Source organism: Saccopteryx leptura, chromosome 3 (genome assembly GCF_036850995.1).
Source record: "Saccopteryx leptura isolate mSacLep1 chromosome 3, mSacLep1_pri_phased_curated, whole genome shotgun sequence".
Classification (NCBI taxonomy): Eukaryota; Metazoa; Chordata; class Mammalia; order Chiroptera; family Emballonuridae; genus Saccopteryx; species Saccopteryx leptura.
Window position 1 is genome coordinate 361,074,630 of NC_089505.1, and position 72,089 is coordinate 361,146,718.

Here is a 72,089-nt window from a genome sequence, read left to right on the forward strand (position 1 = left end):
GACACAGTCTCCTGGTCTCCTTGCAGCGCTGTGGACTGTGAACAGAGCCAGCATGGTGTGCAAACAATACTGTGATTCAGGAACCAAGCACAGGGCTGAGACGGGGCCAAAGCAGAGGGTCTGTCAGGAAGAACAGGTTGGAAATGTGAGCTGAGGTCAGACTTGGGAGGGTTTGTGATCCTACGGGGGGATCTGCACTCCTTAAGAATTCCAGAGTGACATTACTCGTTCTAAAACTGGAAAGACTGTTCTGGGGATGAGACCCTTGAAGGTGTAGGGTTAGCCTAATCACTGAGTGACTTGACGTCGGAATGGGTCTGCAAGTCACTCTAAAACTCTGTTACTGGGGAGTGAGCGAGGAGCCAGCCCATGACACCTTTCCCGAGGTCTGTGTGCTGAGCCAACTGGCAACAGAACGAAAGGGGCAACGTTCAGATCAAACACTTCTAGAGCATTCACCTTGTGCCGGGCCCTGTTCTGAGTGCTTTATACGTATAGTCTCATTGACTCCTTACAACTCGGGTGGAGCAGATAACAGGAGGGATTTAAATCTCAGCAGTTTGAGGCCCTCGCCTGTGCACTGATCCAGAATATCTCTCTGACTCTGACAAATGTAAGATGAGAACATTATAGGAAATGCCACTTTGGGGAATGGACTTCTACCTGCAGGCCTGTGGACAGATGCTCCCACCAGGAGTTGTCTGCATATCCCAGCCTTCTGCCAGAACTGTTTCATAAAATTCCCTCTATGGCTGAGAACAATGGCAGAGATGTGTGCTCTGAGGACAGGCCAGTTCTGGGCAGTGAGGTTGGAACCGAAGGACCAGCTTTGTGAGCTTCGGTTTCCTTCCAGACTCATGAATGATATTAGGCATTCCTCCTCTGGGGAGAAATGAATGATGTGGGGAGAGGGGACAGGATTGTGAGCACGGTGGCAGTCCTTACCCAGAGAAGAGAACACCAGGAACGAAGAAAGGTTTTCTCCCCAACATCTGCCCTCTAGCTAGGTCAGTGCTGTTTAAGAACGATGTAACAGTTTTAGCACCGAGTGCTAAAATTATGTTCGAGGAAAATCAACAGTATGATGTGCTGTATTTAGTCAATGGACAACTATTTATTTGCCCACCAAGTGTCCACATTAGAGCCATCATTAAAAATAACCATGTCCTTTTTATGCTATCAAAGTATAAATTTTAATTAGAAGGGCGGGGCTTGGGAGGAGGTTCAGAATCTGTATTTCTAGCAAACCCCCAGGTGACCTCCACAGCCCACGCTGTGAGCAGCAAGCCTCTGAGCTCCAACAACCAACCAGACTGGGAGGAAGCAAGACGAAATACATTGGACATAACCGACCTATCGTAATGGTACCTACCCCATGGGGCTGTTCTGTGGATTAACCGAAATAAGCCGTACAGAGCTCCAAGCATGGTGTCTGGCACCTAAATCACATAAAGTTCTCATTCCAAGTGGGGGTTCAATTATTCTTAACCAACTCTCTTATTAATTCAGTTCATATTAAAACTTCAGACGACCCGGTGTGCAGAAGTCAGTTCTGGCCTGCATAGAGAACAAGGCTTCTGCACAGTGAGGCTCGGAGCTGCTGGTCTAGTCCAGTGTGCAGGGCCTCCAGCCCTGTCCGGACAGTGCAATCACAGAGGCCACCTGTAAAAGATCTGAATGCCAGGACCATACTCCCATCAATTAAGTCTGAATCTCTGGGAGTGAGGTCTAGGCTTCCCAGGGTATAGAAAATTCCCAGGGTATTTTATTTTATTTGTTGTTAGTATTTTATCTTTAGTATCTTTACTATGGCAGCCCATACTTATTCTAATCAAGACATAAGGAAGCACATGTAAAACTACACTGAATGACGTCGTTCTCATATCCAAACTGCTGGAAGTGACTGACGCCCCCACCAGCAATGTATGAAAACCCCCGTTGCTCCCCGTCCTACCAACCCTAGCTATTGCCTATTGTCCGACCACAACGGTGTCGCCTATTGTTCTTGCCTTGGTGGGGGAGAAGTCTTGTCTTGGTATTTTCACTTGCAAATGAGGGCTGTGAATCTTTTCAAATATTTTTATGTCATTCATATTTCTTTTTGCCCGAAATGAGTCTGTGAATCTTTTGCCCTCTTTAACAGTGAGTGGTTTTTGTTTTTGTTTTTCACTGTGGTCAAGTATATATAACATAAAATTTGCCCCTTTACCATGGTAAGTGTAACACTTCAGTGGCCTTAGTTACATTCACAATGTTGCCTATCTATTTATAAAACTCATCACCCCAGACAGGAATCCTACCTATTAAGCAACAACTCTCTGTCTACCTTCCCCAAAGACCCTGGTGGCCTCTAATCTGTTGGCTGTCTTGATGAATTTGCCTATTCTAAATATTTCAAACAGTAGACTTCTGTAACATTTGTCTTTTTGTGTCTGGCTTAAACTATAGGACACTTCTTGAATCTGGGTGGCATCTTTGTGCGGGGGCCATGCTAATTTCCGTGTCATCCCAGTGTTAGTGTATATGGATATGCGGCCACCCAGGGTATTTTAAATTGCAGTCAAGTTTGAGAACCACAGGCGTCAAGGAACCACACTACCTGGGTTGAATCTCAGTTCTGCTTGGGCAAACTTTTCATGCTTCATTTTCCTAATTTGCAAAGGATGATAGAAGTAACAGCAATGCCTACTGCAAAGGGTTGTTTTGAGAGTAATTTATGTAAAGTCCTTATAACAGATATCATTTATGGCTGCAATTCATGCCTTTCATCTCTATCTGACGGGTAGATGGTATGTGAGTTTTATGTTGGAGATCAAAGATCTGGTATCTCAGTAAGAATTAGCCCTTCTAGAATTCTGTCATAAAGTCTGTTGCTGTCCAGGATGCTGCACCTTATACAAACATGATTTTAGGCGTGGCGATATGACAAACTTACTGTGTCTGTAAGGTCACACTGTTTTTCGGGCGCTGTACTGTGTGAAAGGCAAAGAGCTCTAATGGGAAACAGATTCAGAAATGAACGTGTTGCTCTGCTATTTACTAAATACGTGACCTTGAGCAAGTCACGTGCCCGCCTCCAGCCCGTCTCCCTACCTGTCAATGAGGATAGTGCTACTTCCTACCACGTGGAACTATTTCACAGAATGAATGAGACAACCTCTGTGAGGAATCTGTCGCAGCAGATGGCACTGAACGGAGGCTCAGTGGTGCCCCTCTGCCACCCCACACGAGCGCAGCGGGGGAACAGGACTTCGTAATGACCCATCCCGGTTTTCACGGTCACTGGAGATGGGAAACAGAGACATACAGAGCACTGTTACGTTGCTTCTTCTTTAAAACCCGTGTGTGAGAGGCACGTGACGATAAAGAGCGGGCCTTTATCTACAGGAAGTTCATTGTGTTCAGGGTTCAGTTCCTTGAGAGGGCACATCTGGGGAACTTGAGAGTTTGCTCTGCACGGCTAGTCACTGTTGAGATGTTTGGTTTGTGGGGTTTGGTTGGTTTCATTTTGTTACGTTTTTTTTGTGTGTTTTTTTTTCCAGACATGATTTGGCAGATGTTGAGACTTGTCAGTATGCCTTGCTTTGGGTGTCTTTGGGAACACAGAGTCCTCAAGGGCTTGGATAATGTCTTCTTATAGGCTGCACTCTCCTGATGACTAGTAATGCAGCTCATGAGCATTAAACGGTGTGACTTCAAATTTTAAAAGAGGCCGTTCTTCAGGAAGCAGAGGGAGTTAGTGTGAGAAAAAAACAAAACAGTACATTCCACGTGAATTTTGTTCAACCCCACCTGACGAGAAGCAAAAGTGAGTGGGGAGTTAATAGAGAAATCTAAATTGTATCCTGTGACCTCCTTAAAAGAAAAAGAAGTGATCCTTCTTCTTTTAAGTTAATAGAGAAATCTAAATTGGATCCTGTGACCTCCTTGGAAGAAGTCTTAAACCTGGCAGTTCCCAGATTAATCAATGATGGTGATTTAAGTTTGATAATGATATGGTCCATTGGGAGTAGAAATGCTGACCTAGGACTCAGGAAACATGGCTGAATTCATTTCCATCCTGAACTACATGTTTCACTGCATTAACTGACACTTAACGTTGACGTGACACTATACTTGACAAAGAATATTCCCACCACCATCTCATTGGCTCCTCACAGCACTCTGTGCAATGTTCCTGTCCCCATTTTACAGACAAGGAAGTCAAGGCTCAGAGCGTGTTAAGTAATCAAGGCTTTAGGACTCAGCTAGTCTACAGCTGCAGAGTCTATGAACGCAGCTGTGTCTTGTACCCAAAGGCTAGGCTCTTCCCACTAAATACTCGCCATAGTCAACATTAGGCAAGTCGCTTTATCTGTCTCTGCCCCTGGTTTATCATCCCTTGGCCTTGCTTACCTCCCAGGAATAACATGATAAAAATAAGAGTTAATAATTAAAGGAGCTTTGAAATCATAACGTCCCGCGTAAGCCTGGAGTAGCAGTATGATGTTTTATGAAGTGCGGAAGTAGCCCAGGAGAGATGTGTCTCGGTAAACCCACCGCCCTCGTTGAAAGTTCAAGCCAGGCACTCTAAAGTTTTAATTGCTTTTTGGTTAACATGCCGCATTTCTAAAAGCCTCCTGGAATATTTTACTTTCACTTGCCAATTTTTTTTTTTTTTAAATCCTACTTGGGCTGAGTCCAAACTTGAAAAATTTCATGTGAAAATGGACTTTTTTTAAAAAAAAAAACTTTCATAGGTTCAGAGAATAAAGTACTCTTTCACAGGGAATAAAAACAAAGTTTACAGTGGAAATCATGGCACAGACAGGCCATGGGGCGCTTTGCTCCCCAGCCAATCGCCTGAGCGGGGTGAGTGGGGGACGGAGCCCCACCTCAGAGAATGGCCTTTCAGGATAGACCTGCCTCACCTCACACAGCTCCTGCTCTGGGCATGGTGAGCGCTCTGAGCTTGCGGTGAACTTAGCACACTCTTGGTTCCAGCTGATCATAGGGTTTAGGAGACTAACTTCTCCCATCACCCAAAGGAAATACGGGCCACTTATCAAAATGGGTCTAAACCAGCTGGACCTTTAAACCTGAGCTCCATGGCTGTTCCCAGGGGGAGCAGGTGGGAGCATGCCCACTGGTTTTCAGCCCCAGGTAGACCTCATTTAAACAAGGCCATGAACCCTTCCAGCGACCTCTCTCCTTCAGTGCCTTTTAGTGAATTGGAAACAGGAGGCCTCCAACCCACAGTGATGAATCCAGAGCTGCCATTACCAAACATACGGAAATGAAGCCTTCTCTTCTGTTGTCCCCCATCCACCCCAGATTATGCCCCACGTGTTCTATGACACCGACAGATGTCCAAATGCGCCCTTGTCTCAGTTGCCTCCATGCTTTTGGACCTGAGAACCACCCCCTCGGCCCCCGAATTCTCATCCTCACTACTCCACCCCCACTCTCACCCCTCTTTATGATTCAGAACACAGGTCCGTCAGATTTTTCCTCTTCCAGGAAGCCCTCCCTGATTCTTCGGACTGTTCTGTGGGTTCCTGGTTCGCACTTTCAGGGAAGTCTGTGTTTTCTTCCGTCCCAGCCTTTGTCTCCTCATTTGTGGCCTGTGTTCCTTTGCCTTCAACCGGCTGCGAACTCTCCCAACATTCTGACACATTCTTCTCCAAAACGTTGGCATACAGCATGACATGCAGACAAACCATTCAGTCTCTTTGAGGTGAAAGAAAACTGCTCGTTAGTTGTTAAGTTCTTTCGAGATGCAAGGCACCTCAGCACTTCAAAAACGTCTTCGCATCACGTTGTCCCAGATATGCCACGCAGCTGATATTATTCCCAACATCGCCATTTTATAAGTAAAAAAGCTGCCGCTGGGAGAAGCTATAGCATGAGTGGGGTTGTAGGACGTTCACACCGAGAGCAGCGTTCAGGATGGCATCCCAGGTGTGTCTGCCACCACGTCGCAAGCCGGTTGTCATCACGCTGCTGCCCTTATTTCTAAGGGAGAGCCTTGCTGTCGTGTTTTCAGATTTTGTTTTTAGTTTGAATCCAGCCAAGTCCAAATGCACTTTCACACTTCCTGGAACAGGGACCCGTGGGTGCTACGGGGTGGCACGCATTCCCCCCGCGGCTGGGAATGGAGGTGGCTGATGCGAACTGTCTTTGCCCTCTTTTTTTTTTTTTTTAATTTTTTAATTAATTATTTTTATTTATTTTATTTTTTTTTTTTTTACAGAGACAGAGAGAGAGTCAGAGTGAGGGATAGATAGGGACAGACAGACAGGAATGGAGAGATGAGAAGCATCAATCATTAGTTTTTTCGTTGTGCATTGTGACACCTTAGTTGTTCATTGATTGCTTTCTCATGTGTGCCTTGACTGCGGGCCTTCAGCAGACCAAGCAACCCCTTGCTGGAGCCAGTGACCTTGGGTCCAAGCTGGTGAATTTTTGTTCAAACCAGATGAGCCCACGCTCAAGCTGGCGACCTCGGGGTATCGAACCTGGGTCTTCCGCATCCCAGTCTGACACTCTATCCACTGCGCCACCGCCTGGTCAGGCATGCCCTCTTGATAGATGTTTTAGACCCCCTCCCAGGGGCCAGCCTAATTCAGTAACTGGTTGCTGTGGAGGCACAGAGGCAAGACCTCTGTGCTTAGGAACAATCTGCTGGGCTGTCCTAGGTCCGGAGGCCCCCGTGGGACGGGCTGAGGCTTCAGCCTCACCAGCATAAGGATCCGTTTCTCCCTCTGCCCAGTCCTGCTTCCCGTAATGTCTTGCAAATGTTGTTCCTGAAAACACTCCCCGATAAACTTCCTGCACGCCGGTCTCCATCCCAGAGCCCGTTCCTCCGGAAGCTCAGCCACAGATTAGACAGGAGGAAATCGCCGCTGACAAATTACTAATCAGAGTAAGAATTCAAGCAACCTTTTAAGAACAGGATGCATGGTTCAGGGAGGATGCTCGTCTAAGAGCGTACTCGCTGGTCTAGGAAGAGCCACAGAGCAAACTATTGGAAAAGCATCCCACCCATTGCTTTGGGGTGGGGCATCGGCCCCTCTGTGTCATCGCTGTGTGGCTTCATGCTGTGACTTGGTCCGGGTCCCCTAGATCCCCTAAGCCTCTGTTTTGCATGGAACTCGACCACCACGGCATTGGGCAAGAATCTCTAGTGTGCCCTATGGTTAGGGGAGCAGTGCCCATGGGAACCAGCATCTCCACAAAGTCAGACGAGTCCCACCCTTGAGATGGTGTAGCAGCGGCAAGCTCTGCTTTGAGAGAAGGACGACCTTCTCGGGGAAGTGAGTCATCGCTGTGCACATCAGGCAAGATATTTAAGTTGATATTATTTTAATCTGGACTATACTCAAATAAGAGTAGTGAGTTACGGGACTAAGGATGCAAACTCAGGCCAGATGCCCACTGAGCTGTCGCACCTCCCTGTTAGTTCTGACTGACACTCGCAGACTCAAGTATCTCACCTCATTGTCACAGCCTGAGTGAGATTATATGAGAAAAATATTTACAGCGTAAGCCTAGAAACGGCAGAGAGTTACATCTGAAAGCAGAGAAGGCTTAGTATGAGATATAATTGTAATTACCTTTAAGTTCTTTCTCCATGCCAAATGCCTGTCATTAAATCAACCTTAAAAAAACACTATTGTTTTCAATTCTGCATTTTTTTCCTTCAGATGTCACCAAATGCATTGGACATTCACTATCAGAAACCATATTGCTAAGCAACTTCCAAGGTTTGTCTCTTAAAACCGCTACACAGTAAGCACCGCCCCTTCCGCTCTATAGATGAGAAACAATAAGGCTTACCATGTTTACATGTCTTACTCTAGGCTACACAACTGGAGCCAAGTTTCACGTTTGTAATCAGTGCAGATACCCATACTGCCTACACCACATGATTCTCTTTCTCTGTGATGGGCTAGCATTTGAAAGACACAGGAGGATTGATCTGTATGTCCCTACTGAGTGGTCCTAGGACAGATGAGAAGGGATTCCAAGGTGGACAGATAGAGACTTAACATAAGTGTATTGGCTAGGACCCCACTCAAAGTGGTCAAACTTGAAACTCCAGGGACAGTCACATGCAGCAGGTTATAGGTGCTTAAACAATACGGGCAGGAATGTGTTCTCTTCTGCTGGCTTCATGCCCAGGGTTAGACAAAGATGGCCACAAGAACATCTAGGCTCACAAGCTATCAGTTTAGCGACCCCAGGAGATAGGACATTTTTTCTGTACTAATCACTCTAGAAAAATCCCAGGATTAGCCCTGAATAAGCTGGCTTTGACACATATCACCTCCAAACCAGTCACTAGGAATATAAGATGGTTTGCAATTATTGGCCGGGACTGGGTAATGTGTTCAATCTGAAGCTAGGGATCAGCCAGGAGGTGTTTAGAATCAGTACCTCCCAAATCAGATGGACTGAGCTACAGAGGAAAGGAAGGGAGAATCTCCCCGGGAAAGGTTCACAGCGCGAGAGGGAGGGATCCTGGAAAGGCAAAACGGCCGATGCCTTTTGCAATGAGGAACAGACTTGACACCTTGCAGCATACCTTGTTGAAGCCCTATCCATATCACCTTGGTTCTTATGATGTCTGGGTACAACATTCCAACCGACTTCCGGGGCTGGCCTCCTTCACTACAGGGCTGAAGAGTGTTCCGCAGTTCTGGTCTGCCATGTGTGTGGGCATGATACAACCAGTAATTGTGCATTCTGGTGGGAAATACCCCAGCAACTTCATCCCTCAGATAGGCAATTGTGATGTGCATGTTCAAATTTGTGTTTTAGAGGTCCTTAGTAGACAAGATGAATCTCCAGTTATCTGACAGAATAATTAATTAAAAATACAGCCTATATTCATTTCCCTGTCAATCCCTCACATCAATTCTCCGTGTCCCTATTATACTGACTAGGATAGCATTCCAAATAACCCAAGCACACTTGAACCCTTGTCTTACAAGTCAGAAATAATGAAACAGGCTGTCTCCTGAGGAAGTGAAATGTTCAGCCATAGAAGCATTCGATCATGAATGTAAGAAGGCATTTGGGGAGATTCAAGAATAAAATGAGTGATTGGATTGAAAAACCCACTGTTTTTTTTCTTTTTTAATTGAAATCTGTTTGACATATTACATAAGTTAAAAATGCACAAAGATGTGGTTTTGACACACTTACATATTGTAATGTGATTACCATTGTGGCAATAACACCTCTATCACATTATATAAGTTTGTTTTTTTATTTTTTGTGACTAGAATAATTAAGATCTAGACTTTTAGCAAGTTGCATGAGCATAATACAATATTGTTGTCTACACTCACCATACTGTTTGTTAGATCTTCAGGACCTATTTGTTTACAAGTTGCGGTACCTTTAAACACTTCTATTTCACCACCTCCCTGCCCCTAGTAACCAGCATTTTACTTTCTGTTTTTACAATTTTGGCTTTTTTACATTCCACATATAAGTGATATCATACAGTATTTGTCTTTCTCTGTCTGGTTTATCTCACTTAGCATAATGTTTTCAAGGTCCATCCATGATGTCACAAATGGCAGAACTTCCTCCTTTCTTGTGACTTCCTAATATTCCATCATCCATCTCACATCACCTTTATCCATCCCTCCATTGACAAATGCTTAGGTTGTCTCCATGTCTTGGCTATTGTAAATAGTGCTGCAGTGAATAGAGGGGTGCAGCCTATCTCTTTGATAACCTGCTTCATTCCCTATAGTTTCAAATTGAGGCTCAGGGACAAAAGTCTTGCTCATACCAAATGCCCCTGGATAGCCCTTAAATTGAATCAACTTCACAGAACAGCAGCTAAAATTTTGGGAGAACAACACTCAACAGCAGTTCCTCTTCTCTTTTGGGGTCCCATGTGCAGGAGCAAACCCAGCGGGTCTGACAGGGGAGGCTGTTTACCAGTCTCCGGGGCTCAGCGCTGGAAAGTGTTGCCAGTCCATCCCTCTGATGTATATCCAAACACTTTATTGCCACAAGAACTTTTATGTCCCAAGACTGACAGGGTGAAGATATCTTTCTTCACCCTGGTGTTGCTAAAAATACAATGCTTTATTTTGCATGCTCTTCTAAGCTTATATTTGTAAACTGTATCATTAAAAGAGCATACTAAAACAACTAAACTTTTGAAGGACATAGTGCCCCTTGGTTTTTTTTTTCCATATAAGAAACCATCATGGCCCTGGCTGGTTGGCTCAGCGGTAGAGCGTCGGCCTGGCGTGCGGGGGACCCGGGTTCGATTCCAGGCCAGGGCACATAGGAGAGGCGCCCATTTGCTTCTCCACCCCCACCCCCTCCTTCCTCTCTGTCTCTCTCTTCCCCTCCCGCAGCCAAGGCTCTATTGGAGCAAGGATGGCCCGGGCGCTGGGAATGGCTCCTTGGCCTCTGCCCCAGGCGCTAGAGTGGCTCTGGTCGCGACAGAGTGACGCCCCGGAGGGGCAGAGCGTCGTCCCTGGTGGGCGTGCCAGGTGGATCCCAGTCGGGCGCATGCGGGAGTCTGTCTGACTGTCTCTCCCCATTTCCAGCTTCAGAAAAATACAAAAAATAAAAATAAAATAAATTAAAAAAAATAAAAACAAGTCAAAAAAAAAAAAAAAGAAACCATCATAAGGGCTAAACTATGATAGTATTTAGCCCTTGTATCTATTTTATCTCAATATGATATCTATGTGATATATATATATATTATTATATATTATAATATATTATTATATATTACTATATATATTACTATATAGATATATTATATCTATATTATAGATGCTATTTATGGTTTTAAAGTATCATTTTCTGTTGCCACAAACTTACTGGTCTCATAATACTACACAAATCTCCAACTGAGAGTGTAACATAAGCCAGGTGGTTACGTACCTTAGGTGACTTGGTACAGGGATTTTGCAGTTAAAATCGAGGTTACTAATCAGCTGAACTTAAAATGGGCAGACTGTTCTCAGTTATCTTGGGGACCACACATATTACAGGAGCCCTCCACGCAGAAAAGAAAGGCAGAGAGAAGGGGTGGCGGGGGGCGGGGCAGCTGAAACCTGAGAGGGACTTCGCACACAGACTGCAGCTGGCTTTGAAGATGGGATATGGGTGGGTGCGCGAGGAAACTGGAGGAAGGAAGTGGGTGTGCTGCCAAGAATGTAAAAGATCCTGGAAGTGGATTCCTCCGCGGAGTTTTGAGAACCGAGCTCGGGGTGGCTGATGTTGGCTGGCAACGTCCTAATCGGAAGGCTCCGCCCAGTCACCCAGATTTCCAGTGTAAGAACCAGAAGGAAACGTGGGTTGCGTTCAGCTGTTCCACGTGGGGGCTATCTGTGATGCTGGTAAAACGAAAGTAGCACACAGGGGAACGAAATTAAGAGTAGAACATTTAAGCAAATTTAAAGTCTTCGTATCTCTCCCATGAGCTACAGTACGTTGATCTCCAGTTGTAACCGTTTTCATCCCTGAGTTATGCAGTCCACTTCGAACGAAGTTTGACAAGGACTCCGAAATTGTATTGGAAATTGTACTGTATCCGCACAAATGTACACACACAGCTGACATAGCCTGTTCCTGGCTCAGTCTCTCAGAGCTAGAGAAGGAAAGGGTTGCAAGTCACAAAAACACGGCATTGCAGGAGGGCAGAGAGAACAGAGCGCACGACCTGGGACTCGGTCTTTGGGAAGGGCCCACATTCAGACCTCGCTGTTCCTTCTCATGTCGAGTTGAATTACTGTTTGTTTTACTTGCAACTCCTTCATTCTTACAGAAAAAAGAAACTTTGAATTCGTGCTCTGTATTTTGAAACCTATTACAGAGATAATACATGGAGTCCTCGAGGGAGAAGTTTTTGTCTAGGGTTTGTTGTAAAGTCTGACATCCAGCCTCCTCTTGTCTGGCCACGTATTTTGTATAAAAGACCGTCTTACGCTGCTTTGCCCTTTGTCAGCTTAGGGAGGTCTCCGGGTTATAAGAACATGCATATCCTTGGTTCTGACTCGTTTTAAATCTTGCCACCCACCATCACCCAGGCAGAGAAAAAGGCTTCCCGAGCAAACCTATAAAACAAAGGACTTACGCAGTTGCCACAAAGGAGCAGGGGAGAGGGTGTTGTCATCTAAAGTTCTTTGTGTTCATTTGGACACGTGCCCAGTATACAGAAGTATAAAGGAAATGATTTCTCTCAAAATAAACATATCAATCTAAAAAAAAAAAAAAAGGGTGAAAAAATGCATGTCCTGTGGAATTTATTCTCAAGTGATGTCTTCATTTCCCCACTGGGACTTTTCTCCAGCTCACTCATAAACATGCTAATAACAGACAGAGTATGTTACGTGTTAATCATGTGCTGGGCACTATGAAAATGATTACACTGGATCCTCCCAAGAAATATAGAAGTGCGTATAATGTCAACGTTTTAGGTTCACACAACAGTGAGATGTAGGCCTCCCTGACTCCAGTGATCTATTAGTTAATAATTACTGCATAACAAACCACTTCAAAAGGCAGTGTTTAGAACAGTAAGCATTTATATTGCTCACAAGTCTAGGGGTCAGCAGGGAAGTTTTTCTGGCCTCAGCTGGGTTCACTCATGCAGCTGCCGGTAGCCATGGGCTGGGTGGACTTCACTGCCAATCTTGTTTGGACTCACTCACGCGTTCGGTGTCAGTCGGCAATTAGCTAGACTAGGATATCCTCAGCTGAGACAGCCGGGCTCTCCTCCAGCTAATCTTATCCTCCAGGAGGCCAACACAGATTTGATTTTATATGCACACACTGTCAACATTCCTCCCTTATGGGGGTCCCAGTGCCATCCCCACACTCTGAATGCTCCTATCATCTCCCTCAATTTGTGCACTCTGCTTTAATTTTTTGTTTTGTTTTGGTTTTGGTTTTTTAGGTGAGAGGAGGGGAGATAGTAAGAAAGACTCCCGCATGTGCCCCAACTGGGATCCTGGCAATTCTGTCTAGGGCCGATGCTCAAATATTGAGCTATTTTTAGTGCCTGGGGCTGACGTACTTAGACCAGCTGAGCTATCCTCAGCGCCTGGGGCCACGATTAAACTAATCAATCCACTGGCTGTGGGAGGGGAAGAGGGAGAAAGGGGGGAGAAGGATGGGGGTGAAGCAGATGGTCACTTCTCCTGTGTGCCCTGATTGGGAATCAAACCCACGACATCCATATGCCCACACTCTGCTTTCATGAACACAGCCCCACATTGGGGTTTATTGAGTGTTTTCTTTCCTCACCTCTTCCTTTTAATATTGCACCTTATTCTTTCTTTCAGTATTATAATCTTGTTTATTTCTATAATTATATCTCTTGCATTTCTTTATATATATATCATAACCTGATTTTATTTAATATATATGATATACAACTGCTTATTATATGTGTCAGATTATTTGCTTCCCCAATGAGACTATAACTTTCTTAGTTGCTTTTGGCCCTCAGCGGGACCCAAGCCCCTCCAACTGGAATAACAAGCTTGAACGTCCTGGCCACTCTGTTCCCTCCCTTCCAGCAGCACCGCACAAACCCTGCCACGTTCCAGGTTTCTCATCTACGCACATCCTCCCTCCTCCTGCCTCCCTGCTTCTCAACCCGGACAACCTTTACATCTCCATGATGATTTCAGAAGTGCTGTCTCCCCTGGAAATCTCCCCGTTTTGTCCCCTGAGGCTGGATGAGGAGCTCGTGGGCCGAGTCACCTCACTGTGGTGTAATTCTGTCACATAGCGATGCCTGTGCACCCCACCTGGGTCCTTTTGAGGACAGGACCTGGAGCTTTGCTCGCTGTCCTAACTGTAAGGGGTTGCACAGTCCCTGGCACGTAGCAGGCTCCCACTGAGCACTCCCTGAGTAAGCGAATGTCTTTCTGAACTAGCACAGGAATGCCCAGCACAATGGCGGCACGCAGGCTGCCCAGGGTCACGGCTTGCTGACTGCGTCAGCACTGATACCAGTACGATGCTTCTGGAGCTCTTGGTGAACCTGCCAACAGGAACGGCTTGACCTGAAATGAAGCCGTGAGTTCTGCGTGCAAGGGTTGCGAGGCCGCTTGCAGATGGCCCCGGTTCCCTCCGGGGTGTCTAATTGAATGTCACACCTGAAGCTTCCCTTCCGTTCACAAACATGAGCTCCCCTACGGCCAGAGGAACAACGGCCTGAAGTCTTAACATGAATAGGGTGTGGGCAAACCTTACTTCTAGATTATCACTCAAGTATGGCAGAGAAGTTGCTACAAGTCAAGGTATTTTGCCAGGAATTTTCCATTAATTTACATGGCTTTCCAGTCAGATGCCGACAAACACCCAGGGTTTATCAGTTCAGACATCGCCCTTCCCTTCCGCTCATGCTTTGGAACATCGCCATCAGGTACCTCAGCTCCCGCCTTCCATCCCCAGTGTCCCCTCCTAGTGTCCCCTCCACAGCCACTAGGAGTCCCCTCTGGGGTGCGTCACCAAGGTCACACCACGCCGCCCCTCAGACCCAGCTCCAGCCTGGCGCACTAATTGCAGCACCTTTGTGGACTTGGAACCTCCTTCCCCAAGTTCACATTTCTCAGCTCGAGGCCGATCTCTGGTGTTTCAGGATGAGGAATATAACACTTCATGTATTTCCATTTCCGTTCCAGTCTCTGCGGCAGCCATGCTCTGGGACAAGGCTCTGATTATGAGGCTGCTGCCTGGCAGGTCGGCGAATGACTAATTCTAACACAGTATTCAGTGTTAGTCAAACTCCGGGGGTGGGGGGATGGGAAGGAAAAATGAAAAATGGAAGCACCAGCGATGGCTTAGTTGAAATAAATGCTATCTGGGAAAATTGGGGAAATCAGATGTTAATGCCATGCTATTCAATAAATAGGTACTGGGGAAATGAAACCAGGGAGGGGACACCCTTCGCTGTGCATATGGAAGGATGGATGAGGACTGGACCCGCCCAACCGGGAGCTTTGGGAAGCTCTGGTGGGCCTCCTCTTCAGACTTGCGTGTGGACGCAAATGGCGGCAGTCGCACATCTTTTTTTTTTTACCACAAGGAATATCTCTTTTGTTGCTTTGGCCCCACGGATCCAAAGTTTTGAAAGGATTTGATCCAAAATTAAATGATGATAGTTTTCAATTAGCACTTAAGTCACTTCCCGGTTTTTTATTGATTGAAGGTAATCAAATTACTAATCAAAACTTCTGATCCACAGGAATCGGACAGTAACTGCAGCTTGAAGCACAGTTTATTTAACATTTTAGTCGGTTCATAAGTAATAACACAAATGAGTGTGGGGGTGTATTTTTAGGCTTTTTAAAATATTAAGAGCTGCTCCTGCCCTTCCCCCACCCGGATTGGTGTCACTCTTGTTGGTGGCTCGGTACGGGGTCTGCATGAGGCCCAACGGGCAGTGTGTTCGCTCAGAGATTCAAGTTGTCTCCTTGGTTCTTCTGTGCAAATGAAGTTATGAAGTTCAACTCCAGTCACTTGAATTTTTGCATTACTTTATTTGAACCGATTATGGGAGTCCTTTAAGGTTATGAAAACCAGGTTATTTTTATGGAAGTAAACCCTGTGTGTTACCCATGACAATGGAAGGCTCGAATACAGTACTGTCCTGAGTGTTGTCGGAGCCACCCAATACTCAGAACTGTATCAAAGCTCCCACTGTGGATGACTTATACAAACAACGTCACTGGGGAATAATATCATTGCATTTTAAATTTTATTGTAAAGTTTTCATTTAAAATTAAAATTTTAATCTAAAAACTAAAACAATTTTACCATTAAAAAGCTATTTCTAGAATGGGTCATACCCTTAAACAGAAGATATAAAACCTATTTAACTTTACCAATGGTCATTTTGAGCTCCACTGTTCATCTGTTTGCTGGAGAGAGAGAGAGAGAGAAAGAGAGAACCAGGTTCTGAAAACCCGACTTGGTTTCTGAGCTTGGCTGTGCCTAATCCAGTAAAACTTTCATGGGCAATTATACGAACCCATTACTTTCCTATTTCTTTCCAGAATGCGTCTGCAGTGGACTTCCGTCACTTACTGTTTGGAAAAGTTACTACTAATACCCTTCTCACAGGATACTAGTACAGTACAAACTACATTTCTACATTTAAAAGTATTAGGTTGAATAAAACAGCATCTGAAATTTATTAATATGAAAAATAGGCACTCACTAAATTAGTTGACAGAACAAATTATTCTGGAGAGATAATCAGCTCTACTTTTTTCATAAATACTTTATTTGGTTTGAAAGAAATGACATCCTGTATTAAAAAGTTACATTTTTCAATGGTGCTTCAGAGTTTTCAAGATACTTATACAGCTATTACTTTACTTCGTCCAAAAGTACCTCTCCACCTGTCCCAGGTATTTCCCAGACTATTGTCCAGGGAGCCAAACAAAGAGAATGGAGTTTGAGAAGAAGGTGTGTATGTAGGAAAAGGGATTTCATTCCAAAGCCAAAGAGAGAGATGATTATATATCAAAAAATATTTATTGGGTCCCTTCAATGCCAAGTCCGAGGGCGACCGTGGTGAATAAGACGGACAAAGTCATTGGCTTCCTAGATGGGAAAATGCCCAGACCCCAGGAGTCAGGTTCCTTCTGCCCAGGGCCAGAGAGAGTGGCGGGCGTCTGCCCTTCATCAACTCTGTCTATCCACAAATGAACACATCAGAATTGGGTGGAATGAAAAGGGCATGAGTTTTGTACAGACATCTTGAAGTCACCACTTAGTTTCCATAGGACTTGGGTCAGAGAGCTTATTTAACCTTTCAAAGCCTCTACTGGGACCTACCTGACAGTCTTGCTTGGAAGAATCAGGCAGGTAATGCATATCACTTAACATAACCGACAAGCCCAAAGTACCAAATGAAAGAAGGAACGAACAAGAAACCGAGGAGAACAGCAGGAGCCCACTGGCCTTTCTCAGTAGTATCTGTTTTGTGTTACACAAGCCATGCTGCAGCACTATGTACAAATGTATACAAACTCATCCATAACACTTCCACTCGCCTGGGTCCCTTCTCTCCCCTTGACCACCAGCACATGTGACATCTTGAGGAGTTATAATCAGTGTGGGCATTATCAGTTCTGAACTCATCATTTTCTTCTCTGAGTAGGGCACCAACAGTTTCCATGTTTACAAAGTGCATTTGTTATAGCTGTAATACATTATTTGGGCTTTATTTTTAAGTGCACACTTCCAATATTCACTGGTATAAATAGTGTGGCAAAGCAGAAACTAGGACTTTTTTTCACTCTAAAAATAGGTCCGTGGGATTATAGAATTTTATTAAAATCTTTCAAGGATTCGATTATACAATATTATTCTGATTCTTACTAAAATCCTTTGGAAAGCTTATGGAGATTGAGGGGGAGGGGCTCATTGTGGAGTGTGAAGTGATTGACAGGGGGAGGGCCCCGGCTCACCATGCCCTGTGAAGGGCCGGGAGGGGTGTGAGTGGCTGTGTGGGTGGGAGGGCTGAGGTCTGTGGTGGGGGTTTCAGGGACTGTGGGAGCCGAGGAAGGGGACTTACTGTAGAGTGTGGAAGGGCGGTTGGCGGAGAGGACGTGCGGTGTTCGTAGAGAGGAAAGGTTGTGGGTCGCTGTGGGTGTGAATGAGTGTGCACGTGCAAGGACTGATGTTCACGTGGAGTGTGAGGTGGTCATGTGCAGGGAGAAGGGAGGTTTGGCACGGAATGGGAACTGGTTATGGGAGGGAGGACTGGAATGGCTGTGGCTGCGGAGGGGCCGGAGGGAGTGGGCTGGGGGTGATTGCGCAGTGTGGTGTGGTTGTTGGGCAGGAGGACGGGGAGTAGCGTGGTTGTTGGGCAGGAGGACCGGGGAGTAGCGTGGTTGTTGGGCAGGAGGACCGGGGAGTAGCGTGGTTGTTGGGCAGGAGGACCGGGGAGTAGCGTGGTTGTTGGGCAGGAGGACCGGGGAGTAGCGTGGTTGTTGTGCGGGAGGACCGGGGAGTAGCGTGGTTGTTGGGCGGGAGGACGGAGGAGTAGCGTGGTTGTTGGGCGGGAGGACCGGGGAGTAGCGTGGTTGTGGGGCGGGAGGACCGGGGAGTAGCGTGGTTGTTGGGCGGGAGGACGGAGGAGTAGCATGGTTGTTGGGCAGGAGGACCGGGGAGTAGCGTGGTTGTTGGGCAGGAGGACCGGGGAGTAGCGTGGTTGTTGGGCGGGAGGACGGGGAGTAGTATGGTTGTTGTGCGGAAGGACCAGAGAGTAGCATGGTTGTTGGGCGGGAGGACGGAGGAGTAGCGTGGTTGCTGGGCGGGAGGACGGAGGAGTAGCGTGGTTGTTGGGCGGGAGGACCGGGGAGGAGCGTGGTAGTTGGGCGGGAGGACCGGGGAAGAGCGTGGTTGTTGGGCAGAAGGAATGGGAATAGCGTGGGGTGTGCAGGGGCGTTGGAGTGGGAAGCTGGTGTTTTGTGGAGCGTGGCTCTGTTTCAGGAGTTTCTGTGGAGTGTAAGATGTTGGAGGGAAGAGACATACGGTTTATTGTGGATTGTGAAGGGGTGTGAGGACACATGGCCTTGTGACTCAGGAATGTGGCTCTGTGGACAGGGAGGACTGGGGGTGAGGGTGGAATGTGAGACAGCTGTAGGAGAGAGATGGCATCTGGGTGGAGTGTGAGAGTATGTGTGCGTAGGAAGGGGGTGTGACACCTAACACAGAACACGAACCAGTTGTGTGGTGGGAGGATGAAGTGCACTGGGCACAGGCAGGACTGACAGGAGGATGGGGTAGGGGGCTTATCCGTGGTTCTGTGACATGTGACATTGTTGTGGGGAGAGAGGACCAGGCTTCGTGGGAGAATGTAGTATGACCGTGGCGGAGGGAGGGTAGTGTTTACTGAGCATGGGTGGGGTGTGAACTGTTCGTGGGGAGAGAGGGCTGGGAATGACTGTGGGTGTGACGTCACCGTGGGAATGGAGGACTGGGCTTTATGGATTGCCAGGGGACAGGCGGGAGAGGCTGGCACTTGCTCTGCAGTGTGGAGACTGGGGGCAGGGAGGACCGGGTCTGCTGGGCGTGTGAAGTCGCTGCAGTGAGGGACGGTGGCACTTCTAGTTGAACGTGACTGGCTTTGTGGAGGGGGATGGGACCTGCCGTGAGCGTGAGGTGGGTTCAAGTGCGGTGTGAGCAAAGGGAGTGGCCCTTTCCCTGACCTGGGACAGGGTAGCCCAGGGGAGACAGTGCTTTGGCGGAGAAAGCCCAAGGCTTGCCGTTAGGGTCACATATATGGGGAGGGAGGACTGAGGACTTCCCTGGAGCATGAGTGCTCTCCTGATGGGCGGACTGGTTGAGCCGGGAGTGTCAGTGTCTCCTGATGAGGAGGGAGGGTTTGGGCTTCTGTGCAGTGCGGCTCGGCTGTGGCAGGGGCTTGTCCATTACCGTGGAGTGGGAAGTGGCTGTTGGGGAGAGAAGGGGGCCACAGTACCGCATGCAGTGGCTGTGTCAGCGCGAGCATCTGGCTTCCTCTGGAGAACACCGTTGCCTTCTGTGATGTTCTTGGCCTGCTGCTTTGCTCTCTCTCCCAACCCGTCCCCCACCTTGACTACACATGTTCCTCCTTGGGGGCCAACTGAGAATCAAGACAGCTCCTCACCACCCATCCATTCCTCTGTGCCTCTTCTTCAGCCAGTATTGTCAGAGCACCTAGCATGGGCCCGGTCCAGTCCTAGGAGCAGGGAAGCCAGTGTGAAGAAGACGCAGGTTCATCCCTCCTGGAGCTCTGAGTCTGAATGCAGACAGGCCTGAGCCCAGAGCCGGCAAGCCCTAGAGCAGGGGTCCCCAAACTACGGCCCGCGGGCCACATGCGACCCCCTGAGGCCATTTATCCGGCCCCCACCGCACTTCTGGAAGGGCACCTCTTTCATTGGTGGTCAGTGAGAGGAGCATAGTTCCCATTGAAATATTGGTCAGTTTGTTGATTTAAATTTACTTGTTCTTTATTTTAAATATTGTATTTGTTCCCGTTTTGTTTTTTTACTTTAAAATAAGATATGTGCAGTGTGCATAGGGATTTGTTCATAGTTTTTTTTATAGTCCGGCCCTCCAACGGTCTGAGGGACAGTGAACTGGCCCCCTGTGTAAAAAGTTTGGGGATCCCTGCCCTAGAGTCTCGAGTCAGATTGGACCCCACAGAGCCGAAAGCACGCCACCGCCCGTGCGCACTGCAGTTCTTCAGGGTGAAATGCAACTGGCGCTGGCGGCCGACACGCTCAGCTGGATGGTGAACGTGGGTCCGGCAGTAACTGTGGGTGTAAGGTTCCTGAACAGAGCGTGTATGGTGTCACAGACCCAGGAACCCTCACACTGGCGATCCCTGGGTCCTCTGTGGCAAGGGCACGAGATTGCCATATGGACTAATATGGTTAAGAACGTGGACTCTAGAGTTGGTTAGACCTGGGCTTCAATCTGAGTTCTACAATGTGCTTGACATCTGTCATTCAGCTCCACATTCCAGTGGTCACCTAGTGTAAGTCTCTCCTCCCCAAAGTAGAATTCACTTTCCTTGTTGCAGGAGACAGCACAGGCTCCGTTCATCAGATGGGCCCTGGAGGACATTCTGGGGACAGTGAGATAGAGTCACAGAGAAGGAAGTAGGGTGGAGGGAATCCATAATGCGGACACAGACTGCCACAGAACCCCGTTCTGGGGTCCTCAGCTTGGGCAACAGCTCCTGGTTCTCCACGTGCCAATGGTGATGGGTCAGCCTCTCTCTGGCTGGGTCCAGTGTGGCTGGGAGTCTTTCCTGGAAGTTTAGCTTAAAAGCCGTTACTTCAACCTCTTCATCCATTGTGGGAACTATCTCCATCTTTCAATGGGCCTTTTCTTCTTAAAATAGCTAGATTTAATCATGTTGTTAGCAGTAAAGAACCACAACTACCACAGCCGCTAATTTGCCTTGGAACTCTGGGCGAATCGACCTGCACGGGCCCCTTAGAGGCTAAGGCTTAGCCTATAAGGGTGAACAGCATGGACCCTGGAGGGAGACCACCGGGGTTTGAATCGCGGTTCTGACACAGGTGATGCGAGCTTGGATAAGTTATTTCACCTCCTTGTGTTTCTTTTTCCTCTTCCATGGACTGAGGATAATGCTGCCTACCTCTTGGGGTTGCTGTGAGATGTAAATAGGCGAATCCATACAGGCACTGAGAAAAGCACCTATGATGTATGAGGCGCTGACGGAAGATTAATTATAACTGTCGCCCTCCCTGAGCCTCAGTGTTCTCTCTTCTCGAATTGAAGTGACAAAACTTAACTCCTAAGGTTGTAGTGACAGTTAGGTTTTTGGATGATGCCTTTGATAATTCTTGACTTCCTTCCTCCCTCCCTCCCTCCCTCCTTTCCTCCCTCCCTACCTCCCTCCCTTCCTCCCTCCCTCCCTCCTTCCCTCCCTTCTTTCCTTCCTCCCTCCCTCCCTCCCTCCCTCCCTTCCTTCTCTCCTTCCTCCCTCCTTCCCTCCCTCTCTCCCTCCCTTCCTTTCTTCCTTCCTTCCAGAATGGAGGAAGGAGGACACCACTGTTGACCAGAGCCTGAGGACCACCGAAGGCAACCCTGAGCTACTCCTCAGTTCTGCACTCTTTCCTCTCCTTTGCACCATCTACAATTAAAACTACACCCCCCCCAAAAGAGTGCATTACCCAGAGAGAGACAGAGACTAGAAGATATAATTAAACAGCTATGTGAATGATAAAGTCTACTCTAAGGAATCAAGCAATTGACATTTATTTTTTTCCACTGGGCACAGAATTTTCAACAAGACTTTTGTTTTTATTGCCTGGCTTTTAAATATCTTTAATGTACCTTTTTTTGTTGTTCATAGTTGTTGTTTTTTTCCATTTTAGACCTTGAATAACATCTTGTCATTAGGTTGAAGCTATTCTTTATTCTCAATAAACATATCTCCCATGAAGAAATCTAAAACTGTTAGACAGGATTTTTTCCTCGGGCAATTATTAGAAGCACACTGAGGCACCTAAAATTTTGGAGAGAACAATAAAGAGATAATTGATCAGCAAAATACTTGACACTTGGTCCACTGACCTCTTTCTTTTTCTCATGCAACTTGTATCATCTATATCATCTCTATTTTATTGCAAGCCATGGAAAAGCCAACTCGGCTTGGTTTGGGGACCGGAGGCAGTTGGATTGAGTGGTGGGTGCATCTATAGCTTGACACAGCCCATTGTCTTTAGTGAAAGTTATATTCTAAAGCAAGATGTCACGATGGAAGCTAGTGGTCATAGCCCTATATTCTTCTAGGTTCATATCAGCAGAGAAGGTAAATCTCTTCCCCCAAGATTCCCACAAATGTATAGGGCAGGGGTCCCCAAACTACGGCCCGTGGGCCAAATGCAGCCCCCTGAGGCCATTTATCCGGCCCCCACCGCACTTCCGGAAGGGGCACCTCTTTCATTGGTGGTCAGTGAGAGGAGCATAGTTCCCATTGAAATACTGGTCAGTTTGTTGATTTAAATTTACTTGTTCTTTATTTTAAATATTGTATTTGTTCCATTTTGTTTTTTTACTTTAAAATAAGATATGTGCAGTGTGCATAGGGATTTGTTCATAGTTTTCTTTATAGTCCAGCCCTACAACAGTCTGAGGGACAGTGAACAGCCCCCCTGTGTAAAAACTTTGGGGACCCCTGGTATGGGGCCTGACTTCCAATGGACTGACTCAGGTCACATGGTCAATCTCTGGATCCAGGACATTGCTCCGCCTTGCAGCAAGTTGTGCTGAAGAAGGATCCCCACCCCACCCCCCCACACACAGAGGTGGGAGACCCCGTGGTGGTCCAGCAGTGCTAGAGAATATATGAATAAATTAGTTTTACTCTGAAGGTTGGTATTAGGAAAGCCATTACTCAGTTCCCTTTTACCTCAGTCGTGTTTATCTATGATAATGATGATATTCTCATCTCCAGCTGTATAACCTCAATGTCTTTTTTTTTCTTAATTGGTTATGAACTCAGGGCGAAAACAAGAGGGTTCTTGATGGATCCCGCCGCCCAACATCAGTCTGTTCTGTTCTGATAGTGTTCATTCAGTGAATGGATGAACGCACAGGACACCGGAAAGATTATCCAGCCCTGTTTGCCCGTACGGAAACCCAGAGTGTGGCTGTGACTATTCAAAGTCACCTCCTCGGACAGCTCAGCTCCAAGTCTCTGCTTCGTCTAGCACACACTGCTCATGCCCTACGCAGGTGGCATAGGAAGCAATACCTGTTACATGGCACATTCTTTCCATAATCTTAGAGACCTTTCCCACAAGGAGGAGGAAGACTTCTAAAGAAGAGGATTAAACTCCTCTGAGTGTATAACATACTCTTCTTTTCTCTGCCAGAAGGTAGGGGGAGCCGTTAAATTGTTCATGCTCCTGCCCCCCCCCCCCACCCTCCACCCCCTGCTCCCACCTCCCAAACCATTGAATACTTTTGGGTGAATCATTCTCCATCTGAACCGATAATCCTTGCGGCGAACTTTTCTTTCTAGACCGTAAAACTGCAGCGGCTTGTTAATCATACAACTATTTAACTCAGTCCCTCCCTAGTTCTACAACTGAGCTCCAGGCCTATAACTTATAATCTACCCACCCACGTGTATTGAAGTGAGATTATTGTTCCCACAGAAAAGAACCCTGCAGTTGCACAAGTCCCAGCTTTGTTCCAGAGAGTGATAAAAGGACAAGGAAAGGGCCCGGAGTTCTTTGATAGGCTTCTCAGAAAGGCAGAGGAAGGACGAAAGATTACCATCCCGGGTACACAGTGTGAAAGTGTTCCTGCAAACATGCACAGGGCACCCCACTCCCCCGGGCATGCTCCCGAACTCTTTGATCTGGAGGCCAGGGCGCACTGCTGAGAGTCAGAGGGGTGGTCCAGGCGAAGGCCCTTACTTCTGCCCCGGAGTAATCGCAGCCGGGGAGGAAGACCGTGCAGGAAAAGACCTTGTGCTGAGCGAGAACCCGGGCTGAGGAGTTTGGCACAGCAGGAAAAGGCTTTGGGATCATGGAGATGTGGACTGTGGTCTCAGACCTGCCGCTTGTTGGCTCTGCGACTCAAAGCCGCAACTATTAATGGAATGTGCGTGCCAAGAACCATATTAACCACTGGAGGTGTAACCGTCTGTAGAAACTCAGCAGACCCTCCGTCACCTGCTTGAAGCGAGACCTTCCCTTCTTTAAAATGAAGATGCTAATGAAGATGAGCCAGCTATGGGAGGGCCAGCTCCAGCTCCAGCTCCAGACGGAGTCCCAGCCAAAGAGAGCTTGGGGCCAGAAACCAGGGTTGGAGCTGCAATTCCTCGACCATCCTGGACACCATGGGAGCTCCTGGATTATAACCACACATCACAGGGGACCCTTGGGACCTCTGGGTGGGGAAACTGGAAGTAGGGGTCACAGGTGAACTTTTACTAGGAGGCGGCTGGAGAGGAATTGGAAGAAGACAGATGTGCTTTGACTTTCCATCATTCTTTCTTAGGCAAACTGGAACAGAGTAAAACTCTGAAGACGAAGTTCTAGAGAGAGAGGAGCAAGGCTGGTGTTCTCTGTCACTGCTCCTGGTCCCTCCCGCTGCCCAGCAAAGCCCACAGCCCTTGGGTACACTGCCCCATGCATGGACCTCTACATGGAACCTGGAAATCCATTACGGAGATGTCTGTCTCCTCCTAAACTGGAAACACCTCCAGTGCTAGGGGTGCACTGTATTTGTGCTGTTACTAAGTGCCTCACACGAGTACATTTTTTAAAAAAATTAGAATAATATGTAAATTGTTTTGTGCCCTCCTTTTTGCTCTTGAATTTTAGTGTTACACCCCTATCTTTTTTAATGGTTGCAAACATTTCATCAAATAGCTATCCCACAATTAACAGAAGTATTTTGCTACCGGTGGATATTTGTAACTTTTCCCGTTCCTGCTACTTTCTCACATAAATCACCCATAGGCTTTGTCTGCGTGATTGATTATAGTCTTCGAAGTGGTCACCACACTGTCTTGTGTATAATGAAGCAGTTAAGTGGTAAGGAACAAGAGCTCGGAAGAACCAAAAAAAAAATAATAAATCGCCACATTGACTCCCTGTGTGACCGTGGCTAGGATATTTAACTCCTCAGAGCCTCAGTTCCCTTCCCTGAAACTGAAGCAGATAATAGTAAACAACAAATAAGGTTGTTTCCATGAGTAAATGAATGACTATATGTAAACACACAGAACAGTGCCTGAATATAGTAAGTGTTCTGTTATTATTTACATTTGCGTAGCTGTGTCCTTCAAGACTGAGAGACCCTCTAGGGCAGTGATCAGTCCTGTATTCTAAACCTCCACAATTTGGTGGTGAGAAGGAGCTCTGTGTATATTTGCTAAATAAATAAGAAATGCAGGTGTGTAAATCAACCACCAACCTGGTTGTTGCCCAATATCCACAAAGTGGTTCATTAGCTTGAATTAAATCTCTATCCCCAAATATATGTTTATACTTACCAATCCTATGCACTTGGTTTGGAATAAATATACTCATGTATACTTTCTAGAAACAGGATTGATAAGAGATGGGAGAAATACACAGGTATCCAGGCACCCTAGAGAAAAAGCAGAGAAGAGAAGTCACAGGTGGCCAACCTGAAGACATATGTCAATGGCTCTCCAATTTTATCCAAGGTTGGCTCTGCACCTCGAAATTATATATCAGAGTCAGACTCCTATTCACTTAACTGTGGCTGATCATTCCCATTTCCATCAATAGGATAAAGTTGAAATAAAGAAGCAAACAAGACAGGAAGCTAATGATTATTGAGTGCCTACTATACAACAAAGGCTTTAAAATAATGATCTTATTTGAATCCCGCAGACATGCAGAGAAGTCTGTACTATCACCCCCTTCCTATAAAAGAGAAAGCTGAGGCACAATCACGTCTGCTTCTACGGCCAGGAAGCACAGAGCAAGGATTTAAACTCTAATCTCTTTACCTCCCGGTTCTAACCCTTCCTTGTTTAAGTAGAGCCCAAGTACTCAGTCCCAAAGAGTAAAGCATTGCAAGTTTAGCATTCTGTCTTCCTACACTGGGCAGGCAAGGAGAGAGTACATTAACGTTAAATCACATCCATAAAACTGCCAAGAAGCAAGCACAGTCATTAGCCTTTGTTTCTGCTTGGGTACCATGGTTGGAAATGGGAAGGAGTAAAGGTGTTGAAACAGGTGGGTACAAATAAGCCCGCCTTGTCTGTAAGTGGGAACTTGCAGCACCAGGAAGCAGATACTATGGAACGTTCCATAACTGGAGGGAGTTCACCACAGTGGAATATCAGAGACAGTGTTCCAAGTTTTACATACATTTTCTTTCAATCGCCAGCTTCCATCTTGGTGTAAAGAAAGAAAAAGAAGAAGAGAAACAAACTTTCATTCTTAGTTTTTATTTTTGACTATGGCAAATTTGGTCCCAGTCAAAAAAAGCTGAAATTATTCAATTGTCATCCCTATGAGGGCTTGGTAATATTCTGGAGAAAAATGGAAATATATTTGGTATATATGTACTGCTTAGGCATCTGAATCATTCACATGCCAGAATGAAATCTTAGATTCATTTTCAATGTTGCTTCCAAGGGTTTCATAACACAAATATTCTCTTATTATTACCTCATGTGTTACCTTCTCTTAATGGTGTTAAATAAAATAGAGACTAAATAGAAACCCAAGAAATTAGGATTAAGTCATTCATCTAAGTATAGAAAAATAAAATGGCTTGACCTGTGGTGGTGCAGTGGGTAAAGCATTGACCTGAAATACTGAGGTCGCCGGTTCAAAACCCTGGGCTTGCCTGGTCAAGGCACATATGGGAGTTGATGCTTCCAGCTCCTCCCCTCCCCCTTCTTTCTCTCTCTCTCTGTCCCCCTCTTCCCTTCTCTAAAATAAATAAATAAAATGTTTTTTAAAAAGAAAAAGCATTTTTTTCAAAAGAAAGAAAAATTTATTATTTTTTGTCTCTAGATTTGCCTCTTTTGGACATTTCATGAAAATGGAATTGTACAAGATGTGGTCTTTTGCACCTGCCTTCTTTCACTTAGCATGTGTTCATGTTCATCCATGTTGTGGCATGTATCAGTGGTTCATTGGTTTCTATCACTGAAGAGTGTTTCATCATACAACATACAGAACCAGGAAGCTGGGTGTGGGGATGGTCTACAGATAGGCAGGCGGGATCTTTGTGGAGAGATGGAATTATTCTAAAACTGGACTGTTGTGATGGTTGCACAACTGTGTACATTCCCTAAAAATCATTCAATTGTATGCTTAGAGAATGTTATGGTATGTAAAGTATTCTTCAATAAAGCTGTTTAAAAAAAAAAAAAAGAAGGAAAAATTAACTATCCAGGTGCCTAAAATCATAAACTTCAAAGAGACCTTATTGGATGTCACATCTAATGTTGCCATAATATTGCCACCATTCCCGGGATCCTCTCTAATATTCCTGAGCAACGGCCATCCAGGCTCTGCTTCAACACATCCAAAGAAAAGATGATCTTTTTCCTCTCAGCGGGATCCATATTGCAAAGAAAATATTCCACGTGAGCAAAGCAGATATCTGGCAGGCACTGAGCAAGCCTGGGAGTGCTGGAGTCTATCTGTGAGGTAGTGTCAATCCCAAGTGGTTACTGATCAGTGACATGGCTAAACTGACGGTTCACTGAGGTACTAAGGAATTTGTTTCTTCAGTTACAGTTATGGATGGTGGCTACGGCAAACGCTGAGGCAAGACTTCACCGTTGCTCAGGTTGCAAACTCTTTAGCCTCAGTTTTCACTTTTGTGCAGGGTCTGTATTTACAACCTAAAAGTAGTGGATATTTACTGAATGCCGGTCACATACGTAGCACTTCTAATTTTAGCCTTATCTGTCACTCTGATGAAGGGTTATTATTCCTACTTTATACAGAAGAAAACGGAGGGTTAATTGCCCCGGTGAGGGAAACAGACCAGAGAAGCCATTAGCGGCAAGTGCTACATTTAGGAATTATTTTAGGAATATTTAGAAACAGGAATTCCAGTTGGTGGCAGGATGAGTGGAGGAGAGGAAGCCCTTACAAAGGGAATGCACAGAGAAAAAGCAGGGAGCTTTGAAAGAAGACAGTGGCTTTCCAATACTTTTTCTTTTCAATTACAGTTGACATACAATATTATATTAGTCTCAGGTGTACAACATAGTGATTAGACATTAATATATCTCACAAAGTGATCAGCCCCATAAGTATAGTATCAATCTGACACCATATATAGCGATTATAATATTATTGACTGTATTTCCTATAATGCTGTATTTTACGTCCCCGTGGCTATATTTGTAAGTGGTAATTTGTACTTCTTAATCCCTTCCTCTTTTACACACATCCCTCTAACCCTCCTCCCATCTGGTATCCATCAATTTGCTCTCTGTATCTGAGTCTGTTTCTGTTTTGTTTATTTTGTGGTTTAGAATCCCCATATAAGTGAAACCATGTGGTATTTGTCTTTCTCTGTCTGACTTATTTCATTTAGCATAATACGCTCTAGGTCCATCTATGTTGCTGCAAATGGCAAAATTTCATTCCTTTCTTTTATGACTGAGTAATCATCTATATATAAAGTAGCTCCCCTGACTACCCAACCTGGCCCCTTCACTATACCCTTAGACAAAGCAGGTAGCTGGTGAATATTTATTGATTGCCTTCTCTGTGACTCAGATGTCTGACTTCACAGTGCTTTCCCCTGGAGATGGGTCCCCAAACTTTCAAGTGTGGGATTAGCTCTTAAGCCCTGCTTGATGTCATGGTGACAGGAATGGTACCAGCTAATCCCCCCACCCAGGCAGGGAGGGAGTTTATTTCAGGAACCAGGCTTGGATAGACAGAATGCCCAGGCCTTCAATGTCCCTTCTTATTAGGTAGAATGATTTCTTTTCCTTCAGTGATACCTGTAATAAAGTTTGACTTAAGGCAATAACTGGCTCCACTCACCAAATGGCAATTGGCTATGTTAACCCTCCAAAAATTATTTCTCTTTTAAAAAGAAAATTCTCATTTAAATAATTACACATTAGCCTCTGAGTTCATGCAAATTGTGGAATGCAGCCCTAGTTGGGTGGCTCAGCAGTAGAGCGTAAGCCTGGCGTGTGGAAATCCTGGGTTCGATTCCCAGTCAGGGCACACAGGAGAAGCGACCATCTGCTTCTCCACCTCTTCCCCTTCACCTTCTTTCTCTCTCTCTCTCTCTCTCTCTCTCTCTCTTCCTCCTGCAGCCATAGCTCAAGTGGTTTGAGCAAGTTGGCCCTGGGTTCACCTCAGATACTAAAATAGCTTGGTTGTGGAACAAAGGAGTAGCAGCCCTAGATGCGCAGAGCATCCCCTGATAGGGACTTGCCGGATGGACCCCAGTCAGAGAATTTGCAGGGGTCTCTCTGCCTCCCTTCCTCTAAAAATTAAAAAAAAAAATGTGGGATGTTCAACCAGGACTTATTCCAAGAACATATGAGATGTTATTTATTATATTCAATGCTTTTTGCTTTAAGCTATTAACCCTTCCTGAGCTTTAATGAGATCAGCTATGATTCTAGAACATTCTGAGATGATTGACACTGAGTCAAATGCAAGAAAGGTAGAATCAGAAAGACATAGCAAGGTCTTAGGAATGGTCATCACTAAAGCTTTCAAACTTGTCTTTAATCATGGAAACTCTTTTCTAGAAAGCACCTTAAATGCATCCTGAGGTAGGCATCTATTACTCCTAACTTGCCTCTTTCTTGAGAAAATATACCTAAATTTTCTTTGAGAAAATACCCTTACTCCACGTATCTTGTGCGGGATGGACCCCAACCCAGCTGCACTGCAGCTACCATCAACCTTCTAGCCTGAGGTCAAAGCTGGCACAGGAGGCAGATCTCTATGAAGGATGAAGAAATGAACCCCTAAGGTGAATATCATTAACCTGCTGGATCAAGCTATACCTGAAGCCAACTTTCTCTGACCTTCTTGGTTATCTATATATAACTACATTATCTTTTATGCTTCAATTAGTTTCAGTGGGATTTTCTGTTGCATACAACTGAAAACACTATAAAAGAGCCAGAAGCCGAACAATAGAAGGAAGATACAGCCGGACCCCCTGGAGAATTGAGGGTGGGAACTGAAAGCCCCACTCACAATGCATTCCCTCCATTTCCAAAAAGATCAATAGGTGGACTCTCCTGTCTAGTTCCATCCTTTTATTTGACAGACAGACAAACCATGGTTCAATAAAGAATGCTAAAAATATTGATATCACACTTGGAGTGATTAAAACTTAAATAGGTGGGATTTTAAAGCTAGTGTTATAAAATTAGATAGGATGAATAGTTACTATATTCTTAAACATTAGAAAATATTTTATATTAGCACATCACAATAATACAGCATACATAGTAACACTAAATAAGCCATCAATAATTGCACCATGATAAGTCAAGTAATATAAGCCTGTCTTACAATATCCATAAAAAACATTCACAGTTATTGCCCTACGGACAGTTGGCCATTCTTCAAAATTGCATGGTGGTATATGTAGACCTGTTTCCTACCCTGATCATGTTCCTTATAAACTGGCCAGAGAAATTTCTGGTCTGTTTTGGTAAAAATGTGTTTTTCCTTGGGAGCTGGCTCTATATTATGCAATGCATCTTGTCTCTTTACTTCAGCAAGTTGTACGCAGTGTCATGCTATGTTGTGTTACCTTGTAATGTCAACTTTCCCTCTGAAGGGCATTCCTGTTGCAGGATATATCCTTCCGGCAAAATAAAAGAAATTCAGACCAAAATTTGGTAGCACAATGTGAAAGGCACATGATAAACCATTGTGCTGTGATAGACAGGTGAACATCATGCTCTGTAAAGGCCAGAAGACTTGCCAAGTTCACGAGTCAAAGAGAAAAGAACTGGCTATGAATATGCAATGAATGAGTGAGTCACTGCTCTTAGTTTAAATAATGTTACCTACTTCGAGGGGCTTATTTCACAAACTACACTGCCTCATTTCTCTATCCAATGAGTGGGGGGGGGGGGGGAGTCTAGTGGTTAGATGAACAGATTCTAAACCAAAACTTGAAAGAACATCGTTTCCTCCTGTCTCATCAAAAGATGAATCATTACATGACCCCTTTCTGATGTTGAAGGAGTATTTTATAGAAATGTGTATGATTAAGAGCTTAGAACTCAACTCAGAATGACCGTTTTTATCCTTCTGTGTGATGGAATGGAAGCAGTGCTAGTAATAGCCACACCTTCTGGTGAAGTTACTTCTGGTGGCCTTTGCTATGTTATTGTTTGTTCCCTGCTCGCTCATCTAATATCTTTGAGTAAAGGAGAGTTTTAAAAAAACTTCATGTGATGTTGGTAGCCGAGTTGTTGAATTATTTGAGAAACACTCCAGAGGCTGAGGGTTGATATATAAAAATACAATGATTTATTCATGAAAATCCAAAGGAACGATCATTTTCCCATACACACAGAGAGTAGTTTTGCTGCTCAAACCTTCATCTTATTTGGGCTGTCTTGGGTCAGTGAAAGCTATCACTGACTAGTTACTAGAGTCAAGGGGTTATTAGAAATGCCAGTTTTAGTAAAATTTCAAATTATGCAGTATTGCTGAGACCAGCGAGAGGGCGAAAGAGACTGTAGCATCTCACGTTCCGCCACACTGCGCTGCAGGGGTAAACTGCCTGAATTCTTACCTGCTTCTACCACTTCCTGACTGTGTAAACTTAGGCAAACTACTCGTCTCTCCTCGGGTGACTTGCTCCTGTGGAAAATGGAGATATGTATAGTACTTATTTAATAGGGTTGTGGTTGTGAAGACTAGATAGGTTAATATATATTTCAGGCTCTTAATATAATTCCCGGCATAGGGTAAACACTCAGTATTAGCCTTATGAGCCTATGTGTCCAGTGAAACTGGTATAAGTTAGCAGTTTGAACCAGGAATGGCTTCCCCTTGAGAAAAACTAATGTAGAAAGACCATATCTCACCAGCCAGGTAAATGTGAGGCGGTCTGTCAGGCCAGCCTGGAGATTTACCGATGTGGTATACAGAATTCTGAGATGCTCCCAAGACTTCTGCCTCATCGTGTGCAGGGTTGTTGTTTTTGTTTTTTATAGCCTTATCCCCTTGAGTACAAGCAGAACGTTGTATATAATAGGGTACCACTCTTGTGATTAGGTTGCTAACCAGTTGACTTGGAACAAAGCAAAAGGAAGCTTATCCAGGTGGACCCGACCTAATCAGGTAAGCCCTTGAAAGCACCTGGTTCTCTCTGACGTTAGGTAGCGTTCAAGTGTGAGAAGCTTTTGAAAAGAGCTGGATAGCGCAGAACTGAAATGGAACCTGGACTGGTCCCTGGACCAGAGCCAGCAACAGAACCGAGGCCTTGGTCCTACCCCTTAAGGAACTAATTATGCCAACAACTAAGTGACCCCAAGGAGACCACAGCCCCAGCTGGTCCCTTGACATCCTTCGGTTTCACCCTGGCTGCGCACTGAGCAGAGAATCCAGTCTCGCTCTGTCTGCTCTCCTCGCCTACAGGACTGTGACATAATAAACTGATGTCATTCTGGGCCACTACATTTGCGGTAATTTGATGCCCGGCAATAGAAGGGTGATGGACTGTTAATAACCGAAAGTTGTGCCTCATCTACTTGGCTTCTCAGAGACTTGGAAGCTAGACAGTAAAAGCATATAGTCAGCATGCTGCCCCTGTGATAGAAGCATAATTCAGGGAATCACGGGCATCAGAGGGTGGATCTGTTTATTCTTGTGGTCCTGCCTTCTGCCAGCAGGCTGCTGTCAACCCCAAAATGCCTCCGGTACCCTCAGGTTGGCCCCCAGAAAGAGCCTCCTCTGGAACTTCATCATTTTTTAAACTACTCAATAAGAAATACAAAGAAACTGTCCTTGCCTGACCTGTGGTGGCGCAGTGGATAATGCGTCGACCTGGAAATGCTGAGGTCGCAGGTTCGAAACCCTGGGCTTGCCTGGTCAAGGCACATATAGGAGTTGATGCTTCCAGCTCCTCCTCCCTTCTCTCTCTCTCTGTCTCCCTCTCTCTCTCCTCTCTAAAAATGAATAAAGAAAAAAAAAGATTAAATTAAAAAAATGCAAAGAAACTGTCCTTAACCACTCACCGGGACTTGGCCACCTCCAGAGATGCCCCTGACATCACCGTCTGCCTGCTTCCCAGCACTGATCTAGGGCTATCTCGTCTGCTCACTCACCGGCCTGCTGTCATCCTCTCTGATTCCACAGTAACAACATGAAGACCAGGCCTTTCTCTGGCCTGCTCGCTCTTACCTCTCCAAAGCCTGTGCAAGCGACTGGTACCTCAGGAACATTTGCCACATGAAAGTATTACAGAGAAATGCACCCGGGGCCACCAGACCAAACACATGACACTGTTATATAGTCATCTGCCAGCCGTTCATATGCAACTTCATTAAAAGGTTCCCATAGCACTTTGTCCATAGTCTTGTTCTAACGTTTTTGCCACAATAAGGTCTTGAAGGACAGAGACCCTATCTCCTCATCTTTGTACCCTAGTACTAAACACTGTGGCCGAAGTGTGGTAGATGTTCAATACACGTATGTGGAATGTAATGGAATCTAAAATTAATAATCGAGCTCTAAAAATCAAGTTATCCTCCATATGACATACAGATAGATATAGACCTATAAATACATGGATATGGATCAGACTAAGTGTCATTCTTTTCCATTTTATGAGATATAGCAATTTTTCACTTTTTTCCCCAACTCCTAAGGCTTTTACAAGAGTGTCCTTTCAGCCCTGGCCGGTTGGCTCCGTGGTAGAGTGTCGGCCTAGCGTGCAGAAGTCCCAGGTTTGATTCCCGGTCAGGGCACACAGAAGAAGCACCCAACTGCTTCTCCACCCTTCCTCCTCTCCTTCCTCTCTGTCTCTCTCTTCCCCTCCCGCAGCCAAGGCTCCATTGTAGCAAAGATGGCCCGGGCGCTGGGGATAGCTCCTTGGCCTCTGCCCCAGGCGCTAGAGTGGCTCTGGTCGTGGCAGAGCGACTCCCCGGAGGGGCAGAGCATCGCCCCCTGGTGGGCAGAGCGTTGCCCCCTGGTGGGCGTGTCGGGTGGATCCTGGTCGGGCGCATGTGGGAGTCTGACTGTTTCTCCCTGTTTCTAGCTTCGGAAAAATACAAAAAAAAAAAAAAAGAGTGTCCTTTCAATACTCACTTCCTTTCCCCAGCCTCCCCCATTAACTAATCCCTAAGACCTGACTGAACAATCCTTCCGTTGGAAGCTCAGCCAGCGTAAGATTTCAGACCGGCTCTAGCGAGTGGACGAAACATATGAAAAGCTCCCTCCTGTTAAGCTAGAGTCAACGTGCATGGCATTACAACAGGTGCTCTCCCGTGCCCAGAGCCGATTCTGACCATAGCGTGCCTCCTGCAGCCATCTGCCCTGCTTGCTGCTGCCCCGTCCATCTCTGCACCGGCCCGGGCTGTCCTCTCCTAGCCCCCCGGTCCTGCACCTCTCCTTCTGGCAAGTGCCCTGTCCCTCTCCGTGCAGACGAACCTGCAGATAATATTCAGCACCCACCAGGCTTGAGTCTCTCTGCTGTTCACCCACCGTCCTGGAAGACTCTCCAGGCCTCTCATTGTCTGGGACGACTGCAGGAAACTGCAGCCCTGCAGATGGAGTGTTAGAGTCTCCTCCTCGGGGCTCCCAAAGCCCGCGTTTACCTCTCGTGTAACATGAGTCACACTGTGCTGTCTAATTACTAGTGCCTGCGTCCGTGCGCATAGCTGAGTTCCTTTGTCATTTGATACAAGGAGGATATTTGGTGCCATCACGCCCAGTCTTGGAAGAAAGGAAGGAGCAACAAAGATTAGAGGAGGTCGGTGAACAATAAAAGGTAGCAAGATTAGCCGCTGAACTTCGCTGGAGCGTTCAGATCGTCAGGATAGGGTTCTAAATTTATATGTTCTTAGTGTGAATGTCCTTTTGTTCATGGAAGTGCGTAAATGCTAATTCCTAGAACCACTTTGACTTAAGTCAAAACAGAAAGAAGGCGGTGAGTGACCATAAAAGAGTAAGTCTCTTCCTTAAGGAAGGACTTTGAACTTCCATAGATCATGAGATTGAGAGTAGAGCCAAGCTTGCTCAACTGTCTAAGGGACGAGGCTGTGGAGAACATCCCATGAAAGGGATGCCTAGCCAGTTACCGACACAAACAACAAGGGCTTCAATTGGAGGGGTGTTCTGTACACTTTCTCCTCCCGTTTTAAATGTATTGACTTTCCCGTTTGTTTAGATAGAGATGTGGGAGGCAGCTGATGTCTGAACTAACAGGCAAACAGTGGGGCCGGCAGATGGTGATAGCAATCAAGAGGTCCATTCCACCTTCAGGGCCCAGAATTCACCCCCTTTGCTCCCAGTCACCTCCCTGCCCTCTCGACCAGTACTACTTGCTGGGGAAGTCTTCTCACAAAAGAGTAGGTGGATTCACAGGTCCTTCATCTGGGTAATGAGTTAGACCTGTACCTGAAGCCAAGCCCAAGGCCCTTCTAGCTGCTACAGACCGGAAGTGGACAGGCAGCACAGTACAGTGAGGATGTGCACGCCCATATGCATTGCCAGGGAGGCTGACCATCTTTGTAATAATTCACACATTCATAACTATTTCCCTTCTCTTTTTTTCCCCCCTGTCTTTTTGTGAATTGTAACCATTTCTTGGTTCACTTGACTCCTTTATGAGGGGATGCAAAAAAAAAGCCTCAAGCCTACTTATAGGCAATCAGCTACCTCCTCAAGCAATTAACTTTATGCACAGTTTTCAAGGAAATGCTCATTGCCTTTTCTGTGGGAAAAGAGCTGAAGGATGACAGAGGGAGAGGCCCCTGAGCACCCTCCTGAGCTCAAGGAAAGGGTTATGAATTGCATTCTGGAGACAAAGAGAACTTTGACAGCAGAGAGTCAGACAGTTTTCACAAGGCAGGAAATATGGCCATTATCAACCCAGAGCAGAGTGTGCAAACACATCTGTATGTTTATATACCTTCTCCTGGCTTGAGGGCATTGTTTGAATGGGAGGGGAAGAAAGTGCAAGAAGGAAGTTCTCTTCCTTTTCAAAAGACACGCGCAGACCTTCACCTGCAGGTCTTTCACCTTCTGTCTCAAGGAACCAGTGACTCCTCCCCTGTGTTGGGTGTCAGAGTTCAAAATTCAGCATTGCCACCATCAACATCATTCATTCAACAGCCATCTCTTCAGCACTGAGTACAGGACAGTCGTCACTACAGTGGGTGCCAGGGTTACAACAGTGAAGAAAAAGTTAATGGGCCTAACCAAGTGGTGGCGCAGTGGATAGAGCATAGAACTGGGACGTAAAGGACCCAGGTTCAAAACCCCAAGGTCGCCAGCTTGAGTGCAGGCTCATCTGGTTTGAGCATGGCTCACCAGCTTGAGCCCAAGGTTGCTGGCTTGAGCAAGGGGTCACTCACTCTGCTATAGCCCCCTGGTCAAGGCACATATGAGAAAGCAATCAATGAACAACTAAGGTGCTGCAACAAAGAATTGATGCTTTTCATCTTTCTCCCTTCCTGCCTGTCTGTCCCTATCTGTCCCTTTCTCTGTCTCTCTCTGTCCCTGTCACACACACAGACACCCACAAAGTCAATAGCCTTCACTTTGTGCCTAAGGTTTCTGGTCCAGTTATTATTGCTATTCAACTTGTCATCATCATCATTGCCACCATTACTACCATCTCTCTTCCCTTAGGACAATGATGAAAACTAGTGTGCTTATAAAAGACCTAGGGATTATATACATACATATATATATATAGTGTTAAAAAAAAACATAAGACAGTGAAAAAGAATCACCTGGGGATTTCACTAAAATGCAGACTTCCCCGTGCATTTGCCATGCTGTGAATTTGCCCTTCTTGAGATGGGTCCCAGAACTCATCATTTCCAGAAAAATCCATAATATTCTGATGTGCAGTTCCTGGATCCTAGTTTAAAAATCTAGTCTTATGTTATAGCAATGTATACATTTTTGTCACATTTATTATGTTTTGAATGTCACAGTAGCCCAGCCTAGTAGACACAATAGAGATTATTCCCAGTTTACCGATGAGGATAATGAATACATAATATTGTCTATTTAACCCAGTGAAATAACTGGCATCTAATTTGTTAAACAAGCTCTGTGTTGGAAGCTGTAGAGAAGAATGAGACACTCAATGAGTTTGCATTAGGACAGAGAAGACAGGCACACAGATAGGCCAGGTGCTTTAAATGCTAGATTACCTGTAATTTATTCTAGTACATATCAGTATACGCTTACATATAAATGTATTATTATGTTAACTTTCTTCTGTACTCCGAGGCTGATAAATTCCTTCATTCGCTAATTTGCTCATTCATTGACCTAATATTTATTGAGCACTCATTAGGTGCCTTACATTGCTCTAGGTATTGGGGATACCATAGTAAATAAAATACACAAAAACATCTGCCTCCATGAAATTGGCATTCTAGTAAAGGAAACAGAGATTAGGAAAGCACCGCATGGTGTAACTCATCCATATTTTAAGGGACGCATCCAGGAACAGGCTGTATGATTGATTGGGGCCTAATTGAAAATAACTATACAAGTGGCAGAATTCCGCCTGAGACTTGCTTTCATCGAAACACGCCTCTCAGGAGTAAGGCCGTCAGGGCGCAGAGTCCTGGCCACCCACCCACCCGTATTGTCCTATGCCATTCTTCACCAACGTAACCTGACAGTTGTGAACAGCCAAGTTGACATATCAATTTGTAGCAGGTTGTCTCACTTAATCTTTTGCAGTAATTCTGTGGTGTAGATAATATTATCTTCATTGTACAGGCTAGTCATTTGAGACTTAAAGAAGTCAAATAATTTCCTGATGTTCAGTAATTTCCTATTGAGGAACAGAGCCAGGATTTAAACTGGTTTGTTTCCAAAGCCTATACTCTTTGGCTTCTCCATCCTGGTCTAAAGAGATCCTGGCATCACGAATTCTATATATGGCCCCCTCTCAACACTTCGTAAAGGCCTTTGGTTTCAGTTGGTCATTCTCTTTCACATGGCCACCACTCATCTTATCTTTTGCCTCCTATCCCCACTTGTTTCCTTGGTGATACAATGAAAAATTACCTTTCTAAAGAATTTTTCAGGATCGATCTTAATTGGTGATAATCATGATCACTTCTTAGTCTGTATTAAATCTTTTCTCCCCCAAGTAATTAGCTAAACCCTTCCTTGAGATTAAGGAGTGTTTCCTACTCTTCTCTAACACCCCACAGCATGTAGCATGACACCGTTCATACAGAAGGCATGCAACCTTCTAATTATGTGTAAATTCTAACTGCACCACTTAGGACACAGTGCCTAGCATGTAGAAGGTGCTTCATAAATATTTGCATTTGTAGGTAGATTCCGGCTACAGCAATGGATGTCTCTTTCAACTTTGATGATCAGTAACAGAAAATCAGTGAGACTTCAGTTTTCAGTTTAAGACACTGTAGATTCTAAGTAGTTTTTATTTACTTATTTGTTTTAATATAACATAAGGCTTAGAGGTCTCAGAACAAGAGGTTCATTTTCAATATATAATGTGTGTATCTACGAACCTGAGTCAGCAATGAGGTTATCTGAGACCAAACTGGAGAAATATTTGTAGAGGGAGGTCCTGCATAGAGTGCACAGGACGGACTTGGAAGACAGAATGTGGGAAAGGGAAAGTGGACACAGAGCCTAGTCTTTACAGATCAGGTTATTGCCTTTATATTATAAACAAGTGAGAGAAAGAAGTGGTGGCGAGCCATGTATTACCTAAGGGGGGGTGGGAAGTGTAAGCAACTTTCTACTTACTTTGGAAACACAAAACACATTTTACATCCTGTCACTCTCAACAATTAATACATTCAATTAATGCTCCTTGATAGCAATTGAAAAAGACATTACTGATTACATATAAAGTTGATAGAATCATAGCATTTAATATATACATATATGTGTATATAGATATATGGACCTTGTTTTCCAAATCCAGTTCAACAGGGAATTTCATAATTTATAAAAATTTTAAATTAATGTTTTACAGTGCAATACCAATTCATCATAATTAGGCAGATGTAGTTGAAAAGAATAAAATTATCTGAAATCTGGACCATTGCCGATATGGGAAATAGGTTGATTCTGAGACCAAGTGTGTACAATAGAATCACACCCCAAAAAAAGCAGTTGTCTGAGATTTACGTAGGCTATGAGTTAAAAAAAATTATACCAGTAAAAACTTAAGGAAAAAAGTGTGTTTTGTTTCTGTGAAACACACTCAAGTATGTACACAGGTGTGCATGCATGAATGTCGAACTCCTAGGAACAGTAGTTTTCTGATGAAGGCATTTCTGGCTGAGTCTGTTTGTCCTTCTGAGATTTAGTTTTCTTCTCTAAACCTGAAGATAATCCTAACTGCTCCTATCTCAAAGAGATGTCAGAATTAAATGAGATGGTAAATATAACAATGCCTCGCTTACAGGGGACTGTAATAGAGATTATTTATCTCCTGACTCTTGTCTCGCCTCTCTTCCTCCACATAATGAATCTAGCCTTCTGCTATCACCTTTGGAGGAGCCATAATAAGTAGATAAATCATACCTGATCTCAAGGACAATTTTGTTGAGAAAACAAAATTGTTGATAAACAGATTAAAGAACTTCAGAAGAGATGATACAGCCAAACATTTACTATGTGCTTCATGCTTTATGTGTAGACGGTAGAGGGTGGGAGTTTTTAAATGTGCTGGTGGAGTTTCCTAGGGTTTATCTTACTGGACCGTGGCCAGCAAGTATTAGAGACAGATCTCCAATAAGCCGGAAAAGTCAGAATCCAGGTCATTGTTACATTAGAGCAGCGGTTCTCAAACTTTTTGAAGTCGGGGCACATTTAAAATCCTACAAATAATTGTAGGCGCACTATATAGAAATTTCTGAGAAATATGTTATAATAATTAAGTCAAATATTAAAGAAAAGATATATAAAGTCCAAGCGTGCTTTTATGGTAATTAAACAAAATAAATATGACAAAATTAAATTTACTCTGACATTAAAAAACATTTTTATGTTACATTTTTTGAGTTATGCTTGTTAGAATTTGTAAAAAAAAGAGGGGTTAAAACATCTAAAAAATGACAAAAAAGTTATCTTTTTATATATATAGATACATTCTTAGTAAGATTTAGTAAACTTGACAGGTCCTGGCACGAATGTGTTAAGTTTTTTCATTTTTGTGTTTATGAGAAACATGAGCCTGATGTGTCCTAGCGATTTCTTCAATGTTTGGGCATATATTTGAAAGGCAAATTCTCATTTCCTCATCAATACATTGAAGAATTCCTCTCTTTTTACTCTTGCGTTCAGTGCAGAAAACCCCCACCTTACATATCATCTTAACTTTACACCAGCAAAAGATAGAAGAAACTTGTCTCCAGTCTTTCCGGGGAACATGAGGGGTAGTGTAAACAATCCAGCACCACAGCTTAATAGCCTTTTGCAACCTAATCAGGCAAGTGAGGTGGGGGTTGGGCAGACTGTCAGTTTACAGCCAATTCCCCACCCCTCTGCCCCCCCAAAATCTAAACTCCAAAAACTCTGTTGGGTTTTGGGTCCCCAACAGGCACATATTTCTCTGGAATACCGTAGGGAGCACCTGGAAATCTTCTAGGGCACACCAGTGCGCCCTGGCGCACACTTTGAGAACCACTGCATTAGAGAGATACTCTGAATGCAGGAGGTTCCCAAGGGACAATGATGGGTAGCAAGGAGCAGGAGGAAGGACCAGGCACACGCTAGAGCCAGGTGTAACAGTCAGGTGAGAGAAACAGAAAAGGATGGTGGCAAGAAAAGAATCTTCCTTTTGAGCCCGAGCCCTGGATGCACCCAAGTGCTGAGTTCCTGGAGGCCACTCCCTGGAGCTATTCCGCAGTCAGGTGCCGGGCACAGGGCAGGGCAGGGCAGGAGCACCATCCTTACCTCATCTTGAGAACATGGACAGTGACATCCTCGCCTAGGAGAGCAAACACTACACCAGCAGCCAGGAGACTCAGAATCAAGTCTCCCTCCCTCTTACCAGTACTCTAATCTACACTATGGGGCAAATAAGTTTCTTCAGTGTCCTCCTTTGTAAAGCGGCTATAATATTTGCTCTATTTCATAGATTATGTGAGATCCAAAAGAAATATAGATATAGATCAGCCTCAGTTACTGGTCAAGGGCACAGATAGCCTGGACTCAAATCCCAGTCCACCATAATTGGTAGCCCGTGATCTTAAGGTATAGCTGGTCTGTGGAGTCTTCGCCCAGAAAATGGGATAATGAGACGCCTTTCTCCCGGAGCAACTGTGAAGAGTGTTATCAGCGATACACGTGAAATGCTTGCCACAAAGCCAGACACACAGGATATGTTCATTAAAGATGATGTGAATTATGATTACTAATGAGAACATGGATTTTGAACAGGTGATGTGGGAAGCACATAAAACTTGGCTTCAGAGTCAGACAGAGTTAAGCTCTGATCGAAACCCTTCCATTATGAGCAGGGTGATTTGAAGGAAATTACTTAACTCTTCTTAATATCAATTTTTAATTTTTGCACACTGCGCATGATAACTCACTGTTTAAGGTAGTCTTATGAAGATTTGAAATAGGCTACTTCAAATAGTTATTATGTCTAATTATAGGGTGGCTAAATTGATATCACTGTCAAGTTCTTCCCTGATCAAGAAATGAGTTCTCAGATGCCAAGACAGAGACACTCTTGAGTCAGCGTGAGTGACGTGGACCAGTGACGCTGGGAAGGCTGGGAATTTCATCTCAAGCAAGCATACGTGTTCCTTCCTTTATAGAAAACCTGGTCACAACTGACTGATTCACATGCTTCATCTGTCTGCAGTGACTTGCATTAATAGTGGCACTTTGCCCAGCCCTCTCTCCTCTCGGGTCCCACACGTTGGTGAGACCGGTAAGGAGAACATCAAAACGTCCCGGGAGAGAAATGCCACAGGTAGCCTGAGGACATGAGCTCTGTGTCCCGTGGGCCTCAGACCTCAACAATGCTGCCACTGTCCTTCCCAGAAAGGCTGGGATGTGGACGAGGGCCAGCTGGACCAAAGTGACACTAAGCAGACCAAAGGGTTGCAGATGGGCCAGGAGGAAGGCTGGAAGATGGCTCTTTGAGAACGAGGCAGGCAGTGTGCTCTCACAGGGCTCTTCAAAGTGCTGGACTCTCCCCAGCCCCGGGCGTGCCAAATACCCACACGGAGCGAGCAACACACTTCTCATTCCCGGTAGGAAGTCCTGGTTCTGAGGATCCACAGAGAAGAAAACAGACCCAGTGATGATTCAGTTCTCTGTGTGCAGCAGGTGCTGTCACACATTGACCCCATTTGGTCCCTCTAGTACCTGTGTCACATTTCAGTCATCATCCCACTATAGTCAGCCTGGGGCATTATAAGTCTTCAGCAGGTATTAGCTACTTTTTGTTGTTGTCAGCATTCTTATGACCGATAACAAGGATAAGGCTCATGGCAGTGAAATCACCTGTCTGTGGTCACAGAGTTGTTGGAGACAAAGCTGGGACTCAAACCCAGTTGTCTGTCTCTAAAGCCTGGACATTGGGTATCACGTCCTACAGCCAGTATGGCTTACAGGATACCTTCCCGGCACCAGGGGCCACGTTAGGTGCAATGGCAGAGAGATAGGAAGTGCCTGCCTCCCAAAAACCTTCCGAGTCCAGCACTGTGTTTTTCAGCCTGTGAGCTTGGCCTTCAGTAGTTCACGAAACCACTTTGAGGCCATCACAAATGCACTTTTCAAAGAACAAAATTCAAATTCATGGAATAAGACTGAAATAAACAAGGCATCTTATATAATTCAGCTAAGTATTTAATAAAACTTTTAATCATGTATAAAAAGCATGTCTATGTATACACTAGATCATGATACATACAATTTATTTTATAAAAAGCATGGCCAGGTCGAAAGCCATCAATTCGGTAGTTATGTAAGCAGCAGGCACACAGATTTCTGTATACAGTTCCCCACTTGCTAAGTCTTCTCTGGGGTCTCTTTGGGATGGCATGGTGCCCTTGCAGTATGTGCAGTGGCAGGGAGGGACCATAATGACCCACACCAAGATAGGGAGATCACAGGCTGGGACTTCCGACCAGACCTCTGAAATCCACTGTGAATCTCAATATGCTGAATTCAGTTGCACGACATGAATTGAATTTTGAATCAAGTTGGGATCAATCCAATTTTGTTCATTCAACATTCAGCTAACATTTTTGTACCCCTCTCTGGGAACTAATCACTGTTCTAGGCCCTAAAAAGACAGGGTTCAAAAGAAAAATACACTATTTCTCTGACCTTGCAGAGCTCACAGTTCCTTCCACAAACATGTACCAAACACCTTCTATGTGCTAGGACCCGAGCCAGAAGCTAGGAACATCAGAGCCAGGCCAAGCCATGCTGAAGCCTGGGGCAAAAGAATTTTAATATAAATTTTTAATGGCTAATTTTTTCCAGAACACTAAAATGATTGAAAAAAATCAAAATGTAGGAATATGGAAACTCCACAATATTATTTTAAGTTTAAATATTGTATGTAAATCCCAAACTGAATTTATTATAATTTTACTTTCCTGGCTTTATTGGAAACCAACTCATCAAAGATATTTCAAAATCTTTTCTTGCTTACCTCATTTTTTTTTTTTGACAGAGACAGAGAGAGAGTCAGAGAGAGGGACAGACAACAGGAAGGGAGAGGGATGAGAAGCATCAACTCTTCGTTGTAGCTCCTTAGTTGTTCAGTGATTGCTTTCTCATATGTGCCTTGATCAGAGGGCTACAGCAGAGTGAGTGACCCCTTGCTCAAGCCAATGACTTTGGGCTTCAAGCCAGCAACCATGGGATCATGTCTACGATCCCATGCTCGAGCCAGCAACCTCTCACTCAAGCTGGTGAGCCTGTGCTCAAGCCAGATGAGCCCACGCTCAAGCCAGTGACCTCGGGGTTTCGAACCTGGGTCCTCCACATTCCAGTCCAATGCTCTATCCACTGCGCCACTGCCTGGTCAGGCTCTTGCTTATCTCATTTTTAACTGGGGGAATTGCCATGCATGACATTTTCCCTTGACCAAGTAATGAGCTTAAATGATTTTTAATTTAACTCCGTTTGCTGACCCAACTTTATTTATAAGTTTGGTATTATGTTCACCATGGAATTTTGATTTTTTTAGATAGTGCATTAAAATATTATTTATATTGATTTTTTGCCCACTCCCTGCCCAACAAACTTTGTGCCCAGGCAAATGCCTCCCGGAGCCTACTCTAGTCCTAGCACAAAAGGATACACACACAGGAAATAGGATAGAGTCCTGCTTCTTCAGCTTTTATAATCCAATGGTAAACTCAAAAGAGTAGACATGCACTTCTTGAGCCTTTAAGTGTTATTCTAAGTACTTTACAGGTATTAATTCATTTAATCCTTTCAACAACCCTTTGAGGGAAATTCTACTTATTATTCCCATTTTTTCAAAAAAAATGCACAGAGCAGTTAAGAAACTAGCCCAAGGTCACATGGGTCTAAGAGTTGAAGCCTGGTTTTGAACTCTATCAACCTGACTCTAGAGCTTAAGCAATCTACTGCGGAATAGTTTCTATGTTGGGTGGGTGACTGTGGCTTCCAAGTTAAAGGAGAACCTGTTAAACTATAGGACCTAAAGTAAACACAGCATTATGTCAACATAAGACTTTAAACTCAACTGTTAAAGAAAATAAAACAATAATGCTGTGAAAACATTGGGTAATTTACCTCGTACATAATTTTATTTCCTTCTCTCAAAGGAATGATCTTCCTTTCTTGAGACATATGCTTCTCGTACCCAAAGTGGCTGATAAAGACTCTCTCGACAAATGCTTAAATGAAACAGTTTCCTTAGGGTGACAGTGTGCTCCCAAAGTGGCCCCTCCTTCACGCCACACTGAATGAAACCCACATGTTGTATCCATGACTCTTGTATATTCCATCTATTCATTCAACAAACATTGATTAAGCACCTATTGTGGGTCCGTTTCAGAAGTTCATATTTTAAGAACATATAAAATGTTCTTAAACCATTCATGCATCAGTCTATTTGACTCTGAATTTCTCAGAAGCAATCCCTAAGAAGGAAGCAGTGCTAACATATGAAGTAATATCCTCAAATATGTATAAAACTATATATAACTCTCATCTGTATCATGCTTTTTAGGTTACAAAATGCTTTTGTGTGCATTATTTCATTTGCTATTTATCCTTCACAATGTCTCAGGGGATGAGTAAAATTAAAGACACTAATTTAAGATACTCTAATTAAAGAATCCCAAAATGCTAAACATTAGCAATAGATAAACTCTAATTTTGCCCCACTGAGACAGTTTGAAAAAATAGGCCATACATAATGTTTTGCCTGATTTAGAAAGAAAAATAAAATGCTTCAGCCCTGTCACTAATCACTTGGGTGATGTGAGGTTAAGTCATGAAACCCTGTGTTTAAGTTTCCTTATCGATAAAGTGAGTGTTCCATCACATGCCAGTTTATCTCATGCAGTAATTGTGGAGATCAATGAGGAGTCTCTCAAGCACAGAGATTGCTGATCTTTTCCTCTCTGTAGCCCTCATGCCTAGCACAGTTCAAGGTATGTGGAGGGTACCCAACATGTATGTTAGATGGATGGATGGATGGATAGATGGATGGATGGATGGATGGATGGATATATGTATGTATGTGTGTATGTATGTATGTATGGATGGATGGATGGTGGACGGACGGACAGATGGATGGATGGACATAAGTAACTAATTGAACTAGCTTCCCCTGCCATTGGCCCTTTAAATAGATTTGTATAACTTTCCCATCACATGACTCTAGTTCTGGGTACTATACTATCCTACCTATAATATTTTCCTAGGGCCTTTGCACTTGCTGTGGCTGCTGCCTGGCAAGCTCATCAACCAGTTTTTACCTTCCTTGTTTGTACTTGTCGTTTGAATTTCAGCTCAGATGTACCCTCCTCAGAGGCCTTCTCTGACTACCCCTTCATACTGCCTTGTCAGTACTATTTGACCAATCTTCCTGCTCCATTATCTCCAGCACCTGTAGTACTCTGAATGGCCTTACTAATTTTTGTTCACTTATGTATGTTATTGGTTTTCCCCTTGAATGTAAGCTCCATTAAGGCAGTGAGTTAGCATCTCTTATTCACTATTGAACCCTCATAAGACCATTTCTAGGAAAGAAACAGAATTCTGGGGTTTCCAAGGCCAGGTGATAAGAGCCTCTCAGCTTCTTCCCATGCTTCTTAGAATACATGCCGCCAGGGTGTTTTTTCTTAGAATGTGGTCTTTCAAATCCCAGCCACCATCCTCAGGAAACCCAAACCAATATGGCAGAGTAGATTCTAGTAGCCATCAGAGCCCAGCCAGCCTCCAGCAATTCCAGCCATTCTGGCCACAACAGCAGACACATGAGGAAAGCCATGCAGGACTTGCCAGGCCAGCCCATCTGCAAGCTGCATCCCACTGAGTGACCTCAGCCCGTGCCCCTTGGAGCAGAAGTGAGCAGCTGCACTCCAAAATTAAAAGGCACAAAATGGAGATGATAAAATGGCTACTTTTTAAGCCACTGAGTTTTGGAGGAAATTAGAACATAGCAATAGGGCCAAGTTCACCACAGAGACACCATGACCTTTCTGTATGAACCGAGGCATTAATACAGGTCCATCAGAATGTCTTAATGATTGCACAAATTCTGTCTGGTCTGCATGGAAGAAGACAGTGAAAATTCTATCATCCCTAGCAATCCTGGTAAGCGAGTCTGGGCTGACTTGCTAGCTTTCCTGGGCTGGAATTTGAATCCCTCTTCAGTGACCACTTCAACCAAAGTGAGGGACAAGTTTTCATACCACTTTCTCTAATTGGATGACTCCCCTTCTAGAGTGCACATAGAGAATCAGTTGTACCTCTGTGAAGTTTATGGACAACTTTTCATTGAATGGTGCCAGAGAGGTTTAAAGAATATTTCGAGCATGTGATCCCTCTGTGTACCTTGTGATGGAGGCATATGCAGAGTTGGCAATGAGTGAGCATAGGACATTTCTGGAATAGTAGTAATATGAGGAGACAATGTTACAGTGTTAGAAGTCCAGGAAGGAGTGTGAAAGATGGAACCCTGAACAGGGAAACCATTTGCCTTCACACGACCACACCCTAACAGCCTACTTCATACACAATGTAAGAGAGAAGCAGTATTGCTTTTTCTTCATGATAAATATTTTTCATTAATATTACTCTTCATAGTAAACATTACTCTCTCGGATCTCCTAAGGAAGACAAAGGAGATCATTAGCTGTTATTCTGTGTGTTTTCTCTGTAACCAAACTCTGCCTGCTGCTTATAATTTGCAATCAAGTATGGAGTTTTACACATTAAAATACAAAATAATTTTGTCGTATTTGAAAGAGGGCCAAGGTTACATTATTTATTCTCCTTACTATTACGAATAGTCAACCAAGAAAATAAATAGAAGAAGAATAATAAGGAAAAAGGAAGTGGAGGAGGAGGAGGAAGGAGGTCATTCAAAATGGAAATGCTTGCTTACAGATAATACTGTGTAAAGCAGGTTCCCCAACCCTTATTTAGAAAATTAACCTTGAACCACTTCAGCCTTTTCATTCCCCACCATTTTAAGTGCAAATAATCAAAATAAACCCGTGGGAAGCACAAAGGTAATTTTGAGCATAAAGACTGAGTTCAAAACAAACAAAAACTCTAAGCCTGCTGTGAATACTATTGTAGAACTAAGATGCCAGAATTGATTATGAGTGCAAACACACACACTCACACATGTACATATCCATCACTCATACATATCCATCTTTCAAATACATATCCATCTCAATAATTACCATAGTGGAAATCTGCTTCTATTCAACTGATCTCAAAGACCATGTTCACTCATTCTTATGTTCATTCTTATATTCAGTCACTTAGCAGATATTGATTCTACTATATGTCAAGCCCTGTGCTAGATGCGGAGGACAACATGATGAACAAGATAGGCATTGACCTAATTCTCCTCTATCTTAAGCTCTAAATGGTAGACAGAAATTAAAAAAATAAGTAAGCAAATGTGGTCATAGTTTTTGTCATTATTTGGATGTGAGATATCAAAAAAAAATTCAACCAATGGCATATGGGATTATAAGAAGAGCACCAGAACTTTCTAGAGGATCACAGAAGGCTTCCTTGGGCAGAGCTATAGGTTTCTCTTTTGTAGCATACAGTTTGGCTTCACTACATCTAGCAGTTTCGATCCATCTCTCCCTTTTTCCTCTCCGCCTTCACTAAAGAAGCTACAAATGGCCACTCACCAGTCCTGGCCTCCCATGCAGCTGGGGGTAGCCAACCATCTCAGTTCTAGCCAAAAAGACATTCAAGGGCCTTTGCTGGAGTCTCGTGGAAAATATTTCTCCTCCCTGGCTAAAGTAGATGAGCAGAAGAGGCGCGGTTGCACCCCAGTCTGGCCTCCCCTTTATTGGGAGACTTGAATTCAGTGGCCACTGGAGATCACCATTATGCAGCCATGACTGAAAAGGAGGGCGAATGACATCAGTGGTGGTCCAGAGGCCTGAGAGTCTTGAGCCACGGAGCCTGCACTACACGTCTTGCCGTGTGCAATAATTATGTCTTAATTATTCTAGCTTGGCTATTGTGTTCCTTGGAGCTGAAATTATTCTTAGCTTCCAGCTTCCCAGGGGGGAAAAAAAGGTTACGTATAAGCCGATCTTCCTGAACGACTAAAAATCTCTACCCCACTCTTTAAGCAAACTCAGCATCTTATTTATGTCTCTCCTACGATGTGCATTTCCCCATATTCTTGTAGAATTGTCATCTGGATGATTTTCTGAGTTTCTGGAATGGACTGCTGTTCTCCAGGGCAGGCATCCTTGCACTGTCTTCTTGACTTGTCCAGCCCTCGTGGAGTGCCAGTCTGTGCTCAGTGTCTAACCAAGTCCGTAACGGCTCAGTGAGTAGCTGCTGAATGAGAGGGAGGTCGTGAGGATGGCGCCACTGTTCGTGGTGGTGGCGGCGGCGGCAGTGCTGGTGCCGCTGTGATGTGGCTTCTGGTGATGGTGTAACTGATGGTGGCAGAGATGACACTGATGGCGGGGGCCGGGGGTTGGTAATGGTGGTTGGGGCAGTGCTAGCCATCGAGGTAATACAGGGGATGGTCCTGCTGAGCCTGGATCGGAGGGAGGTGTACTAAATTATCATTCTGACAATGAAGGGAAAGCTTGGTGACAGTCCCGAGTTTCGGTCTCTGCCACACTCGGCAGCAGGAAATAGTAGACTTTCTCAGACAGACTTCAAGATCTGACGGAGAGACTCGCAAAGGCTATGGGAAGAAGTTTTGTTCAACAGAAAAGATGGCCCCCGAAGAGTCCTTCTGGTGGATTGCTCAAATACCTCTCTGCCCCAGGACTTATGTTTTTGAAGGAATTGAGCAATGAATATAAAAGAAGAGAGATAAACAGTCACACCCAAAGTGACTTCCCACTCCTCATTGTCTCATGCAAAGAAAAGAAATTCAAGGAAGAGGGTTAACATCCAAAGAAAACATCCTGTGCACCTAGGCAGCCTGCTTGTGGGTCCCCAGTAGCCAGCAAGCTGACTCACTGACATTTGTGCAGCTCCCTGGAGCCACTGAATTCTAATGAGAACATTCCAGGCAATCAAATTACTGGGGCTGGAGCAAGTGAGGAAGTAGAGGTTGCCCACATAGGTCACTTTCTAGAAAGCAGGCTCTGAGAATGTCTTTCTGTGCGCGGAGAATTAGATCTCACTCTCCTAACAGGATATGTTCTGCCCATAATATACACAGGCTGGAGGAATTAAACAGTTTTGGGTTTCGTTGGAAGCTTAGTGTGCTTAAATCCACAAAAATTAAGTACTTTTCAAGCTTATTTACCCTGCACTGTATTTAAACCACCTCCCTCCTGCCTTTGTTCTGTAAATAACTGTTCCCAAATCCAGGCTGCCTATCGAACAACAAGCCAATGATTCAGTTAGTAATTACAAACCCGAACAATTCGGCACACACCCACATGAGAAGGAACTAGATATCACTTGCCTGAAGTATTTGATGATCATACCAGAAAGTAAGTGCGGCTGCTAGAACACAACAGTCATGTTGGGAGCTGTTGGGGAAAGGGTAGGAGAGAGAGGATTGTTGTGTTTTGAATGAAGCTTCACCGAAGTGGTTCCAGTTGATTCTTTCCCACACAAGATCAAGCCTACCTCTCATAGAAGTATAAGATCTCTGCACTTCCTTGTGCTCCGCTCCAAGAAATAGTGAGTCATGCCAAATTCTTAACAGAGGTGCTACCAGGGAACAAAAGAAAACAAAACGCCTCGTTCTTTTTATTCATCCTTTGAAAGGAAACTCGGGCAGAAACATTTGTCTAGCATTCCATTTATATAACGGGAAGTATCAGCTGAAGGAAGGAACAGACCAGCTGAGGCAGGGGGGCACGTGGGTTTTCTTTTTACACTGTTGCACCCCCTCCTCACCTCTTTGGTGGTTCATAAGCCCTATCGCAGATCCTGGGCCAGGTAGAAATGTGAGAGCCCATCATGGGAGGCAGGAGGTGGAGGAGAAGACAGCAAGAGAGCCCAAGTCAACCATCAGGGATTAGGAAATAGTGCAGTGCAATGTTTGCAAGCTTGGGCTCCAGAGTCAGGCAGCCTGGGCTTAAATCCTGTTTCTCACTGGCTGTGTGGCTTTGGGCAGGTTGCTGAATGTCTCTGAGCCTTAGTAGGTCATTAGCAAATAGGGATAACTAAAATCTGACTCCTGTAGAATCTATGTGGAACTGTGTCTGATATATAAACCATATTTAATAAAGCGCCTAAGGTCCAATTCTGGCTTCTCGTCTTGGACTGGTCATTTTGCTTCTTCGTTTTGGTTTCTTCATTCCACTCATTGTTATCTTCAAAGAACTAGCACTTGGGGGGGGCGTATTTTATTTTATTGAATTTATTGAGGTGACACTGATTAACAAAACCATGCAGGGTTCAAGCGTACAGCTCCACCAGACATCATCTGCACACAGCATCGGCTGCCCACTGCCCCCAGAGCAGTCTCTTTCCATCTCCACCCCCATCTAGTCCCCTCTGCCCTCTTCCAGCTCCCCCCACCCTGATCCCCTCTGGCTGTCACCACACTGTGGTCTGTGCCTGTGGGTTGTCCCCCTCCCCTCTCACAGCTGTCTGTCTATTCTCTGCATCTATACTTCTGTTTCTGTTTTGTTTGTTAGATATTTTGTTCATGACATTCCATGTGTAAGTGAGATCACACGGTGCTTGTCTTTCTCCGACTAGCTTGTTTCACTTAGCGTAATGCTCTCCAGGTCCATCTATGCTGTCGCAACAGGCAAGATTTCCTTACATAGAGCTAGCGTTTGCTTTTTCATATCTTTTCTACGATATTGTTTTTATATCATAAGTTTCATCGTTTGCACTTGTCGATCCCCACGTGCACTCTCACGATTCACTTTGTGATTCTCTTCCTAGATACTTCATCGGGTGCAGACATTCGTTTCAACAATAAAATAATAAAAGCATTTTAGGCTTTTACATTTTCCTCTGATTGTGGGTTTATAGCCAATAGAATTTGATAACAAGTAATTTTTTTTTCACTGATTCCTGAATAAGACGAAATTTCTATTTTTATTTTGCCTTTTCTCCTGGGCTTATATTGAAGAGTATTTTTATACTTTCCCAGTCTTTAAACATTTTGTTTATTTGTATTAATTTATTTGTTTTGCTTTTTCTATTTGTTGGGCATATGAATTTTTAATCTTTAATTTTTAAGTCTACTGAATTACAATCAGGAAATGGCAACTTTAGACATCACTAATTGGGAGAATTTTTAAAGTCTTTTTTTTTAATGTGACTGAATACAGTCTAGATTTCTACAATTGATGTTTAGATGTAGGTTCTTTTCATATATTAAATCAAACTTATTTGAGTCATTTAAATGACTTATCTCTTTCTGAAGTTTCTGTCAAGGTTTTTTGTTACACCCTGAAACAGGCAGCTTTGTCTACCTGTATTTCCAGGATGCTTTTCTGTTTAATGCAGAAAGGTTTATGCCCCATCTTCTTCCTGGATTGCTAATCTTACGGCTACATAATAAGGCTCCAATTGAAAGCTTTGGATTTTGAATTCATCTTGACATGATTGTTTCACTGTCTGTGCCTCAATTTACTCATCCATAAAATAGAATAAATAATGCCTACATTGCAGAGTTGTTATAAAAATATACAATGGGAGAAACATTGTGAGGTACCCAGGATAGCAGCCATAATGGCCCCATTTTAGTCTTCTTCTTTCCTGCCCTATAAATCATTATTTCTTAGTCCCAAGACTAAAGTCATGGAAATGGAAAAAGACCTCCAGATTTCCATTTAGGAATCCTTAGAGGCCAAGACATTGGGATTCTTCTTTCCTGTTAACTATTTGAGTGAAGGGTTTGGATGAAGTATATAATAGCATCATTCTAGACAGAGGCTTGGAAACTGGTTTTCTAAGCTGGATCAGTGGTTGCTTTGTGGAATAAGGCAGTCATTGTTCTCCACACTCTTGTTCCAACTAATCGAGGACACACTGGTGTATCAAGGGTAGCGATGGGCCTGGGGATTTCCCCGTTAGCACAAGAGATGCCGTCGGTGTGAAATTCCATGCCTTGTGCCGATCTTTTGCAACCCATTCCGCCTCTCTTCTCTCCCCTGGTTTCTTCAGAGTCTGCCTCTACAGCACACCTGGCTTAGAGCGCTGGAGCTCCCGTAGGAGTCCCTCCTTAAACTCCTCAGCAGCTCTGACTGTTCCAAAGGAGGTGGGATCACTGTTGTGGAAAATGAACACACGCCATGCACAAGGCTTATGAATATCAGAGGAATTTTTCTGTGTGACTCACCCATCAAATGAACCTCCTCATTTTAAATTATATGCCCTTGCTCATTAAATATTCACATAGCTTCTTGACTCCCCTCTCCTTTCTTTCTCCCCAAAGTGTTTAGCAAAGTGTTTTCTTTTCCTTGTGACTTTCAATACCTCTCCAAAGTTAGGTCTTTTAACAAAGAGAAACGTCACTTAGTACAATAGGCACCATATTGTTCAGTTGGTGCCTGCATATATCAGCACCTTGAGTTTTCACAAAAAGCCTGAGAGGAGAGATCCTGTGTGTTTTCCTGAAGTCCAAACTGAGGCTTAGAAAATGAACCCAGCGGAGTTCTCACCTGGAAGACCTCGGTGTCCGAGCCCTTTCTTTTAGGCTGAAAGCCATGATCTTCCTATTTGTGCTGACCTCTCACAAGTCTCCTTGGGCTTTAGGGGAGCACAGAGTGAATCAGGAATATTTGTCTGAGTTTCCTCAGTTAGAATTGGTCAATTCGCCACTTCTCCAGTGATATGAGAGGGCACAGAATCCCGTAAATTCCCTATTCCCTGTAAGACAGCCATCGATGATCTCAAATGCTTGTCTGGTCCAAATGGACATTGTACACTGTTTTGTTTGGTAGAAAGACTGCCAGTCTTCAGGGGCAGGGTGCTATGTTTCAGATTCCTGTTCGCTAGCAGATTGGTGAGCAGGTAATGTGGTCAGCAGTCTCTAAAGATGACCCCATCAATTCCTTCTCTCCCTATAAACACATGTCCCTCTCCCCATCAAAGTGTCCAGTCTCTATCCTGAACCCTTAAACCTGGGCTGAAGCAGTAGAAGTAGTGTTGGGCCTGTTCCAGAACCAGCCCTTCAGAACCCTAGCAGCTTCCGCTCTTATTCTTGAAGCCAGCCGCCATGTAAAAAATGTGATTATTCTGAGGCCAGCATGCTTTGAGAAAACCCAAACTATCTACATCTAGAGGCCATGGAGGAGGACGAGGCTCTGCACATGTGAGTAAAGAACTTCTCAGATCTTCCAGCTCAGCCAGAGACCAGCTGAATACAGTCAAACAGGTGACTTGGCTGATACTGTCTGGAGCAGAAGAACCATCCAGCTGAGCCCAGGCCATTTATAGAATCATGAGAAATATTAAATAGATTTTACTGAAGTCATTAAGTTTAGGGGTGTTCTGTTATACAGCCATGAATGACTGAGTGAATGTTTAAGTCAAGAATAGACAAAAGAAGAATGTGTTGCAATATCCCATAATGATTCACCAATAACCTGGAGATTTCAACTCTGACTGTGCCTCAGCATCCCCTGGAAGACTTTCTACACCAGAGATGTCCAGGCCGAATGTAGATTTTTCAATGCCCCAAATATGTGTAATGAGCAGTCGTTAGAATAACCCATAAAATTAAAGACTCATTTTACTTTAGGAAGCTCCTTTCTTAAAATGCAAATTTCTTCTCAAGCAGAAGGGATTATAGCCCTAATCAGATTGTTTTTCCTCACTTCTGGCAAGGATGAGCAAATGTAGAGTAGAGAAGACCTACATATGGAGCAGGCACACACTTGAGCCAGGAGTTACTGATTAAGGTCCCCAAGTATGTCATTTGAACAGTCTAGATAGGGTCAATTTCAATCTAATGGGTGGCCAGAAGCCAGAAGACAGATAGAAGGATAGTGGAAAATTGAAAATGCAATTTACGAGTATTCCAATGGAAAGTCACTAAAAATCACCCCTCTCCCAGCCCCATACCTTTGGAGCGTGTTACTCAGAAGCCTGAGAAATGATTATGGAGGTTCCCACAAGGGACGGGTAAAGAGCCATCCAGTTTATAACGCCTGAGTTCCCATCTGATCTCCCAAGAGGCCAGCCTATGAACTTGTCCTGATCCCTTCATCCTAAATATATAAATGAAACGTGTCTAAAGGTAAGTCCAGCTGGACTCAGGGCTTGGTACTGAGAGCAGAGGGTGTAAGGGGCAAGGTGTGTGTTGTGAGGTGCGAAGTAGCATGGGGAACCTGTTTCTCTTTTCTTCTTCTTTGGCTTGAGGTCCCCCCCCCCCCCCCCCCCCGCTTGCTTCAGCTTCTTCCCTTCAACGCCTTGCAGCTTGGCTGCTTTTCCCCCGGAGGAGTGTGATTCAGCTCCCTCTGAGAGCTTCGCATTTCCACTCCCCTTTCCTCCCACCGTCCTGTGCTAAGGCGCACCTGGGGGTTTCATACCCTCTCCCCCGGAGAAAGGAAGTGAAAGGCACAGCACTTCTAAAAAGTTTAACTCTCCTTTCTAGATGTAAAGAGGAAAAGAAATCTATAACCCCTGACACTTCTTGACTTCCTGTGTTGCTGAGTCAGTATGTAGAAAATTAGCATGTGTGAAGCCTCTCCTGCATACTAATTGCCTGACTCACATCATCATGTGGCATTCTCATGTCCTGGGAGTCTTCCTTCTGGAGAGCCATTTTACTGTCCCATTTTACAGATGAGGACACTGAGGCAGAGAGTTTTAAAGTACCTTGCCGAAAATCACATGGTTAGAAAGTGATGGAGACAGGATGAGAATCCATGTTTTGTTGACCTAAATCCTATTCTCTAGCAAAAACAATACCACTGTCATTTTTTTAATCCATTATTTTAGGGGGTGGGGTGAATTTTTTTTTCAACACATCATTTGACATTATACAGACATAGGTTAATGATCTGCTACTGCAGGTGTGGTTCGTGGTCCTGTATCGTGGGCCTCCCCTGGGAGTCTTGACCAGTGCCATTCAAGTGTGGTCCCCTGGCTGGTCTCATGGACATCACTGGGGAGCTTTCCAGAAATGCAGTGTGTCTCAGGCCCCAGCCCCCATCCTACTGAATCAGGTCACGACTTTGAACAAGATCCCCAGGTAACTTAGTATGCACGTTAAAGCTTGAGAAGCGCTGACCTGAATTAAAGTGTTCTAACTGTGTGACCTGGTGCCTCACTGAACCTCAGCCTCCTTTTAGACACGATGCTCCTCAGGTACTTGAATTCCGAGCGTCAACAAATCTCACATCAGCAGGGCCTGGAAACCCGAAGAGGCAAGGGGCGTCCCTGGAAATCCATGGGAGAGTCAACACTAAAATAAACCCTGCCTAATTCCTGTCACGTGGTCCAGCTATCCTGTGTTCAGCTCCTCGTCTGCTCTGATCACCTCGCTAAGCACTGAGTGTTCAGAGATAGCAGGAACAATCTGTGTCCTCAAAGCACTCATGGTCCCGTGGAGGAGAGACACGCACCCGGACATGTAGAAAACAATGTGGCCTGACCTGTGGTGGCGCAGTGGATAAAGCGTCGACCTGGAAATGCTGAGGTCGCCGGTTCGAAACCCTGGGCTTGCCTGGTCAAGGCACATATGAGAGTTGAGGCTTCCAGCTCCTCCCCCCTTCTCTCTCTCTGTCTCTTTCTCCTCTCTCTCCCTCTCTGTCTCTCTCCTCTCTAAAAATAAATTAAAAAAATTAAAAAAAAAAACACAAAAAACAATGTGGCAATCTAGTAACACCAAGAAGTGCACAGTATTATGTGTCACCAAGGAGAGACGCTTGGAGCCCTTGGGCTTCTGGGAGTAGGTGCCGGCTTCCCAGCTCCTTGTGCTCTGCTCCTCTGTGAGTAGGAGACCTACCTTCTCCCTCCCCTCACTTTGCTCTCCTGCCCTTCCTCTGGAAATAAGTCCACCCCGCCACTCAAATTTAGATGTTTTCCTTCAAGCTTTTCCTATCTGCCCACCCTCATCCACCAGTGGTCGTTTCTCTCAACACACACAACTCCTTTATTTATTAGCAGCCACCAAACCTGTCTGCATGCGAGCATCACCTGGGCAGGTTGAAAAGAAGAAGGGGCTAGCGGCCCCTCCTGAGTCCGCGGAGATGACGCCGTGTCATCCGTGTCCGTCAGAGCATTTCACGGAAGTCCAACAGGCAGCAAGGCCGCAGGTGAGCCACTTCCTGGACACTTACTTCCGGTAGCTGGTGTTCCAGGGAGAGGCAGAGTTTCCAAAATGCCTCCACACCCATCATCTCTTTCAATACCCATGTCACCCCTGTCAAAGAACAAGGGAGAGATGCTTACCCCATTTTACGGGTAGGAAAACTGAGTTCTAGAGAGCTGAGGTCCTGTGCCTCAGATGTGGGGCCCACACCTTCCGACTTGCCCTGTGCCATCTTGGAAGTAGATCTACCCAGGTAGGGAGGATAGAGGAGGGGCCCTGCCTTTCTCTTTGAAGGCCCCCCACCAGGAGGCGAACAGGTGAAACTGGGCGAATGGGTGGATCTCAGTGGCCCATCAGAGGCCTGTGTCACTTTGAGAAATCACAACGAGTCCCCCCCTGAGAAAGAGGAACTAGGACTTAGTGTAAATGAGAAGCCATATGACCAGACATACTTGAGTGATCTCTGAGAAAACGGAAGGAGGCAAAGTGCCCGGGGTGCTGAAACTTTCCTCAAAATCAATCAGGAGTCACGTTCTGATCGGACGGGCAGATAATAGGTTCATGAGGACCCAGATGGTCTCGGTTCCATTTCTTTCTGCCCTGCTGTCACCTGCTATTTTGGCTTACGGGGGGGTTCATGGGGACGGGCCCCTTCTTACCTGTCCTTGCTTAAACAGCCAACGCGGAAACATTTGTTAAGCTCCCCTGTCTCTGTTTCTGAAAACAGCCCAGGAAGTCAGGCTGACTACCAGAGGCCTCAGTGAACGTGAACTTGGGCAGGAAGGGGTGGGGGGGGGGGGGTGGGGGGGTGCTGGTGGAAAAAATATTTTCTTTAAATCTCTTCACTGCGTTTCTTCCAGGCTCTGCTTTGGAAATAGACCCACCTGCTTGGGAATGGGCCCTATGTATATTTCATTCCTTTCTTCTCGGCAAGGATTTTCGATTCTCAGAACAGAGCAGGAGGGGAGGGGGAAGGGCGGGCTGCCCCACCCCCGGCTGCTGTGAGGGAACAGGGTCCCCAGAGGAGTGCACAGGAGGGTCCATGTTTCCACAGATCAGCATTTCTGGGGCAGCAGGACGGTGATTCCTAAGAGGAGCCTGTGTTACAGCAGCAGAAGATAAATGCCGCTTCACCAGCAAGAGTCTCAGGCTGTGACTTTCCCGGGTCACAGAAGCCCCCGGGCTTGCGCTTCAGCGTCCGCTGCTCCCGCCCACGCGGGCTGCTGCTCTAACAAGCTTATTTCGGAAGGCACTGGCTCCTCGTTTTCGTAAATAAATAAGCCTCCCCACCCCCAGCCCTTGGGAATCTGATTATATTTGGAACAAAACTCCTAAATAGAGGGCCATGATCATAAACCATGTGATCAACCCCAGTCTTTTAACCCAATTTTGCCTATTAGACAGTGGCACCTATCCAGGGCTGTGATAGGACTTTCAGCTGGTTCTCAACAAATGGCTGGGGCCCTTGTCATTTGCGGGGAAGCAGTGGAGACCAATGACTTTCTCCTGATTAGACAAACCAGTTACTTTAACTTTCACCTAGAGATACTCCCTCTTTGTTGGTGTTTGTCATTTGTCTTGAGTAGGACGAAGTCCTATTTTCACAGAAAAGCCCAATACACTCATCCATCTTTGGTGCTGCCAACTGGAAAAGAGGTCAGGTTTCTGTCTTAGAAAATGGGCCCATCCCCGACTTGATTATGTTAAGTTCAAGGGTAAAGGCAACTCTATTCATTCACCAGTTACTGATCTCGTGGTGCCCAAGTCCAAGTCCGAGGAGTAACTCGGTCAAGCAGCCCGATGTCTTTCCTGCTCTTGTGAAGCTGTCAGTCTAACGGGTGAGGTCGTAGGTCAGGGGTTGTACAGGCTGGAGGTTCAAGAAGAGTTTTTCTGAGAAAATGATGTTGCGAATAAGACATAATGAGTAAGAATGGGCGGGCGAAGAGAAGCCCAGAGGGCAGGTGTTCTGGGCAGCGGGAACGGCCAGTGTGGGAGCCCTGAAGGAGGGCCAGCCTTTGCCACCAGGCCCTGCATGGAAACTAGAGGTGGCATGGCATATGATGGGGACACAGCAGAGGGAGACCGGAGTCCACGGCTTCCTGGAGGAGCCACACCTGAGCCAGGTGAAAGGGGGCAGGACGCAGCACCTTGCCTGTAGGGGCAGAATCGGCAGGGTGAGAGAGGTCACAGGGACCCGGGAGTGAGATGAATGGTAAGCTGACGCTTGGTTCAGGAGCAGGAAGCTGGGTAGTGAGGCAGAGATGTGAGACCAGCTGATGGAAATGTGGAGGGACTGGGGCACACCGGAGGGTGAGTGCAGAGTGACAGGACAAACTGGCCTGTCCCAATGACTTTGAGGTGACCAAACTGGCAGTAGGGATTCCTGCTAAAATGAGTTGAAGAATCATACTTCAAACTTTCCTAAGCTTAAAAACGTAGCTTTAAAACAAGTGAATCTTTGTCATTGAGATTTTTTTTTTTTTTTTGAGTATATGTTTTATCTGCACTGTCGTTACGTACCTCCTCTGACCTTGTCATTTCTGCCGGTCCCATTTGCCTTGCTGGCCCAGTGCAGAGATGCTGTATATTTTTCTGTGGTGTGTGACTAAACTGCAAGGCAGTTGTGAGAAGGATGGGCCCCTAGTTTGAGGACACGCGTAGTGTGGAAAGGCTTTCCTGGAAAGGACTGTGAGTGGTGAGATCAAGGAAGGGGGTTACGGATTACAGGGGTCTGTCTTCTCTTCCCCCCTTGTGTCCTGGCAGCCGGAAACTTGGGGAGAAAATCCAGGGACCCGGCTTCCCTGACCCTTCACCCAGCACAGCCACGAAGTCAGTAATATGCCATCTCCTCCCCATCCCAATGGCCCCTCTGTCGACGAGGTTTCCAGGAAGTTCCCAGGATTACGGAAGGGATCTTTCCAATGATGAGGCGTAATCACACCATTTCCCTGCTCAGTCTTCTTCAACAGCTCTTCATCACTAGTTAGCCAAATGCCAAACCTCTGCCAAGCCGTCAGGACCTGGCCCCTGACCACTTCACAGTTTTCATTTTCCGCTTACAAATAAACAAACAAAAACCCCTTATTTTCCACCTACCGTCTCTTGGAGCATTGGCACCCTTGCCACGCTGTATTATTTCTGTTCACCAAAACATGGCACCTTCTCTCCTCTCTGAACTTGACACCTGTCTGGAACAAATTTCCATTTCCACCCTATTTATTTCTCTCTCTGCTGGTGTCACCATTTGCCAAGAAGACTTTTGACTAGTCTTAGGTCGAATGTCGCCTTCCTCCAATTCTTCCAGTCACCCTCAGGGGCTCCGTTCCTGCACTCCGGGTATGCCTTCCTTAGAGCAATGCCATGTTGTCACGAAGTCAGAGAAAGGCCCAAGTGTGGGGCATGAAGCCTTCTGCAACTTTAGGAGAGTTCTCTTTAAGGAAGAAAACAGACAGTTAGAATTACAAAATTGAATGCAACGTATTTAGATTAAAATAACTTCCCATTGCAAATTTTGCAAGAACACGTGGACAACAGAACTTATTACCAGGACTGTGGAAGAGGGTCCGTGAATCTGAGGGGTCCCGAATCCTACGCTTTATAACTACCCTGTCAATCTGCCCCTGATTGTAATTGGGGGTTATCATGCCTGGCTCCCCATGAGACTGTGAGCTCCTTAAGGTCAGGAAACATGTCTTCTTTCTCTAAGATAATTCTTTATAAGAGGCCAGCTATTCCCATGTCGTATTTCACAAAGCTTGTATGTCCCAGGTCTGGCATCTTCATGAACCATCCTTCTTTGGGACTGCAAGTCACTCTTTTCCTAAAAGTAAACCATTATGTCTGTAGGAGAGACTTGAGTTTAATACCTGTGGTGGAGAACCAAGTTTAATACTTGTGGGAAGAAAAAAAGGGAAGTGCACAGGAGAACTTTCATTGTTCCCAAGAAAGGAGAACTTTAGGACCTTCCCTCTCATCGTAAGGACTCAAAAATATCAGCCGTTGACTGTTAGCTGGCGGGCTAGCAGTAGCTTCTGGAGACGTCGCTCTCTGGGTTATCATAACCGGTTTTCTAAAGCAGGGCTCAGAGGACCGGCTCTATAAAGAGTAAACATCTTCTGCTTTGCAGTCCACAGAGTCTCCATTCCAACTCTCGAATGCGAGACAACCATAGACACTTCACGAACCAATAGACACTAGATCATTCCAACTCTCGAATGCGAGACAACCATAGACACTTCAGGAACCAATAGACACAACTGTGTTTCAATAACGCTTGACCTACAAAAGCAGGTGACAGTAGACTGGATTTGATCCCAAGGGCTATAGTTAGTTGACCACTGTCCTAGACACAGACTGGAGGTTCAGAGAAGAAGCACGTGGTATAGACTCACCCTAGTGTTATTTTCTTTTGGAAGGGAATTCATTCAAGTGACACTACCTTGCCAACCTCTTTTTTGTGTGATCGTTGATGTCTTGCAGTTCAGAGATGGAGTGAGGGACTCCGTCAACAACTGTTTCCTAAGAGTCTGCTAAGTGCCAGGCCCTGTGCTAGGTCCTAGAGAAGCAGTGAGAACAAGGTCTCTGGGGCAGCTCTCTCTCTGTTCCATGAGCAGGTATGTGCTGATGGTCCACCGTGTGCCAGGCTCTGTCTGAGGGCCTGAGAATTCGGTACTGAACAAAGCTGGCGCTACCTCTGCATCTCCATCAGTCTATCCATCTACCTGTCTCCTCAACAAGCAGTTAATGCATTTCTACTATTATGAAATATGTTGGCAGAATGCTGAGTATAATTTATCAGCAACCAAGCCACGGCTCCTGCCTCTAAGTTGCTTTCCTTCTAGGGAGGAGATCAGCAATTTGCGTGACTATCCGGGACCGATGTGGAGAGGGAACTGTGCTCAAGACCAGCCCAGATGGAGGGCTGTGGGTGCTCAGGGCTGAGCGGGTTACTTCCAGCTGCAAGAGATCAGGGAGGCTGACAAGAAGACATCTAGTTTCCTGTTAACCCCTTCAAGTGACACACGAGCCTGTGCGAGGATTGCCAGCAGATTCTGAGAAGACAGTGCTCTTTTGTACATCTCACCAGCCCTCAGGTCCCCGTGGGACCAGCCTTGTCACACTCTTTGTGAATTCAAAGTTCCTGAGAATGGCTCCCCTCCCCCACCCACCCCACTCGAAATTCCCTGGCCTCTCATTTTGACGATTTGCAAGGAATTTCCATACCTGTCAGCTCTTGAGTTGTGTGTGCTCCAAAAGGAGTTGTTATTATGCAACAGAACAATATAATAGTGATTCTCACAACTACACAACAGAGTAGTGTTGTGTCTATTTTGCAGATGGGACAGTCGTGGCCAAGAAAATGAATTAGCTTCTTCAGTAGAGAGAACAGCGAGCCCAGAACTTAAGCCTCTGCACTCTCAGACAATCTCTCTTTAATCAACTGACTAGTTGCCAGTCTCCAGATCAATAACCTGGAGTTCTTTTTGACTCCTTCTTTGATCTTCTTCCATCCAGGTCAGCTCCTGCTTGACATTTCCTTTTCCACTCTCTTTCTCAGAAACGTCCCTTTCTGTTCACACCCGGAGCCATCACACCAAGCTAAGCTCCACTGGCATCATTTATTGGGTCAACAAACATTTACCCTTCCCCAAAAAATCTAATGTTTGGGCCTTTAAATTGGCCTTCCCAACTCGTTCTTGCCCCTTTCCAGTCTACCTTCCAGGCAACATTGATAAGGCACCCAATTACTGTAACCTAAGACACGGTCACTGATTATATATATACCTTGTGCCAGGCACTGTTCAGGGTTCTGAGGAATAAGAAATACAAATTTACAGACCTCATAGTTTGCAAAGCATTTTACTTAAGTCCCAAAGGCTTCAAGACAGATCACAGATCTCAGTTGAATTTGATGTAGGGAATCTGGACAAAAGAAACATTCAAGAACCAAGAAGAGGCCCTGGCTGGTTGGCTCAGTGGTAAAGCATCAGCCTGCTGTGTGGAAGTCCCAGGTTTGATTCCTGGTCAGGGCACACAAGAGAAACACCCATCTGCTTCTCTACCCTTCCCCCTCTCCTTTCTCTCAATCTGTCTCTTCCCCTCCCCCAGTCAAGGCTCCATTGGAGCAAGATTGGCCTGGGTTCTGAGGATGGCTCCATGACTTCTGCTTCAGGCATTAAATTGGCTCTGGTTGCAACAGAGCAACGCCCCAGATGGGCAGAGCATCGCCCCCTGGTGGGCTTGCCAGGTGGATACAAGTCGGGCACATGTGGGAGTCTCTCTGCCTCCCTGCTTCTTGCTTCTCACTTTGGATAAATAAAAAAAAGAAAAAAAGAAAAAAAACCCAGAAAAAAGAAAAAAAACGAGAAGAAAGCAAAGGTGGGTTTTCTGAAAGAGTGTGCGGCTGCTCACGGAGAAAGCTTTGTGGGTCAGTCATCAACCCCAGACCCTGCGATGTCCATGAACCAACAGCAGGAGAGGGAAGGCAGAAGGAGCCGCTCACGGGCAAGGATGGCTACAATAGAGCCGCAGGGAACTCCAGAGCTCGGTGGATGGGGCTGGCCTGTCGACTGGGCCCAGGAGTTTAATGCCCTTGATCACCTTCCGTACTCAGAGGCCACTCAGCCAAGGTGCTCGTGAGCATTAAACTGTTTTTGAAATAAGAGCAATTCCAAGAAGGCGGGTTGACCTTTGGGAGAATTTCCAGGAGCAATCACTGCATGATTGATTGGGAACGTCTGCAAAGACACGTGTCCTGAGAGGTGAATAAGAAACGTGTGTGGCTGTTCTTTGTCCCCAGTGAGTCCTTTCGCCCCTGTGGAGTAATTTAACGAGAGCAGTACTCCGGAAACACCAAGGGCCTGGGGGTCTGGGAGCTCCATCGGGGACCACTTTCCAAGGCTCTAGGACTGAGGGGCCTGGGAGAGGGATATAAAAATGCAAGTAGGAGGCTGGACGGACAAGGAGAGTTCAATGCTAGAAATGATTTCAGGTCGTTGCTCTGATTTTTGGTAGAAAGCAAGTTAAGAAAAATAGAAGTCAGTGTTACTGATCTTGAACTTTATCTTTCTAAAAACAGTGCTTCTGTGGGTAGAGTTCATGTGCTAGCGTGATGAATCATAATGACACCCCTCGCTGTGACCCCAGGGAGGATATCTGTGCTTTCTTGGAGGTTTCGGGCAGATAGATTCTTTTGACATTCAGAGAAAAAAAAAACACACAAGAAGAGAGGGAAATACCCTTTTTTCCTTTACGCTCTCTGACCTGCAACCTGCTTTAGAAGCTACGGTCTATGACAAATACACACATGCAAATTTTGTGCTTGCATTTGCCCTTCGTTTCTTCACCATGTGGCTGAGCAATATGGAACAGGAAGGGGCGTGTGGGGAGGAATGAAGTGGCTGGATTAGATGCAGGTCACCTTTAAGTAAAGAAAAGGAAAGTTAAACCATGGTGCCACTGGAAAGAATTATTGTAGAATTTTTACCTGAGACTGAGGTGGCTGATTAAGATGGTGTTGCCTGAGTCTTACCATCTTGGAAGTAGGTATTTCTGGAGGTAAAGGGAATAGTATAGTGTAGTGCAGAGGTCAGCAAATGGTGGCCCATGGGGTGGCCGGCGGGGTGGGGGGACAGTAGCCCGATTTGGTTTTCTTTGCTTTTATGGTCCTTGAGCTAAAAATGGTTTTTCTTTTTTTAAAGGGATACCTTTTTAATATTTTGAAATTCTTCCATTGATTTAGAGAGAAAGAGAAAAGAGAGAGAAAGAGAGAAGCATCAAGTTGTTTAAAAGGCTACCTTTAAATAGTCATAAATAAGCACCCACATACTAGCCTTGATTGTGCCTGTTAACCCACAAAGTCTTGAACATTTACTGTCTGTTCCTTTAGAACTTTATTGACCCCTGATGTGTTAGATGAGAATGTGTGAGCTCTTGGGTCACAGAGATCTGGATTTGCACACTGTCCTTCATTCACTTGACAAACCTCAAGGAGGTGTTCTCTTCCTCACCTGCCTTCCAACGTGCCAGCCTCCCCTGGTTTGTTGCCTTCCTCCCTCACCGCGTCTCTCAGTCTCCTTTGCCAGTTGCTCCTGATCTTCCTGACCTCTGCACACCAGGTCCGGAGCCCCGGTCCCTCTCTTCATCATCTGTCCTCCCCACGTGCTCGGAGTGCGCTCTTTCCCGTGGCACGGGCCTGTGTGCTGATGACTTCCAAGTTTATGTTTCTAGTCCAGACCATTCCCCTGAACTCCACAGTTGTAAATACAAGTGTCTTTTGTCACCTCTCCACTTGGCAGTTAAAGGCTATCTCAAACGTACCATGTCCTCAAACCTGCCCTTCCTGGGTTCTTTCTCATGGGAGGGAATGATAATTACTCCATCCTCCAAGTTATGTCAGACTAGGCAAGTCACCTGACCTTTCGAGTTTCAGTTTTGTCATTTGTAGAATGGCCAGTGCACCCGTTTCAAAGTTGATGTGAAGAGCAAATGAGATAATATATATAATGCAAAAGCTTCTCATAGTAACTGCCACCACTGTTAGCATTCAGTAAGAATAAGAGATTAAAGTATAACCTTTCGTCTCTCTTATCCTAATGTCTCTTAGTTCCATCTTCTCTTTCTTCTTTCAGGCCCTTATTGTATTATCCCAGGACCATTACAAAAGTCTAACTGGTAGCCTTGATTTAATAGTAGAGTAGTAATAATATATAATATTATTCTCCCCATTTAAAAATGAAGAAATGAAAATCAGCCAAGTGTGACCAAGGTTCACAGCTTAACAAGCACTAAAATTGGGATTTAAACCAAGACCCCTGAAAAGCCAGCACTCTGAACTCTCCAGGTCACCCTCCACGACGCAGTCCGACCCCAGCTCGCTCCCCAGTGCAGGGCGGGACCTAAGAGGCACAATGTGACATCCAAGGAGGGCAGCTGGGGCATGGCACACAGAGGGCAAGTCCCCAAACTGGGCAGAGGGGCCAGAATCCTCTGCGTTTTTATGCAGATTCCTGGGCCTGGCCCTAAAGTGACTAAATCAAAATTTTTGTGGGCAGGGCTCAAAAATGCATTATTCGCCTGACCAGGCAGTGGTGCAGTGGATAGAGCGTTGGATTGAGATGCAGAGGACCCAGGTTCGAGACCCCGAGGTCACCAGCTTGAGTGCGGGCTCATCTGGTTTGAGCAAAAGCTCACCAGCTTGGACCCAAGGTCGCTGGCTCGAGCAAGGGGTTACTCGGTCTGCTGTAGCCCCACGGTCAAGGCACATGTGAGAAAGCAATCAATGAACAACTAAGGTGTCGCAACAAAAAACTGAATATTGATGCTTCTCATCTCTCTTCGTTCCTGTCTGTCTGTCCCTGTCTATCCCTTTCTCTGACTCTATCTCTGTCCTTGTAAATAAATAAATAAATAAATGCATTATTCTTACAAAAGCTCCAAGGCAGTTTTTAGCAGTCACCTTTGCATACCTGTTCTCTAGAATCTAAAAGGTAGATTTCACAGTATTTAGAGCCAAGGAATAGGATGCATAACCTCAGATCTCACAGGAGACGCCAGAAAACAGGCACTTCATTATGAAAATGGGCAAAGGGCTTGAAAAGAGAATTCACAAAAGAGGAAGCAAAACAGTTAATAGAAATATGTTAAGTTGTCAAGCCTATGCATATGCAAATTATTGCACACTTTTAAAAATTGATGGCATGCCATTTTTTGTATCTATTAGCCAAGTTTCACTTTTTTTTTTAATGCAAATACATAATGCCTGTGAGAATATGATGATATGGGCACCTTCCTAAAACTAATGAGAAAGTAACTATTGAAAACCAACATTTTGAAAAGAAATTTGCAAACATGCATCCAAGGCTTGGAAATGTCAGTAATCTTTATTCAGAGATTCCCTTCACCTGATGTATATTCGATGAAATAATCCGAAGGGATGGGGAAAAAAGACTGCGTGTGAAAGATACTTATAATGAAAGCAAAACTAAATGAAAATATAAACCAAATGTTCAACACCAGGAAAAGTGAATTATTTGGCATCATTAAATTATTAAGGAGTTATTAGATCTTGCAGAATGTGCTATGTTATTTCGTTTCACACAAATATATAAATATGTACATATGCCGGGTAGGGGACGCCTGAATGTCCTTCCACCCAAGTGATTATGGAGGCTGTGAGTGGGACATAATATTAACTCCCTCTTTCATTTTGTTTGTGCATAAATTGTGCTAATTCTGGGACTCAGACCATTCCCCCTTCTTGCTTAGACGATCCCACACAGTTTTCTACACTAGAAAAATGCTTTAATTTTAAGAACTAATGCGACCCTGGCCGGTTGGCTCAGCGGTAGAGCGTAGGCCTGGCGTGCGGGGGACCCGGGTTCGATTCCTGGCCAGGGCACATAGGAGAAGCGCCCATTTGCTTCTCCACCCCCACCCCCTCCTTCCTCTCTGTCTCTCTCTTCCCCTCCTGCAGCAAAGGCTCCATTGGAGCAAAGATGGCCCGGGTGCTGGGGATGGCTCCTTGGCCTCTGCCCCAGGCGCTAGAGTGGCTCTGGTCGAGGCAGAGTGACGCCCCGGAGGGGCAGAGCATTGCCCCTGGTGGGCAGAGCATTGCCCCTGGTGGGCGTGCCGGGTGGGTCCCGGTCGGGTGCATGCGGGAGTCTGTCTGACTGTCTCTCCCCGTTTCCAGCTTCAGAAAAATACAAAAAAAAAAAAAAAAAGAACTAATGCAGGTCTGTCCCTGGCCATTTGGCTCAGTGGTAGAGCATTGGCCTGGTGTGTGGGTTTCCTGGGTTCAATTCCTGACCAGGGCACAGAGGAGAAGCATCCATCTGCTCTCTTTCGCTCTCGCTCTCTTTCTCTTCACCTCCTTTCCTGCAGCCAAGGCTCGATTAGAGTCAAGTTGGCCCCAGGCACTGAGGATGACTCCATGGCCTCTGCCTTAGGAGCTAAAAAATGGCTCTGGTTGCAATGGAGCAAAGGCCCCAGATGGGCAGAGCATCGCCCCCTATTGGGCTTGCCAGGTGGATTCAGGTCAGGGTGCATATGAGAGTCTCTCTGCCTCCCCTCCTCTCACTAACAAAAGAAGGAGAAGGAGAAAGAGAAGGAGAAGGAGAAGGAGGAGAAGAAGGAGAGAACTAAGGTCTCGTCTCTGCTAAGAAATCTCCTTTGCCTATTACCCGGGCTCTGCCCTGTCTACTTCCTCTATTTCTAACCACAGACCTTTCTCTTAGTGAACACTTACTATTTAAAAATTGTCTGTTGTTGCGTTTATCCCTCTTAGCAGACTATGAGCTGTTTGAAGGTTAGATTAGCACTCAAAGTGCTGATTGAATTAAAGTCTGTGGATGACAGAGAGAAAGCCCAATGGGAAACTCCCGTGTGGCATCTGTGACTCCATCGAGGGGAATGCTCTGAAAGGCTTCTGTCTCTTGCCCAGGGTGCTGGGAGTGTGATGGAATGGCCCTGCCACGGAGACTGCAAACACAATGCTAAACAGTCTGCAAATTCACAATGTTTTGGAACCAAGCATAGCACTGAAGTCACAGGACAACCCACTAACCCTAAACCAAAGGAAAGACAGATGCGGTCAAGAAGAGCTAGGACGTGAACTCCTGCGGCAGGTGCCACCAGGAGCCATAAAAAGTGTTAGTAAGAACCCAGCTACAATTTCTACCAAGTTGCTAGAGGCCACATGTGGGCTAGTGTGAGAAAATTGAACCCCTGGCACTGTGGACTCATGGGAATTTCCACCCAACCACGGTTTCCTCAGCAGATAACAGACCTCATCAGGTGATCACAGGAAGAAGCAGGAAGGAGTGTGAGAATCTCAAGAATGTCTCCCTCGTTGCAACATCATCAGATAGAAGACCAGCAGCCACTGTGTGAAAGGCGCGAGGCCCTACCTGGGTCCTTCCACTCGGCCTCTCTCTTACAGAATGACAGTGTGGGGCTTATAGGGGACACAGTTAACTGATGGCTTTGGGACAGTGCTGGCAGCTCACTGCAGCTTAGAAAGGAAACAGAAAGAGACCATCCATCTGGAAGAAGTACCAGAACACATCCTGGACCGAGACCACTAGGTCTCGTAGCTTAGGGAAGGGAAGGATTATGGACAAGTCTTGTGTCCCAGGACTTGAAAACACTAATCTACCCATGACTGAGACTCAGTCAGAACCGTGGGGAGCAACCCTCTCCCCTCCGCCCAACCAGCAGCAGTTTACTGCTGAGACAGAGCAAGAGACCATAACGAGATTATGGCAAAGATTCGGAGAACAGAGGAGACCGAGGGCTGAAAGTTGGAGCAGATCTTGAAAAAGCCATTCTTCAAACCAGTGTCCACCCTAAACACAAGGCAACACTGGGCCTGGAAGCCTGTGGCGCAGGGATGGACGGGCGGGCCCAGCAATGACAAATGTCAAAGCGAGCAGCATTTCCGACTCGGTCCACTCAAACTGGCGCCTTTTCCCTGAAAGGCCTAGCAAAAGATAAAGCATACTCATTTCCAGACATAAAAATTATACCTGTCTCTATTGTCATCTAAAAATACATTAGGAAGCACACAAAGAAATAAGATAAAATGGTACACGCTGTCAAATATCAAAGCAATCAATGGAGCCAGACGCAGACACGAGACGAAGGTTGAAAAATGTCAGTCGGGGGACTTAACACAACTAATTAAGACGTTAAAGACTCCAGAGGAAAAGATCCAGGAGACGCATGATCAAATGCATCATTGCATCGGGGAGACGGGAATGTTAAGAAAGAGTCGGATGGAGACGTCAGATGTGAAACGCTCTGTAAGAGATGCAGGATGCCTCTAATGAGTCCGCAGTCAACTCAATGCAGCCAAAGAGTTAAAGAACTTGAAGGTAAATAAATATAAATTCTACCACCTGAAACACAGAGAGAAAAAAAATAGGTCATCCGAGAGCTTTAGTATGTTGTCAGGAACCTAACGGACATGTCATCGGAATTTCAGATAGAAAAGAGAGAGTGGACGGAAGGAGTATTTGAAAAGGTCATGGGTGAAAATTTTCCAAAATTAGGAAAATATTCCAAACTGCAGATCCGAAAAGCTTAGAGGGTGTGAAACAAACTAAATACCACAAACACACACACACATGTGCATACACATAATCTTTACGTGTAATATTCAAACTGTGAATACCAAAGACAGAGAGGAAATAAGCCAGGAAGGAAGGGGAAAAACACTACATTGTAGAAATGAAAACAAAGACTGTTCTGTCTATGACCTCTCTGATAGGCAGAATAATGACCCTCCAAAGACAGCCCTACCTCAATCCTAAGAACCTGTGAATACGTTACCTTACGTGGCAAAATGGAGTTTGCAGACATGACTAAATCATGGATCTTAAGATGGGTAGGTTATCCTGGTTTACCCAGGTGGGCTGAAGTAATCACCAGAGCTTTGTCAGGGAAAGAAGGAGGCGAGAGAGTCCGAGAGGACGGAGGCGGAAGTAAAGAACGACGGGCTTCAAGGGGAGACGGAAGGGTCATGCCATGAGCCCATGCGTGCAGGCAGCTTCTAGCTGGAAAAAGCAAGGAAGTAAATTTTGTCCCAGCGCCTCCAGAAAGAGCAAAGCTCTCCAACACCTTGATTTTAGCCCAGTGACACTCACTTCAGCTCTCTGATCTCCAGGACTGTAGACAATAAATCTGTGTCATCTTAAGCCAAGTTTGTGCTAACTTATGACAGCAGCATTAGAAAACGAATATAGCCTCCAAAAGACTGATTGTCTTAGGGAAGAAAGACACTTCAGTGAGTGGGTTTTTTCGTCTTGCTGCATTGTCAATTTTCCTGTCACCACTATCAGTACTGGGTAAAATAAGGGCTTAGTAAATTAAGGGTGATTAACCAATAAATAATTGGATGGTTCTTGGACAGTTCTTGGAAGCATTGAACCAAGGTGAAATGAGGCGATGAAGCTACAAACGCAGGGTCAGAAACCAGAATTACGGTTTTTAGATCCTCCACCTGCGTGGAGATGAATCACTCTTTGAATATCAGCTTCTTTACCTACAAAAAAGAAACAAAGGTATTTTTGGTTTCCATGGTAACTCCAGCCGTAAGCCTGTGTGACCATATGCCAGGAAAGTTTTGGAAGACATGCCTGAACTGGGTCAGGGTTTGGACTAATGACCTCAGAGGTCTCCTCCAGCTCAAAGATTCTATGACACAGACACAGCGGGACACCTCTGGTGTAGGAAGTAACTGGAATACAGCTGATTTTTCAGAGCCTCCTGGGGTGAGGGGAAGTCCTCGGAGAGTGAACAAAGGCATCGGTAGCTTTGGGTCAAGCTCTGCTTCTGGTTCAGGCCAAAGGCAATGAGCATGCCACAAAGAACATCAAAGGGCAGAATTTGGCCCTGGAACAAGAAGACGGATGGAGGGGAAGTCATGATCTGCAGTAGAACAAATAAATAACCTTTAAAATCACATCTGCAGACGGCCTAACGTTTTTAAATGCTTTCCAATAAGCTTCCCTGGTAGCCTGCCACAAAGTCTGTCCAAGAGGATTTATAACAGATGGAGGCAGGGGACTGCAACCCAGCCCTGTTCCTGCTCTTAAGCATTTGGGTGACCCTGGACACATCATTTCACCCCTCTGGCCTGCACATTTCTCATTTGAAAGTGAGGGGACAGAATTAGATGACTTTCTGACCTCCCCGCTAGCCTCAAAATCTTACCATCTCAGCCCAAGCCCTGATCCCGGATCAGTGGCTAGTTTTATATTAAATAAGCAGACATTTACAGGATTCTGCAAAGGAACCCAATTTGAATTTAAATCCTAGCCTTGGGTGGAGAAAGGGAAAGAAGAGAGAAGATAGGGAGGGTTACAAGATGGGTTGTATTTTTTCTTCTTAAACCATTTTCTTATTGTTTCTCCCTGTTGATACAACCGCTCAATATCAGCCATGACCAATGTCCCTGTAAATGACCCTGCTGTGACTGCAGTTGTATAGCTCAGGCCTAG

The 72,089-nt window shown here is 45.2% G+C and overlaps 1 long non-coding RNA gene and 1 pseudogene across 1 annotated transcript; both read right to left on the reverse strand.

Moving 5' to 3' along the window:
• Positions 1–2,438: 2,438 nt before the first annotated feature.
• LOC136402036 (U6 spliceosomal RNA) lies at positions 2,439–2,539 on the reverse strand (annotated as a pseudogene).
• A 19,331-nt stretch (positions 2,540–21,870) lies between these two features.
• Positions 21,871–34,781, reverse strand: LOC136398084 (uncharacterized). The gene is made up of 4 exons (XR_010749984.1): positions 34,692–34,781; positions 25,529–25,626; positions 24,462–24,565; positions 21,871–22,021 (listed from the first exon to the last, which is right to left on the reverse strand). It is a non-coding gene; the product is annotated as an uncharacterized lncRNA (long non-coding RNA).
• Positions 34,782–72,089: the final 37,308 nt, after the last annotated feature.